Raw genomic sequence first — 72089 nt, 5'->3', positions numbered from 1 at the left:
GCTCGTCCTCTAAAAATCATCGGACTATTTGGTGTGCCACTGGATTGTCCGGTAAGCCCTCGGTGCAACGGTCGACTTTGCCAACGGTCAATCGCGGGATTGCGCCCGCAATCTGAAGCGTTAGAAGTCAGAAGACAGTCTGCGATGATAGGTGCCACCGGATTGTCTGGTGTGCCACCGGACTGTCCAGTGCACCAAAAGGACAGAAGTCTTCAACGATCAGCAGCGTCAAACCCCAACGATCGGCTGACGCGGCACGCACCGGACAGTGAACAGTATTGTGTCCGGTGCACTACCGGACTGTCCGGTGTGCCCATCGACAGATAATTCAGCCAACGACTAGAATAGTGGTTGGGGCTACAAATACCCCCCAACCACCACCATTCAAGCCATCCAAGCATCTCACTCTCTTCATTCAATACAAGAGCAAAGAATACACTCCAAAAACACATTCAAAGCCTTCAATCCTCTCAATGTTCCAAAATCAAGTCAAGTGGTCAAAAGTGTTTAGTGACTTGAGAGAGGGTGATTTGTGTTTCTTTCGTTGCTCTTGTAGTTTGGTTGCTTTCTTATTCACCTTCTAATCTTTCCAAGTGTTTTTTAAAGCAAGCAAGAGACACCTAATTGTGTGGTGATCCTTGCGGGGGTCTTAGTGACCCGTGTGATTAAGAAGAAGCACTCAACTGGTCTAGGTGATCGATTGAGAGAGGGAAAGGGTTTAAATAGACTCGGCCTTTGTGGCCTCCTCAACTGGGAGTAGGTTCTTTGGAACCAAACCTCGGAAAACAAATCACCGTGTCCACTTGTGTTGATCTTCACTATTCGATTTGTTTCTCCCCTCTCCTCTCTCTCTAAATTTCTCTTGCTCACATCGTTTTTGAGTTTGCTCCCAAAGTTATTCGCATTGATTGAGCAACTCATAGCAAGAAGAATATCTCCCGCACTCTGAATTCACTATTATTTATTTCTAACCCTAACCCCAGGTGAAGTGCGTGTTTAAAGTTTATAATTGTCAGGTTTCGCCTATTCACCCCCTCTAGGCGACTTTCAATTGGTATCCGAGCCCGATACTTCATTAGAGTCTAACAACTCGAAGTGATGTCGGGAGAACACGCCAAAAGGGAGATGGTCACCGGGGAAAAGCCCGGATCTTTGGGAAAGAAGAACGAAGAAAGGAATCCGTCAAAGGAGGCCAACGACAAGCACAAGGAGCATAAGGAGGAATCCGCCGGCTCCATCAAATCACATAATAAGGGTGACAAGAAGAATAAAAAGATGAAGAAGGTGGTCTACTACGAGACCGATTCTTCCTCACCCTCAACCTTCGGCGCCGAGTCCACATCTTCGAAGCGCCAAGAGCGTAAGAAGTATAGTAAGATGCCTCTTTGCTATCCTCGCATCTCTAAACGCGCACCTTTACTTTCCATTTCCCTAGGCAAACCACCATATTTTGATGGTGAAGATTATTGTATGTGGAGTGATAAAATGAGGCACCATCTAACCTCACTCCACGAAAGCATTTGGGATATTGTTGAGTTTGGAGCGCAGGCACCACAGGTAGGCAACGAGGCCTACGACTCTGATGAGGCCGCCCAAATAAGACAATTCAACTCCCAAGCCACATCCATACTCCTCGCTTCCTTATGTAGGGAGGAGTACAACAAGGTGCAAGGGTTGAAGAGTGCCAAAGAAATTTGGGACATCCTCAAGATGACGCATGAAGGGGATGAGGTGACCAAAATCACCAAGCACGAAACGATCGAGGGAGAACTCGGCCGATTCATCCTCAACAAAGAAGAAGAGCCATAAGCAATGTACAATTGGCTCAAGACGATGGTCAACCAAGTCCGCAACCTCTGGAGTACCAAGTGGGATGACCATGAAATGGTCAAGGTTATTCTAAGATCTCTTGTCTTTCATAACCCCACTCAAGTACAACTAATCCGTGGAGATCCTAGATATAAACATATGTCTCCCAGGGAAGTGATTGGCAAGTTTGTGAGCTTTAAACTTATGATCAAAGACTCCAAACAGATTGTCAACTTGGAGCAATGTGTCACCTCCACACCCGAGGTACAACCCATTGCATTCAAGGCAACAGAAGAAAAGAAGGAGGAGCCTACACCAAATAGGCTCCCAATTGATGCATCCAAGCTCGACAACGAGGATATGGCTCTTATCATCAAGAGCTTCCGACAAATCCTAACGCAAAGGAAGGGGAAGGACTACAAACCCCGCTCCAAGAGGGTTTGCTACCGGTGTGGTAAGTCCGGTCATTTTATTGATAAATGTCCATATACAAGTGATAGTGACAGGGACGACGATAAGAAAGGGAAGAAGAAGATGGAAAAGAAGAGATATTACAACAAGAAGAAGGGTGGCGAGGCACACATGAGATGGGAATGGGACTCCGACGAGAGATCCACCGATCCTCCTCCGACGAGGACGCCACCAACATCGCCGCCAACAAAGGCATTCTCTTCCCCAACGTCGACCACAAATGCCTCATGGCTAAGGATAGCAAGAAGAAGAAGGTACATTCCAGAGATACCCTCAAACACACTACTTCCGATGATGAGGGTAGCACTAGTGATAATGATGATGATTTGACTTCTCTTTTTGCAAACCTTACCAAAGAGAAAAAGAAGAAAATTAGTGAATTAATACAAACCATTAACGAGAAGGATGATATCTTGGAATGCCAAGAGGACTTGCTTGTTAAGGAAAATTGAAAGTTGCCTAGAGGGGGGTGAATAGGCAAGTTAAAACTTTTTCAACAAAAACTAGAAGCAAACTGGGTAAAACTGAATTGATCTCGAAATTCACCCAGTTAACTTTGGAAATGAGATGTTCTAGTTGATCCACAGGGTTCAAAGTAGTAGATCTGAGAAGGGCACTTCTCAAAATCCACACACCAAAAATATATAAACAAATCTTCCACGTAATGGTGAGAGAACGAAGAACACGCATAAGCACAATGAACAAGAACACAAAAGACACAAGATTTATCCCGAGGTTCGGTCACACCACCAAGGTGCCCTACTTCCTCGTTGAGGCGCCCACAAAGAGCCGGGTCTCTTTCAACCCTAATCCTCCCTTTGCCAACCACAAAGGTCAAGCTCACACACTAATCTTTGCTCAAACGAGCGGGTAATACAAACTTTCTTGTGGTCTTCCACAAGATTTGGAGACTCACAAGAGACACCTAGTCGTCTAGGAGCTAGAAGCTCCAAGAGTAATGAATCCACAAAGAACTCGATGTAGTACCAAAGCTCGAATAAAGAAAAGCAAGAGAGATGTGGAGATGAAGCACAAAAACCGCAGCTCTCAAACTCACTCAAAGATTTCTCTCCAAAGATTTGAAATGGGAGAGGCAAGAGATGTGTGAGAGAGAGTGGGAGGTGTTCTTCAAGTTAGAAATGGAGTTTGGGTCGTGCTCTTGTGTGTGGGGAGAGAGGTAGGAGTGAGTATATATAGGTGGAGCTCAAAACTAGCCGTTGGGCAGATTTTTCTGTCTGAGACCGGTTGAACCGCCTCCTAGGGCGGTTGAACCGCCCCTGGTAGGTCAGGCAGACTGTCTACCAGTCTGACTGTCAGACTGACCTGCAGACTGGTCAAGTTGACCAAGACCGGTTGAACCACCCCTAAGACCGGTTCAACCGCCTGGGGCAGGCTGACAGACAGTCTGCCAGTCAGACTGGCAGACTACAGGTCAGACTGCAAAAACAGGTCCTGACACCGGTTGAACCGCCTGGGGGTCACACTGGCAGTCAGTCTGCCAGTCAGGAGGTCAGACCGGTCAGGTGACCCTGACACCGGTTGAACCTCCCCTAGGACCGGTTCAACCGGTTTTGACCAGTGAGGTCTGAGGAAAATACCCCGGCTGAACTTTCCCTGGACACCGGTTGAACCTCTCTGGACCCCGGTTGAACTTGCCCTGGACCCCGGTTGAAGTTGAAGTTCAGCTGGAGTTGAGAAAGCTCAACTCAGCTGAAGTTCAGCTCAGCTGAAAAGCTCAGCTGCAGCTGAAGAAGCTCAGCTCAGCTGAAGTTCAGCTCAGCTGAAAAGCTCAGCTGCAGTTTAAGAAGTTCAGCTGCTTTTCAACAAGAACACTCTATGTTTCTCAAACCTAACCACGATCAACCATAGAATTTTAAAGAGATTTTTGGTTTTCAAAAAATAGCTTTTGAATATAGAGGCTTGAGCTTTGGCAAACACCTACCTTCTTTTTGGATCCCTCTTTATAGTACGACGATTCCTATACTCAAGTTAAATAAAATATAATTAAGTAAACTCCTTGAGTCATTGGTGTCTCATGTGTGATTTCTCCATGGCGTTGCTTCATAAGGATCACAAACATCTGTCTCACCTTTTGAAGCAAACATAAATCAAACCATGTGACTTGTACCATATCACCATATGTGAGTTCAAATCATGGCTTCAAGTCACTGTACTGATGCATCAACATGTTATAACTCTTCATAGCTGATTAGTTCATCGACTTAGTGTAAGTACTCTCTTCTTCACCTTAGCCATGGTACCTCGGTCCACAAGCCGTCGCTTGGCTTTCACCTTCGCTTAGTTCCTCGAAGCCCTTTCCTTGCTATCTTCACCCTATCAAGCCATTCTTGAGTCACATCATATTGACCATCCATTGAGAGAATCATTTCTTCAATATTGTGAACCTTGCTTGAATGTCTTCTAGATATAACCGTTAAGATCAATCAAGCTCTAGTTTGATTCTCATAGAAGCATATATGGACTGATAGTAATATGGTCAAGCCAATTCACGATTCCTCATATCTTATTCACTTTGGCTTGACCTATCCTCTTAATCACTTCATCCTCTATTTTGATCATATGTATGTAGTGATTTCTCGGGTCTTGTCCATATATTCAAACCAATATAGAGATCATATAATATCCATTTGCATTGTCTCATTGGTTATTTAACCTCGTGTTGAACCTTCGTTCACTGATCATTATACACTATTCAAGTATGTTCATCATACTGAATTTCCTGTTCAACACTTAGCAAACTCGTTAGACCTTTAAATGTGTTGTTATCCAAATCACCAAAACTCACAAAAGGGATGAATGCACTTTCAATCTCCCCCTTTTTGGTGATTGATGACAACACATTTAAAGCTTACATAAGATTTGATAAATAAGATTTTGAATCCTATGATATAGTTTCCTCCCCTAAATATGTGCATTTCAGAAAATAACACTTTTGTACTCATATGCCAAAAGCACATATTTGGGTCAAAGTATGGAGACAACTTATATTATACTATTCATGAGGTGCAGTGTGTCATAAAATAAACGTGATGCTCATGACATAGTATGCACTCATCAATTTTCTACATCTTATGTTTTTATTATGATTCCCCCTTTTTGTTAATTATATCTCCCCTTCTTAAAAGTCTTCTAACACTTAGTTACATAAGACTAAAGGTAAGCTTTAATGCAAAATTTCTCCCCCTTTGTCATAAATCTCCAAAAAGGATACAAAGAATATAAAGGGTAGAAATTATGATTAAGCAAGATGGGAACACACTATTATGAAAAGGGTCCTTAGATGGCACAAAGGTAATGGAGAAGTGACATGAAGTGATGTACCTTTGCATTTTTACCTTTTCAAGGGGAGTTCCAAACTTGTGTTGGATTTACAATTCATTTGCAAGCTCTTGTTGGTATAGTTGTGACATAGGTCCAAGATATTAAATGAAGATTGTCATACTAAATCGAAGGTGACGCTTTATACCTGGTGTGGCGGAACCACCAGAATTATTCCAGCTTAAGTGCCCAAGTCGCCCCTTAAAGGCAGCAACACACTTAAACCGGAATAACTCGTCAGTCCCTCGGATCTAGTCCGATAAAGCCACTTATCCAGGATCGAATACCACTAGCTCACATGAAGGTGAGGCACAGAGAAATACAATAAAGCATAATACCACAAATTTAATAAGTATCAATAGTGATTACATTATCGGAGTTTCAGAAATAATAACCATAAATTTTAATGCAGCGGAAATAACTAACGGAGAAGAACCGAGTAACATGGCGAAGCCTGGCCACACTACTCCTCCTAGTCCTCTCCTGCGGAAGCAGTAACCCACTCGACCGTCTATCCCGGTGGCAGGGATGAAGGCCAAGTCACACCATCAACCAAATCAAGGAGATACCTGCAAAAATTATGCCACAAGCAAGGCTGAGTATACTAATACTCAGCTAGACTTACCCGGTGTGAGGAGTCTACTCCTCTACCTCTAGACATGCAATTGTTTGGCTGAGGGGTTTGGTTTGCCAAAAGCACTAGCTGAGTCTAAAATCAAGTTTTAGCCTTTCAAGTTCTAAAATAATAATTTTAGACTAGATGAGAACCTGTCTATTCATACATGGTATCAAGCATTATATCAATCAACATCTTTTTCCAGTCATCTCATTTCCACTTATTACTCAATGTAGTACAATGGATCAAGCAGTCTCATTAGCTGCGAGAAGCAGACGATTCGAATCGAGTTTTAACCTTGCAAGGTAAACCTAAACACACGACATGTCACGGCACTCCGTCCCCACACATGTCAACCGTCCCCATCGATTCCCCGTTCGCGTCCAGGCCTCACCGCCTTGGCATACAATACTCCACTGACCCCGGCCGCCGCCGTGAAGTGGCCGCACTTGTACCCACCATATCTAGAATGGGAGACCCAGTCTCAGGTCGCATGAGGGATAAAGTCCGCGCCCGGCTTCACTCAGGTACTAGGTTTATCGGTTACCATTTTTCCCGACATGTGTTTAGTACATTCAAACGCTTGACACAGGTATCCGCACGTTAATCCTTATTCCAATTTTGTCTCATAGACAACGCATCCCCATGGATTCGTGTCCACAGACCATCATTATTCTGTTATCAAAGTGGATACAACCAATTCCTGACCTCGCGCGAGTGCTAGAAAAATCACTCGACTTCTATGTGGCGGAACTGCCCGAATTATTCCAACTTAAGTGTCCAAGTCCCGCCTTAGAGGCTAGACCACACTTAAATGGGAATAAACCGTCAATCCCTCGGATCTGGTCCGACACGGCCACTGACAGGATCAAGTACCACAATCTCACTCGAAGGTGAGTCACAGAGCAAATACAATAAAGCATAAAACCATACATGCCATAATGTTAAATTATTACATCACCATCATCATCATCGGAGTTTTTGCAAAAGTATCCATCATTGTTCGAAGTGCAGCGGAAATAAACTAACGGTAAATAAAGCAGAGAGATAGGGAAGCCTGTCCCATCACTCCTCATGCTCCTCCTCAGCCGAGGCAGGGTCCCACTCGACAGTCCAACCCGGTGGCAGGGTGGTCGGCCAAGTTATCCCCGCAACCATCTCCTCCAGAGAACCTGTAAAAATTATTCCACAAGCAAGGCTGAGTATACTAATACTCAGCTAGACTTACCCGGTGTGAGGAGTCTACTCCTCTACCTCTAGACATGCAGCTGCTTGGCTGTGGGGTTTGGTTGCCAAAAGCACTAGCTGAGTTTCTAAATCAAGATTTTAACTTAGTCAAAGTTAAGTGTGACTCTCTTAAGGCTAAAAGTGAACTATCTACTCATACATGGTAGCAAACATTATTATCAATCAACATCTTAGCTCAACTCATCATACTTCCCCTTATTACTCAATGCAGTACAATGGATCAAGCAGTCTCATTAGCTGCGAGAAGCAGACGATTCGAATCGAGTTTTTATCCTTGCAAGGTAAACCTAAACACACGACATGTAGGGGCACTCCGTCCCCACACACATCAACCGTCCCCATCGATCCCCTGGCAACAGATCAGGGCTCACCGCCTTGGCGTACAATGCCCCACTGACCCCGACTGGCCGTCGTGCAGTGGCCGCACTTGTACCCACCATAACCGGAATGGGAGACCTCGTCTCAGGTCGCGTGAGGGGCAAAGTCTGCGGGCAGGTTCACTCAGGTACTAGGCTTACCGATTTACCATATTTTTCGGTATGTGTTTAGTACATTCAAACGCTTGACACAGGTATCCGCACGTTAATCCTTATTCCATTTTCCATCTCGTAAACAACCAATCCCCATGGATTGTTGTCCACCAACTAGTATCATGATAGTGTGAAAGTGGGTACAATCAATTTCCTGATCTCGCGCGAGTGCTAGAAAAATCACTCGTCTTCTACCGAGATCCTATTTAATTAAAGCAACTACTCGACCTGTCATACTAGTATTCATTTCAAAAGGATTCCTGAGATCATGCAACTAGGGTTTCAAACAATTCCTACACCTAAGTGCACAATCAATCCTACAATCATTAGGTGAAGTAAAATAGCATAATTAACAGGTTATGCATAAAACCGGGGCTTGCCTTCCAAAGCAGTGGCAGGCAGGTCCTCTGGTGCAGGCTTGGGTGCTGGATCTGGGGCTACCTCCTGAGCAGCTCCTTGCTCCGGCACGAGGATGTACTCTCCGTCAGCAAGATTACAGTCTAGCGAATGCAATGAACATGTATGTCATGATTATGCATGATTTAATAACATTATGCAAAAAGAGACTAAGTCAAGAAGTAACTTAGGGTTTTCTTAGTTATGCGGGGCTTCTAGTGGTACATAGATAGACTTATTACTCTTTGGACTTAGGTTTTCCTTTAGGACAACAGATTGGTTTGGTATTGCTTTGATATATTTTTGTGGACAGCAAATAAAGTTTTTAGGGACAACCTTTATTCATATCTTTTATTTCTCTTCCCTTAATTTCCATTTAGGTTTTCTAGGGTAGGTTTGAACTACAACAGGGTTTTAATAATTTCCAAAAATTCTGTAAAAATTACAGTGGGTTGTCACTGGCTATTTTAGCTTGTTTTAAGAATTTGAGGCTTAAGGTATAAGAGTTAGGCCTTAAACAAAAATAACAAAAGTTTAGGCAAAAAGGGGCACTTTACACTACACCTCCTAGTTAGGGGTAGGTTCTGTCCTAAAGGTTATTTTTGTTGGCATCCTCTGGTGATAATAGGTCTTTGTGCTAAAAATCACAGGAAACTAAGGGGTGGTTATTTAGTTATGCTTTTCTTAAGTTTCATGTCAAAAAGGCTCTTTCTACTACATCACTATTTGAAAAATGTCAAACAGCAGATTTCATATTTTTCCTAAGTTCTTTTTAATAAAACAATAGTTATCCCAAGGGTGGGGGTGTTTTTACCTTGGGGTTATTTTTGTAGAATTTTTCTAAGTTTCACTTGTTTTATTAAAATAAAAAAGATCTTAATTATTTTACACTAAAACAGGGTATGATATATTTTTCTAGTGAACTACATTAGCTAAGTATCTTAACAAAAATAGGGGTGCCCTCTGGTTCAATATTTGTGTCACTTTTCCTATTTTTCTTAAACTTAAGCATATTTGGAATAAGGGGTTAAAACTAACTTAATGCAATGGACAGAGGGGTTTAACATTTTTAAACAGGTCAGTAGGTGAATATAAACTTCTCCAAATTTTCCTAACCTTAGTCAAATAGCCTAACTATTTTTCTTACTATTATTTAGCTTTTGGCCAAAGTTAATATTAAATCAGAACTTTTAAGTTTTCCACAGCACCAAGGGGTTTTATATTTTTCCTAAATAGGTTACATGATTTAGAGTCTGGCAAAATTGGTTTGACCAAAATTAGATAAACCAAACAGAAGTTATGGGTTTTTAAAGTTTCTGTTTGAATTTAAATTAGGTTTTAATTAAGTTTTCCTTGAAAAACAGTTTGCGCCGAGGCCCCTGGGTTTAAAACAATTCAAACCTCGCAGATATACCCTTAAGGCACTATTCACTTGAGTCTCTGACCTTTCACTTAACCCCCTGGGTTTCTCTCCCTCTCACCCGCAGTCCCTCCCTCAACTGAAACAGTAGCCGCGGGAAAGAAAAGGGTGGCGCGGCTTACCGGCGGCGAGGGAGGTCCGGCGAAGGGTAGGGTTGGCTCGGGGAGGGTCTGGCGATCACGTCGAGGTACGGCTCGTCGTCGGGGATGGCCGGAATCGCCCGGTCCACGTGAGCAAGCGGGCGAGCTCGTCGGCGGCGTGTGCTCCGGCCTATCCACGGCGGCATAGTTCAATCCAAGGGCATAGGGAGCTTCGTGGAGGTCTAAGGAGTCTAACCGTGCAAGGAATTGAAGAGAGGTGCACGGTGTACCTCGGTCCACGGTTGCCGGCGGTCGGTTGAAGTCCGGTGACCTTGGGCCGGCCTCTCCGGTGAAGCAGAGCCCGATTCCTCGCTCGGGGAGCTTCACGGAGACGTGCACAGTCTTCTCCGAGGGCTGGACGGGGTTGGGAATGGCTGGGCTGGCCGGTCTACGGTGGCAGGGGCTCGGGTGGCCGCGGGCACGTCGCGTATGGGCAAACGGCGGCGAACTGAGCTCCGGTGAGGCTTGAGTGCGTGCGGAGGGGTACGGCCAAGGCTCCTGGGCGTTTTATAGTCGCGGACGCGGACCAGGGCACTGGCTTGGCTTGGGCGCGGCGCGGGCGCGCGCGCGGGCGTGCTCTGGCGCGGCAGACGGCGTCGAACACGTGGCAGTTTGTTTCTTCCATTGTTCAAATGTCGCCAGCGGTCGCAAACGTGCGAATCTTTGCAAAAGTCCGGCGCAGACCTCTTCCTGGCACCTAGGGCTGTCACTCAACTGTGAGACGCCGGGGCAGATACGGCCTAGGGAGGAAGATCTTCGGGTGCCAAAACAGGTGTGTCATACTGAGCATAACACGACAAAAGCCATGCCATGGCATGTCAAACGTCCGAGTCTCGAGCTCAACTTTTTCCAGTGGGTGCCCTAAGTGGTATTGCACATTTTTGGTATAGAACCCAAGTGGTTTTGGCGCCATTTTTAAAGTGAACACGGTTGATCTTTGATTTAGGGCTAAAAAGGGACTTAGAGGGAATTAGAGAGCTCTAGCTCTCTCTCCACTTGGAGATTTGAAATGGGGTTTCCCTAGGGGCCTTTTTGCAATAATTCCCCTCCCTAATTGATGGTTATAATGTTGCTTAGGGTTTGGGTAAGGATTACCCATGTTTTGCACAATTGCACACTCTCTTTCCCCTCTTAACCATGGTTTTGGGAGGTAGGGTTTAAGAGAGGCCTAGGGTTCTTCCCCCCTCTCCCAAGGTGGTAGTTGCACACAATTAGGGTAATGCCTTTGGTCCTTCCCAACCCTTGGTAAAAACTTAGTTTCCAAAGCCCCTTATACTTTTGCTCCCTAAGTTCTTCCACATGTGATCATAGTCTTGAGTGCCAAGGTGTGCTCCAGCCATGGCAACACCTGGGGTGTTACAGCCCTCCCCCCTTAAAGGAATCTCGTCCCGAGATTTTAGGTAGAGTCCCTTGGAGGGTGCTGGAAGGTGTGTTGGGGCTACTCTTTCTTTATACTCAAGTTTCTCTTGTTAACTGCTCTTCGAATGTCATTCTCTTTGCAACTTCAGAAAAAAGCCCTTCTTAAGTTAAATCCACAACTTAGACTATCCTTGTTATCTAAGTTTTTCTTATAATTGGATTCAAAGGGCAGGTGGGGGTGGGGTTCTGTGGTTACATACCGACTCTTTTGGGTAGAAAGTCGGGGAAGCGAGAGCGTAGAAAATCCTCAGTCTCCCATGTAGCTTCTTCTGCTGAATGGTGACTCCACTGAACCTTATACATTCTGACCGACCTTGCCCGAGTTGATCTCTCCTTTTGATCTAACACCTTGACGGGGTACTCTTGATAGGACAAGTCTGGTTCTATCTCAATGTCTGGTTCCGGGAGTACTTCAGTGGGTAGACGAACGCATTTCCGCAGTTGAGATACATGGAACACATTATGAACTGCTGACATGTGAGGTGGCAATTCCACTTGATAGGCCACGGGTCCACAACTTGCCTTGATCTCATAGGGTCCAATGTAGCGAGGGGCTAACTTGCCCTTGATCCCGAATCTCTGAACACCCTTGGTGGGTGATACCTTAAGATAGACATGATCTCCCACCTCAAACTGTAGAGGCTTTCGCCTCTTATCATGATAGCTCCCTTTGCCTAGCCTGAGCAGCTTCCAAGTTCTTGGTAATGACTCTGACCTTTGCCTCTGCCTCGAGTACTAAGTCTGGCCCAAAAATTTCCCTTTCCCCTGCTTGAGACCAATTTAGTGGGGTCCTACACCTTCTCCCATATAATGCCTCAAAAGGTGCCATCTTCAGACTGGATTGATAGCTGTTGTTGTAAGAGAACTCTGCCAACGACAGACACTTGTCCCAATCCTTTCCATAATGTAGTGCACAGGCTCGCAACATATCTTCCAAAATTTGATTCACCCTTTCTGTCTGGCCATCGGTTTGTGGGTGGTATGCTGAGCTTCGGATGACATGGGTCCCAAGTGATTCTTGCAGTTTCTCCCAAAAGCGTGCCACAAACAGTGCTCCTCTGTCAGATATAATGGTCTTGGGAATACCATGCAATCTCACTATCTGATCAACATAAATTTCAGCATACTTCTCGGTCTTGTGGGTGGTGTGCACTAGCAAGAAATGAGCCGTCTTGGTCAATCTGTCCACGATAACCCAAATAGAATCATGGTGTCTGGAGGTATTGGGTAATCCCACTATAAAATCCATGCAAATGTCCTCCCATTTCCAAGATGGTATGGGAAGGGGTTGCAGAGGGCCTGCTGCCTTCAAGTGACTAGCCTTTATCCTCTGACAAGTATCACACTCGGATATGTACTTGGCAATTTCCCTTTTCATTCTAGTCCACCAATATAGAGATCTGAGATCATGATACATCTTGTTGCTACCAGGGTGCATGGAGAATTTGGAAAGGCGAGCTTCGTCCAGTATCTTCTTTCTAAGCTCAGGGTCCTTGGGAACAACCAATCGATCTCCAAACCACAGAATTCCCTTACTGTCCTGTCGGAAACATTTGTATTTTTCTGCCTTTTGCTTGATCATATCCTTGATAACCTGAACACCCTTATCCTCAACCTGTGCCCTGACTATCTGCTCTTGCAATGTGGGCTCCACCGAGATATAGCTTAGGTTACCCGAAGAAACAACTTCCAGGTTCAGTTTGCACAATTCATCACACAGGGTGGTCACTCCCACATCCATGCTCATGCAATAGCACTGGGCCTTTCTGCTTAAGGCATCTGCCACAACATTGGCCTTACCAGGGTGGTAATGCACCTCCAGATCATAGTCCTTAATCAACTCTAACCATCTCCTTTGCCTCATGTTCAGATCTGCCTGAGTGAAGATGTATTTGAGACTCTTGTGATCAGTGTAGATGTTACAGTGAGCTCCCATCAGGTAGTGTCTCCAAATCTTTAGAGCATGAACTACAGCTGCCAACTCTAGATCATGTGTAGGGTAGTTCTGCTCATGGGGCCTGAGTGCCCGGGAAGCATAAGCAATCACTCTGTTCTCTTGCATCAAGACACATCCCAAACCAGTACCAGAAGCATCACAATAAACTTCAAATGGCTTGGTGTTGTCAGGTTGAGCTAACACTGGGGCTGTTGTCAAATGCTGTCTCAAGGTATGAAAGGCATCTTCACACTTTTGGCTCCACTCAAATTTGACTCCCTTCTTCAACAGTTCAGTCATTGGTTTGGCAATTCTGGAGAAATCCGGAATAAATCGTCGATAATACCCTGCCAATCCCAGAAAACTCCGAATTTGCTTTACTGTGGTCGGGGGTTTCCAATCCATCACTTCTTGCACCTTCTCAGGATCAACTGATACCCCATCCTGAGAAATGGTATGACCCAAGAATTTGATCTCCTTCAGCCAGAACTCACACTTACTCAGCTTAGCATACAACTGATGATCACGCAGTCTCTGAAGCACAGTATGCAAGTGTTTGGTGTGCTCGGCTTCGTTCTTGGAATAGATCAGTATATCATCAATGAAAACGACCACAAACTTGTCTAACTCTGGCATGAATACTGAGTTCATCAAATACATAAAATAAGCCGGGGCATTGGTCAGCCCAAAAGACATTACCAGAAACTCATACAGTCCATATCTGGTAGAGAAAGCCGTCTTGGGAATATCGCTAGCGCGGATCTTGATCTGATGGTATCCTAAGCGAAGGTCTATCTTGGAGAATACCTTGGCTCCAACCAACTGATCAAACAGAACATCAATGCGAGGCAACGGGTATTTGTTCTTTATGGTCACCGCATTGAGAGGGCGGTAGTCAACACACATCCTCAAACTCTCATCCTTTTTCTTCACAAATAATGCTGGACATCCCCATGGTGAAGTGCTTGGACGTATAAAACCCTTGTCCAACAACTCTTGCAGTTGCTTCTTCAATTCTGCCAATTCCGCGGGAGGCATCCGATAGGGTCTCTTGGAGATCGGAGCAGTCCCGGGTTGCAATTCGATGGCGAACTCAATATCTCGGTCAGGTGGCATCCCTGGCAATTCATCCGGAAAAACATCTGGATAGTCACAGACCACTGGGATCTTTTCCACTGGGGATTCTGTCATAGCAAAAGCACAAGAACGGGTGCATCCCCGGTCGGGTAGATATAAGGTAATCTCACCATCAACAGGGGAGCGGAGTTCTATGGCTCTAGCTGCGACATCAATCACTGCGTGGTGTCGTGACAACCAATCAGTCCCTAAGATGATATCCACACTATCCAATCCCATTATCATTAGGGTAGTTTTGAAAATGAGACTACCCAGCTTAATTGGTACGTGCCTACAGATCTGATAGGAGGCAACCCTGCCCCCTGGTGTTGAGATGGTGATACCCCCATTGGTGTGGTGAAAAGGCAATTGGCACTTGGCACTAAATTTGGTACTGATAAAACTGTGTGATGCACCAGAATCAAAAAGAATAATAGCAGGATAATTCAAAACTGTAAAGATACCAGTCAAGATGGGTGCTCCCTCTGGGATATCAACCATGGTGGTGAAGTTCAGCCTGCCTTGCCTCACTTGCACCTTCTGCCTCTTGCCTTGGTTCTGGTTAGCATTCTGCCCCTGCCTCTGCTGGTTCCTGGGGCAATTCTTGGCATAATGCCCAGTGTTGCCACAAGTGAAACATCTGTTGTCATTGGCCTGGCGGTACTGCTGCTGCTGATTATTCCGCTGGGCTGGAAACTGGTTGCGGTTGGGTGCCTGCTGCTGCTGCTGCTGCTGCTGAGGTCGAATTACCCATCGCCCTTGCTGCTGTTGGGGTCCCCTGCCCTGGGTGTCGGACACAATCCGGAAACGCTGTGGCTGAGCTGAGGGTCCTGCCACAGGGGTCTTCCTCTTTTTCTCTGCCTGCCTAGCGGTAATGCAGTCCTCTTGGGAGATGGCCATGTTTACCAACTCATTGTAGCTGTTGGCCCTGACGGTGTTGAGACGATCCCGGAGCTTAGTGCTGAGCCCCCTTCTGAATCTGTCCCTCTTCTTCTCATCTGTATCCGCATGATATCTCGCATACTGGCACAAGTCATTAAAGGCCTGGGCATACTGCAACACTGTCCGGCTGCCCTGAGTGAGTGCCAAGAACTCATTGAGTTTCCTGTCCATGATCCCGGTTGGTATATGGTGTCCTCTAAAAGCTGCCTTAAACTCCCTCCACTCCACCTCTCGGTCCTCTGGCTGCATAGCAAGAAAGTGATCCCACCAAGTCCTTGCAGGTCCACGAAGCTGCTGGGTGGCGAATCTGACTTTGGTGACCTCTGAGCAAACTCCATGGAGCAGTGGGAATTTGGATTCCACCACTCGCAGCCATACATCTGCGTCAAGTGGGTCCTCCGCCCTTGTGAACAGTGGAGGCTGGGTGCTGAGGAATTCCTGATAGGTGGCCACCGCGGGGTGACGCTGGTGGTCTCCACCACCATAATGCTGGGGTGGTGGCTGACGTTGAGCCAGCTGCCTCAGGATCTCATTCTGCTGAGCCATGAGCTCCTGCAGAGTGGGAGGTGGTGGCGGCGGTGGAGGAACGCGCTCGTTCTGGCCACGACGCTGCCTCCCGGCCATCTGAAAAACCACATACTTACTTAACACCACAGTTCCAATTTCAAGATTTCAACACGGGGAAAAAGTTAAAAACAGCATGAAAGATCTAACTTCAACAAAAGGGATTCTTTAAGAGGCATAAATTCTTCCTTCCAATTTAAACTGACAATAGCATCCATCAAACAAGCTCCCAAGATAGTTTAACACGGTTACATCAAATTGTTCCAAAATGACTCAACTCTATCTAGCCTAGTACCCCAAGGGTGCAAAAGCTAAGCTAGTTGCGAGGAGTCCGACTGTCCGACTTCTAAGCCTACCCTGGACACCTAGTGAGCGAACGAAGCAACACTGGACTCGGGGGAAGGTGGTCTTCCCAAGCCAGCAGTGTCCACACTGGAGGCAGGCTCATCTCCTCCCTCAATGTCGACGTCCTCGTCGTCCTCCTGGTCCTGGATCTCCTGGTGGTGCATGTCCAGGTGCTCATTTGCCTCTGCCAGCTGCTGCTGAGTGTTGAGGAGCTGATCCTCTAGGACCTCAATGGTGTTCTCCCGGGTGCCCACTAGCTCCTCCAACTCATGAATCTCACCAGACAGCTGCTCCACTTGCAAATCTTTCTCTACCATTTCTTGAGACAAGTCGACCACAAGCTCCTCTCGGTTATCCAACGTGATCTTGGTGGCCTCCAGCAGTGCCATCAGATGGGACATGGCCTCACCGCGCATTACCTGCAGACGGTACAGAGCATTCATGCACCGTACTGTCAAGTGCGCAGTCTGACCTGGGTAGATGGCCCAGATGTCCTTGGCATGCTCCACCCGATCCTTCCACATTGGGTCGTCCTCCTTTTCAGCGGGGAACAAGCCAATGGGGTGGGTAGCCAGCTCCAAGGGATGAAATCCGCAGAAGGTAGTCAATCCATGCAGCGCGATCGCCTCGATCGTGTCCTCCGCTCGGTATCCGAAGGACTCGGAGTCCAAGGAGCGCCAGCCTGGCTGCAGGGGATGAGGCTCCAAGGTCATCCTCACCCTACAGCGGGGCACTCGGTGCTTCTCGAACTGCTGCACCGCGTACTGAGGGGGTGTCATGTATCCAGCCCCCTGAAGTACCTCCCACAAAATGCGGGGAAAACCCTCTCGTGCAAGTCCGTCCGTGTGGGTCAGTGCATTTCCATCATCGGAGGATCCATGGGAAGTCATCTGTGTACGGTTAAGCGTAAGTAAAAGAAAAGAATTATAAAAAGAACAAGAAAAAAATAAAACTCAGCCTTTTTCTAGTTAAGTAAAAAGGCACTAAGGACCTAGCTGGTTGTTATCTTGTTTTTAAGTCCTTACTTAGTTATCCATTGCTTAATTATGAATGCATGCATGCTCGTCCTGAACGACCTCACAACAAGATAGAAGGAATAGGGATGAACTCCCATCCTGTAAAAGTGGCCTGTAGGGCCTAGTTACTTAGCCACCTAGCTACCATTCTATTAACCTAAGGCTTCACGTCCTAGGTCTATCCTGTTCGTCCTACTATCTATCCAACCTTGTTTCTATCAAGTTTTATTTAGAAAATTGATGGTATTTATATTTTATTGATTCCTCTGTGGTGGTACAAGCTCCGATACCAGCTGTGGCGGAACTGCCCGAATTATTCCAACTTAAGTGTCCAAGTCCCGCCTTAGAGGCTAGACCACACTTAAATGGGAATAAACCGTCAATCCCTCGGATCTGGTCCGACACGGCCACTGACAGGATCAAGTACCACAATCTCACTCGAAGGTGAGTCACAGAGCAAATACAATAAAGCATAAAACCATACATGCCATAATGTTAAATTATTACATCACCATCATCATCATCGGAGTTTTTGCAAAAGTATCCATCATTGTTCGAAGTGCAGCGGAAATAAACTAACGGTAAATAAAGCAGAGAGATAGGGAAGCCTGTCCCATCACTCCTCATGCTCCTCCTCAGCCGAGGCAGGGTCCCACTCGACAGTCCAACCCGGTGGCAGGGTGGTCGGCCAAGTTATCCCCGCAACCATCTCCTCCAGAGAACCTGTAAAAATTATGCCACAAGCAAGGCTGAGTATACTAATACTCAGCTAGACTTACCCGGTGTGAGGAGTCTACTCCTCTACCTCTAGACATGCAGCTGCTTGGCTGTGGGGTTTGGTTGCCAAAAGCACTAGCTGAGTTTCTAAATCAAGATTTTAACTTAGTCAAAGTTAAGTGTGACTCTCTTAAGGCTAAAAGTGAACTATCTACTCATACATGGTAGCAAACATTATTATCAATCAACATCTTAGCTCAACTCATCATACTTCCCCTTATTACTCAATGCAGTACAATGGATCAAGCAGTCTCATTAGCTGCGAGAAGCAGACGATTCGAATCGAGTTTTTATCCTTGCAAGGTAAACCTAAACACACGACATGTAGGGGCACTCCATCCCCACACACATCAACCGTCCCCATCGATCCCCTGACAACAGATCAGGGCTCACCGCCTTGGCGTACAATGCCCCACTGACCCCGACTGGCCGTCGTGCAGTGGCCGCACTTGTACCCACCATAACCGGAATGGGAGACCTCGTCTCAGGTCGCGTGAGGGGCAAAGTCTGCGGGCAGGTTCACTCAGGTACTAGGCTTACCGATTTACCATATTTTTCGGTATGTGTTTAGTACATTCAAACGCTTGACACAGGTATCCGCACGTTAATCCTTATTCCATTTTCCATCTCGTAAACAACCAATCCCCATGGATTGTTGTCCACCAACTAGTATCATGATAGTGTGAAAGTGGGTACAATCAATTTCCTGATCTCGCGCGAGTGCTAGAAAAATCACTCGTCTTCTACCGAGATCCTATTTAATTAAAGCAACTACTCGACCTGTCATACTAGTATTCATTTCAAAAGGATTCCTGAGATCATGCAACTAGGGTTTCAAACAATTCCTACACCTAAGTGCACAATCAATCCTACAATCATTAGGTGAAGTAAAATAGCATAATTAACAGGTTATGCATAAAACCGGGGCTTGCCTTCCAAAGCAGTGGCAGGCAGGTCCTCTGGTGCAGGCTCGGGTGCTGGATCTGGGGCTACCTCCTGAGCAGCTCCTTGCTCCGGCACGAGGATGTACTCTCCGTCAGCAAGATTACAGTCTAGCGAATGCAATGAACATGTATGTCATGATTATGCATGATTTAATAACATTATGCAAAAAGAGACTAAGTCAAGAAGTAACTTAGGGTTTTCTTAGTTATGCGGGGCTTCTAGTGGTACATAGATAGACTTATTACTCTTTGGACTTAGGTTTTCCTTTAGGACAACAGATTGGTTTGGTATTGCTTTGATATATTTTTGTGGACAGCAAATAAAGTTTTTAGGGACAACCTTTATTCATATCTTTTATTTCTCTTCCCTTAATTTCCATTTAGGTTTTCTAGGGTAGGTTTGAACTACAACAGGGTTTTAATAATTTCCAAAAATTCTGTAAAAATTACAGTGGGTTGTCACTGGCTATTTTAGCTTGTTTTAAGAATTTGAGGCTTAAGGTATAAGAGTTAGGCCTTAAACAAAAATAACAAAAGTTTAGGCAAAAAGGGGCACTTTACACTACACCTCCTAGTTAGGGGTAGGTTCTGTCCTAAAGGTTATTTTTGTTGGCATCCTCTGGTGATAATAGGTCTTTGTGCTAAAAATCACAGGAAACTAAGGGGTGGTTATTTAGTTATGCTTTTCTTAAGTTTCATGTCAAAAAGGCTCTTTCTACTACATCACTATTTGAAAAATGTTAAACAGCAGATTTCATATTTTTCCTAAGTTCTTTCTAATAAAACAATAGTTATCCCAAGGGTGGGGGTGTTTTTACCTTGGGGTTATTTTTGTAGAATTTTTCTAAGTTTCACTTGTTTTATTAAAATAAAAGAGATCTTAATTATTTTACACTAAAACAGGGTATGATATATTTTTCTAGTGAACTACATTAGCTAAGTATCTTAACAAAAATAGGGGTGCCCTCTGGTTCAATATTTGTGTCACTTTTCCTATTTTTCTTAAACTTAAGCATATTTGGAATAAGGGGTTAAAACTAACTTAATGCAATGGACAGAGGGGTTTAACATTTTTAAACAGGTCAGTAGGTGAATATAAACTTCTCCAAATTTTCCTAACCTTAGTCAAATAGCCTAACTATTTTTCTTACTATTATTTAGCTTTTGGCCAAAGTTAATATTAAATCAGAACTTTTAAGTTTTCCACAGCACCAAGGGATTTTATATTTTTCCTAAATAGGTTACATGATTTAGAGTCTGGCAAAATTGGTTTGACCAAAATTGGATAAACCAAACAGAAGTTATGGGTTTTTAAAGTTTCTGTTTGAATTTAAATTAGGTTTTAATTAAGTTTTCCTGGAAAAACAGTTTGCGCCGAGGCCCCTGGGTTTAAAACAATTCAAACCTCGCAGATCTACCCTTAAGGTACTATTCACTTGAGTCTCTGACCTTTCACTTAACCCCCTGGGTTTCTCTCCCTCTCACCCGCAGTCCCTCCCTCAACTGAAACAGTAGCCGCGGGAAAGAAAAGGGTGGCGCGGCTTACCGGCGGCGAGGGAGGTCCGGCGAAGGGTAGGGTTGGCTCGGGGAGGGTCTGGCGATCACGTCGAGGTACGGCTCGTCGTCGGGGATGGCCGGAATCGCCCGGTCCACGTGAGCAGGCGGGCGAGCTCGTCGGCGGCGTGTGCTCCGGCCTATCCACGGCGGCATAGTTCAATCCAAGGGCATAGGGAGCTTCGTGGAGGTCTAAGGAGTCTAACCGTGCAAGGAATCGAAGAGAGGTGCACGGTGTACCTCGGTCCACGGTTGCCGGCGGTCGGTTGAAGTCCGGTGACCTTGGGCCGGCCTCTCCGGTGAAGCAGAGCCCGATTCCTCGCTCGGGGAGCTTCACGGAGACGTGCACAGTCTTCTCCGAGGGCTGGACGGGGTTGGGAATGGCTGGGCTGGCCGGTCTACGGTGGCAGCGGCTCGGGTGGCCGCGGGCACGTCGCGTATGGGCAAACGGCGGCGAACTGAGCTCCGGTGAGGCTTGAGTGCGTGCGGAGGGGTACGGCCAAGGCTCCTGGGCGTTTTATAGTCGCGGACGCGGACCAGGGCACTGGCTTGGCTTGGGCGCGGCGCGGGCGCGCGCGCGGGCGTGCTCTGGCGCGGCAGACGGCGTCGAACACGTGGCGGTTTGTTTCTTCCATTGTTCAAATGTCGCCAGCGGTCGCAAACGTGCGAATCTTTGCAAAAGTCCGGCGCAGACCTCTTCCTGGCACCTAGGGCTGTCACTCAACTGTGAGACGCCGGGGCAGATACGGCCTAGGGAGGAAGATCTTCGGGTGCCAAAACAGGTGTGTCATACTGAGCATAACACGACAAAAGCCATGCCATGGCATGTCAAACGTCCGAGTCTCGAGCTCAACTTTTTCCAGTGGGTGCCCTAAGTGGTATTGCACATTTTTGGTATAGAACCCAAGTGGTTTTGGCGCCATTTTTAAAGTGAACACGGTTGATCTTTGATTTAGGGCTAAAAAGGGACTTAGAGGGAATTAGAGAGCTCTAGCTCTCTCTCCACTTGGAGATTTGAAATGGGGTTTCCCTAGGGGCCTTTTTGCAATAATTCCCCTCCCTAATTGATGGTTATAATGTTGCTTAGGGTTTGGGTAAGGATTACCCATGTTTTGCACAATTGCACACTCTCTTTCCCCTCTTAACCATGGTTTTGGGAGGTAGGGTTTAAGAGAGGCCTAGGGTTCTTCCCCCCTCTCCCAAGGTGGTAGTTGCACACAATTAGGGTAATGCCTTTGGTCCTTCCCAACCCTTGGTAAAAACTTAGTTTCCAAAGCCCCTTATACTTTTGCTCCCTAAGTTCTTCCACATGTGATCATAGTCTTGAGTGCCAAGGTGTGCTCCAGCCATGGCAACACCTGGGGTGTTACATTCTACCGAGATCCTGATTTAGCATAGCAGCTACTCGACCTAGCATACTAGTATCCATAGCAAAAGGAATCCTGAGTTCATGCAACTAGGGTTTCAGGCAACTCCTACACTTAAGTGCACGGTACAAGCCTACAAACATTAAGTGTAGTAAAATAGCATATATAACGGTTATGCATACAACCGGGGCTTGCCTTTAATTTAACACTTAGGTAGTGTTTGTTGGGGGAGGTGCTCGCTTGGCGAGCATCCACTGGTTAGATCCATCATTCTTCAGGTCGTCCACCAACTGCATCTTGTGGTTGACACCACATCACTTGCACGATCATCATCTTTTGGTCCTAAATGAGATGCAGGATGCATATGTATGAATATAATGAAAGTAGCACAAGATATTCAAATACACGGTAGCGAACTAAATATTAAATTGTAAGACACCATAAACAACCATAAGCTAACGCTAGCTATCTATACGTCATCGGGCACAAGTCAACATTACTGGAAAGACGACGAACACTTCCTATAATTGACCAACACAAACACGACATCCCGAGTACAGACATTTACCATGTTCACTTTAATCGTTCATTGGTTACTTATTATTAAACTAATTAAGTACACCTAAATTTGCTAGGACTTATATATAGACAAACATAGTTAAAAAGGAATAGTTACTTAATCGGGTTTTACAATTGTTTACTAGGCAAACTCTTATTAGACCTTAACCAATTTAGTTCACTAATTTAGCGAGACGTGTACTAGTTACTTATATAATTAGGCCCAATTGTATTAGTTATATTATCATGTGTTCAACCAAGGTCAAAACGAGGAAATAGCCGACTCAAGAAATACACCACAGAGTAGAGCAGTCCACCAAACATAATAAAATTAGGACAGCGGCACAGCAGTTGCTTGTTTCAGTCATAACTCTTCAAATATTTATCCAAAAATAGTGAACAAATACTTTTTGGAAAGCTTGGGAAACGCTCTACAACTTTGGTATTATCGTCTCAAGATGACTAGACTCTTAGCAAAGTCGAACTGTGCAAAAATAACAGGTCTGTCCAGGTTGGACAGATTCAGACTTGCGACTTCAAAAATTCACAACTACAGGTTCATACATCCAAACAAATTGATCCTAGACTTTCTGGAAAGGTAATAAAATTGTCTACATATCATTTATAAACATCTCAAGGTGATTCAATATTTAACTAAGGACAAAAGACACTAGAAGGCTTTGCTGTCCAGAATTGGACAGATTCAGTCTTCAGACTTTAAACATCCATAACTTAATCTTCAGATCACCAAAAAGAGTGATCTAAGACTTTTTGGAAAGCTTGACAAAAGCACTACATACTTTTACAATCACCAAGAATTGATTCTATGCTGAACTGAATCAAACAATTCAATTTTCGAAATATGTTCTGTCAGTGGACAGAATACAGCAAACAGTTTGTAAAATTCATAACTCCTAATCTGTCAGTCCTATGGTTATGAAATTTTAACACAAGCAAGATAAGAAAAGCATCTACAACTTTCTTATAACGACCATGAACAGATTGTAACATTAAATTAGGCAAACAATACAGTTTCTGAAATCTGTACAGAATTTGGGCAGATTCAGTTACTGAATTTGTGAAAAGCATAACTCCTAAACGATCAGACTTACGGCTGTCAAATTTTAACACCAGCAAGATAATAAAGTTATCTACCACTTTTCTATAGCACATATCTACAGAAAATATAATTTAGTTCATCAAACATACAGCACAGGGAAATCACTGCGTGCAGTCCAGAACAGCAATTAATAAATTTCAGCTCCTATACAATTCAAGAATTGCCGCTTTCTAGATACTTGAATTATTCTAACACTTTGACAATTGTTAGAGTTAAAATTACCAAGTGAGAACTAACAAGTAGACTTACTAATTTTTATACAAGTTATTTCGCGCTCTAGAATTACCATACATAATCAGCAAACACATTCACCACAATAATCAAACCTGGTATAAATTTGTATATCGATTGCGCCCTTCACACACTAATTTGTATTTTTACTTAGACATCACATGAACACCACTAATTTTACCCGCGACCATAACCATGCGCGTCTAGACCGAAACAAGCAAATCACCGTGATTATGAGCTTAACCAAAGCCATCTAACGGTTGGCTAACTAGAGCAACGACATAGACCGCTAAATAACATACACGTCGACTTGCCTATTATTATCGCAATCCGAGACTCAACATACACTGCCATATTTTTATAAACACACATACTCACAAGTATTTTCGCACATCGACCAATCTATACGAATCGTAAACCACTGATCCCCAAATCGCAATCACCATGCATTTATTTCCCAAATCACGAACGCATACATGTTTATCACACGAGCCGAGTATTTCAATAATTATCCTAAAATAACTAACTCCATTACACACTTGTATCACAAACCTACTTGACTTACTTGGAGTGTCCGCTCAAAATTGTGAGCACAATCATACACTATATGCGACGCATAATTGAACGAACGCATAATACACATCGTTACGATTCGACCCATAAATATAGAGAAGCGATGACTACTTTGGCATGTCACCACCTCTCTATATAAGCCAAAACAATTTCTACTATCGACTAAGAGTTCTAGGTATTAAGCACATTATTACTTTCCACGCGCAAATAAACCTCAACTTAACACAAGTGACACCGATAGATTTTTACTAACTCGTCAGGCACATATCCCGGTCTCGCATACAACCATATTGTGGCGTGCACTCGAGACACTTCGATCAATGTGGCGCGACCACTAATATGAACTCCGACACTCACGTCTTAATAACACATCCTCCACGCAAACTAGAATTTTCTAAACTACTCGTCACATTACTAAATATATTCCCGATATAATCACGAATCCCATCACATTGTATAAAACAATTACACTTTTCACATAAACACATATCGATGCATTTCCCAAAACATAATCCGTATTTTGTAACTTAGTTTTCGCATCAAACAACGCATCGCACATTTTCCTATCAAAATAAAAATATCCGAGTTCTTTTCTACTTCATTTTCTTCTCTACACGCGTCCATTCATACAAATATATTTTCACACACATATAAACACATGCACATCATCGACCAAATATGTAAATAAAACAAATCGTGAACCACTCAATGCGAACAACCTGGATGAAACCCAAGTAGAGTTGCGCATGCGTCCATGGTTTAGGCGTCTCGTTGGACGCGGGGTGCGTGAGGCGCGACACCGAGAGGCTGTAATCATTAACACACACATTGTACTAATTTAGTCATCTTGCCTAACACCTAGAGTGTGGAATAATGAGAACAGCGAGGGGCTCACCGAGGGTTTCGATGACGACGCGCAGCGCCGCGCAGACCCAGCGAAGCACGCGATGCAGAGGGGATCCAGGACTTGCTGTTGCGTGCAAGGTCTCAGCTCGGGAAGCAACACAAGTACAAGGCCGCCGCGGGGTCGACGCTGTCGCGGACGGGCTGCGCACACCCGGTTCGAGCCTGACGACGAGTGGGACGAGGCAAAACTTGCAGCAGGTAGACCATGGGGGCAGCAGCGCCATGGGATGTTGTTTATGATACGATGCTCCTCTCAGACGTTTCGTCGAACAGTCAATGGGCGTTGTAGAGAACAGCGAGGAAGATGGAAGTGAGGGTGAGGCAGCACAACAAGGAGGTCGAGCGTCTCTAGGAGGGGCACATTGGACGTGCTGACCACGACGAGCTGGGGCTTGCGTCCATGCAACAGGAGCAGGTGGAGGTGCATCCATGGTATGGGGAAAAGAGCGCACACGCTCAGCCATGGGAGAAGGCGTGGTGTCGGCATGGGCACTAGGCACCGAGGAGGATTTCGTGTGCTAGCTGCTAGAATAGAGATAGGGGAGGGTGACTGAGTACCCACCAGGGAAGGGACGACCAAGGAACCAGCAGGGAGAGGGCGCTGGCTCAAGCCATGGAGAAGGGGTTCGGCTGCCCTCCATGGCTGCCTGGATCTCAGGCGCGGCAGGGGTTCGCTCCAGGCGCTGAACATGGGAGGAGTGGAAGGGGGCGTCGGTCTGGGGAGGATGGCGGCCAGGTGGGGCTGCTCGATGGAATCCACGGCAAGGCGGGGGTGGCCGGACTTGAGAAGGGCAGGAAGCCAGATGGGAGAGGGAGCGTACGTGCAGAAAGCAAACAAGGAGCCCAAGCCAAGGGGACGAGCTCACCTGCTCGAGCTCGGACCCTGAGAAATGCCCTGTGCGCTGGATTAGAGATGGAGATCTTGGGTTTGGTTCCATGGCGTCGGTCGACATTGGAGGAAGGAAGGAGGAACAGAGGTGCTTCTCTGCTCTGCGCACCGTGGCGGCCATGGGCCAGAGAAGGGCGCCCCGGCGTCCATCGCTGGAGCAGAGGCACATAGGAGTCTCATCCATGGCTGAAGCGAAGAGCATCCTAAGCAGGGGTAGAGGAAGGGGAAGATGCCAGGAGGGAGAGCGATGGTGTGGGAGTGTCGGCATGGAAATGGCGTGGTGTGGAAGACGACAGGGGACCTCGAGAGCTATAGAGGGCGCAGCCTGCCAGGCGATTGGCTCACCTGGGCGGGGCGGCGCATTGGCCTAGAGGCGCAGTCGCTCGACACTGGTTGATTTAACAGGAGCTGCTGGTAGCCCATTGGCCACCGTGGGCGGCAGCCATCTGCTGGCCGGCTGCAACCATTGGCGCAGAATTTGGTGGCCAGCCACTGGCTAGGGGCTGGCAGTGGCAGACTAGTGCGGTCGGCTGGAGAAGAAGACAGGGAGATGGTGGCCGCTGGTTGATTATTTAAAGAGAAAACGAGATGATTGTTTAGGAGCTAATTAATTTTTTTATTTGATTTCTCTGAGACAAGAGCTCCCGTATGAGTTGTATATTAAGACGGGGGCAATTTATTGGTTGGAGAGGAGTGGTCATTCGTTAGCCGATTCGTGCAGCGCTCACTCGTTGGCTGAGACCGACGCAGGGAACAGAGCGAACTGACGTACGGATGAATGAGAGGCCACTGAATAAAATGAACCGAGACATCTTATTTGGGTGTCGCTTGGAAATTAAATTCTCGTGCATAAGTAGAATAAAATGAATCGAGGTCGATCGGCCTCGGATTCGGCATCGAAATAAAATGAGTCGGATTAATAAAAATCATTGCCAATGTTGATTTTCGAATTTAAATTGGACACAAAGATTTTAAGCCGAGTTGGATAAAAAATTTATTAGAGGACGACACATTGGAGATTCCACTTGAGAATACGGACTCAGATTAATTTTTGGACATAGATCGAACATCGAGAAATTGGATTCGGACATAGATCATCTAGCAACTGTCGAGCGTTTGATTAAATGAGCTTTAGACGAGATTTATAAATCGAGATTGATTATCGAGTTTGCATTCGCGTCGAGAAGAAAAGTTTTAACAGGCTCCAAATTCGGCCTTTCTAGAGATTGAATAAAATCAGAAATCGGTGAAACCTTCACAAGTAACTTGATAATTGGAGATAAACGCGATCGAGAAATATAATTTTTCACTGAGCATCAGAGATTAGGATAAATCTTCCGTCATAACACGAAATAGACACCTGGGGTGTCACAGCCTTCCCCCCTTAAAAGAATCTCGTCCCGAGATTCGAATGAGGATCTTTAAGGGTGGAGAAGCATGTAACTCCCAAGCTGAAGATAGATGCAAATTCATGAGATGGTATCTGACACGATACGAAAGATAGATTTGGACAGAACACCGTGACATATTGAGACAAAATGCCACGACCACTTTGAGAGAATGTCCACAAAAAGTAGCACATCATATAGTTTCACAATGGATCACAACTATTAACCGCGATACCAGCGCGTGCCGAGCAGCTCAACCATGTGTGCACCATAGTAGACTCTCGGTTTCGTCGCGGCACCATCAATCGTTAGTCATGACACCATTACCAAACGCAACCAATGAGAAATCCACATAGCACAGATAGATGGAGCCCATGAGAGTATGGCTCAGAAAATAAGAATGTGACCGGAGTTGAAGCAAAGATTGTTGGCAAAAGAGCATCACATGAGAGTTTTCCTCAACTCAGAGAACTATTTTTTTATCATCACGGGGATTATCAGCCAAAGATTGATACGATATTCGATAGGAGGAGGAACCAACCATGAGATCGAGATTGATAAGCTTTTAGAGACATGAGAGATCCAAAGATAACAGCAACATCCATCAATCCACATGGATACACTGCTTAGAGATAAAATCGATAAAGCAGCGTCATGATCCTCAGAGAAGAGTATGAGAACGATCATAATGAGATATTAGACTGATCCACATTTGATACATGAGAACAGGTTATAGCAGATAACCAGAGAACAGGTCAGAGTCATTAAGGGATCCAGAGATTCGGATGATAAAGTCGCAACATGATTCACAAGGAAAAGATTACCAGATCCAGGTGAAAGGAGAGGTCATCAACCCAGATGGCTTCTAGGATGAGCAGAAGAGAATTTAATGAGGAATTTGGACAAGGCTTCCAAGAAGAATTTGGGGCTGGATATTGTTTTGCGCAATTATACACCAACCAAAAGTTTTTTTGACAGAAACAAGTGCACAAGGAGGCTTTAGTCGATCTAGTGGTCAAGCTAAAGAGATCTACAAGCTGTGTAGGTGTAACTTCAAGCGTAAAACACGCAAGGCTTCGAAAAACACTAACACAAGCATGTGATAAATTTTTGAAGATTTTACTTGCTAAACTTGAGGTTGTTTGGAGGGGGGGTCTTTTTATGAACAAACAGACAACATTTTTTTTGTAAAAAGGGTTGAACAATTACAATACCACCTAGATAGCAAGACAAGAGAAACACATAACACAACCTAGTTAAGACTATCATGACACACATTATAAAACATTTTTTTTGTAGTTCATAGCAATACAGCACATTATTCACAATTTCTTATTATTGGAATACAGGTGAGAGAAGCATGTTGGTGCACAAGAGACAATGATAATGCGACAATCATGATGCATGCTCATTCTAGTCGTCTTCTCAGACCTAACTAATTTTTTTTGGGTGCTTCTACAACATCCTTATTAATAATAGTAGTAGCCTTTATGGCCTAAATAAATAGCCACCTAGCTACCCATCTATTCTTAGGGCTTCATGTCTTAGTTCTATCCTTATCGTCCTGATATCTATCCAACTTTGGTTTCTAAGCAAGTTTTACTTTAGAAAAGGTTGGAAATCATGACTTATTGCCTTCTCTGTACTGATATTCGCTCCGATACCAGCTGTGGCGGAACCGCCAGAATTATTCCAGCTTAAGTGCCCAAGTCGCCCCCTTAAAGGCAGCAACACACTTAAACCGGAATAACTCGTCAGTCCCTCGGATCTAGTCCGATAAAGCCACTTATCCAGGATCGAATACCACTAGCTCACACGAAGGTGAGGCACAGAGAAATACAATAAAGCATAATACCACAAATTTAATAAGTATCAATAGTGATTACATTATCGGAGTTTCAGAAATAATAACCATAAATTTTAATGCAGCGGAAATAACTAACGGAGAAGAACCGAGTAACATGGCGAAGCCTGGCCACACTACTCCTCCTAGTCCTCTCCTGCGGAAGCAGTAACCCACTCGACCGTCTATCCCGGTGGCAGGGATGAAGGCCAAGTCACACCATCAACCAAATCAAGGAGATACCTGCAAAAATTATGCCACAAGCAAGGCTGAGTATACTAATACTCAGCTAGACTTACCCGGTGTGAGGAGTCTACTCCTCTACCTCTAGACATGCAGCTGTTTGGCTGAGGGGTTTGGTTTGCCAAAAGCACTAGCTGAGTCTAAAATCAAGTTTTAGCCTTTCAAGTTCTAAAATAATAATTTTAGACTAGATGAGAACATGTCTATTCATACATGGTATCAAGCATTATATCAATCAACATTTTTTTCCAGTCATCTCATTTCCACTTATTACTCAATGTAGTACAATGGATCAAGCAGTCTCATTAGCTGCGAGAAGCAGACGATTCGAATCGAGTTTAAACCTTGCAAGGTAAACCTAAACACACGACATGTCAGGGCACTCCGTCCCCACACATGTCAACCGTCCCCATCGATTCCCCGTTCGCGTCCAGGCCTCACCGCCTTGGCATACAATACTCCACTGACCCCGGCCGCCGCCGTGCAGTGGCCGCACTTGTATCCACCATATCTAGAATGGGAGACCCAGTCTCAGGTCGCATGAGGGATAAAGTCCGCGCCCGGCTTCACTCAGGTACTAGGTTTATCGGTTACCATTTTTCCCGACATGTGTTTAGTACATTCAAACGCTTGACACAGGTATCCGCACGTTAATCCTTATTCCAATTTTGTCTCATAGACAATGCATCCCCATGGATTCGTGTCCACAGACCATCATTATTCTGTTATCAAAGTGGATACAACCAATTCCTGACCTCGCGCGAGTGCTAGAAAAATCACTCGACTTCTACCGAAATCCTGATTTAGCATAGCAGCTACTCGACCTAGCATACTAGTATCCATAGCAAAAGGAATCCTGAGTTCATGCAACTAGGGTTTCAGGCAACTCCTACACTTAAGTGCACGGTACAAGCCTACAAACATTAAGTGTAGTAAAATAACATATATAACGGTTATGCATACAACCAGGGCTTGCCTTTAATTTAACACTTAGGTAGTGTTTGTTGGGGGAGGTGCTCGCTTGGCGAGCATCCACTGGTTAGATCCGTCATTCTTCAGGTCGTCCACCAACTGCATCTTGTGGTTGGCACCATATCACTTGCACGATCATCATCTTTCGGTCCTAAATGAGATGCAGGATGCATATGTATGAATATAATGAAAGTAGCACAAGATATTCAAATACACGGTAGCGAACTAAATATTAAATTGTAAGACACCATAAACAACCATACGCTAACGCTAGCTATCTATACGTCATCGGGCACAAGTCAACATTACTGGAAAGACGACGAACACTTCCTATAATTGACCAACACAAACACGACATCCCGAGTACAGGCATTTACCATGTTCACTTTAATCGTTCATTGGTTACTTATTATTAAACTAATTAAGTACACCTAAATTTGCTAGGACTTATATATAGACAAACATAGTTAAAAAGGAATAGTTACTTAATCGGGTTTTACAATTGTTTACTAGGCAAACTCTTATTAGACCTTAACCAATTTAGTTCACTAATTTAGCGAGACGTGTACTAGTTACTTATATAATTAGGCCCAATTGTATTAGTTATATTATCATGTGTTCAACCAAGGTCAAAACGAGGAAATAGCCGACTCAAGAAATACACCACAGAGTAGAGCAATCCACCAAACATAATAAAATTAGGACAGCAGCACAGCAGTTGCTTGTTTCAGTCATAACTCTTCAAATATTTATCCAAAAATAGTGAACAAATACTTTTTGGAAAGCTTGGGAAACGCTCTACAACTTTGGTATTATCGTCTCAAGATGACTAGACTCTTAGCAAAGTCGAACTGTGCAAAAATAACAGGTCTGTCCAGGTTGGACAGATTCAGACTTGCGACTTCAAAAATTCACAACTACAGGTTCATACATCCAAACAAATTAATCCTAGACTTTCTGGAAAGGTAATAAAATTGTCTACATATCATTTATAAACATCTCAAGGTGATTCAATATTTAACTAAGGACAAAAGACACTAGAAGGCTTTGCTGTCCAGAATTGGACAGATTCAGTCTTCAGACTTTAAACATCCATAACTTAATCTTCAGATCACCAAAAAGAGTGATCTAAGACTTTTTGGAAAGCTTGGCAAAAGCACTACATACTTTTACAATCACCAAGAATTTATTCTATGCTGAACTGAATCAAACAATTCAATTTTTGAAATATGTTTTGTCAGTGGACAGAATACAACAAACAGTTTGTAAAATTCATAACTCCTAATCTGTCAGTCCTATGGTTATGAAATTTTAACACAAGCAAGATAAGAAAAGCATCTACAACTTTCTTATAACGACCATGAACAGATTGTAACATTAAATTAGGCAAACAATACAGTTTCTGAAATCTGTACAGAATTTGGGCAGATTCAGTTACTGAATTTGTGAAAAGCATAACTCCTAAACGATCAGACTTACGGCTGTCAAATTTTAACACCAGCAAGATAATAAAGTTATCTACCACTTTTCTATAGCACATATCTACAGAAAATACAATTTAGTTCATCAAACATACAGCACAGGGAAATCACTGCGTGCAGTCCAGAACAGCAATTAATAAATTTCAGCTCCTATACAATTCAAGAATTGCCGCTTTCTAGATACTTGAATTATTCTAACACTTTGACAATTGTTAGAGTTAAAATTACCAAGTGAGAACTAACAAGTAGACTTACTAATTTTTATACAAGTTATTTCGCGCTCTAGAATTACCATACATAATCAGCAAACACATTCACCACAATAATCAAACCTGGTATAAATTTGTATATCGATTGCGCCCTTCACACACTAATTTGTATTTTTACTTAGACATCACATGAACACCACTAATTTTACCCGCGACCATAACCATGCGCGTCTAGACTGAAACAAGCAAATCACCGTGATTACGAGCTTAACCAAAGCCATCTAACAGTCGGCTAACTAGAGCAACGACATAGACCGCTAAATAACATACACGTCGGCTTGCCTATTATTATCGCAATCCGAGACTCAACATACACTGCCATATTTTTATAAACACACATACTCACAAGTATTTTCGCACATCGACCAATCTATACGAATCGTAAACCACTGATCCCCAAATCGCAATCACCATGCATTTATTTCCCAAATCACGAACGCATACATGTTTATCACACGAGCCGAGTATTTCAATAATTATCCTAAAATAACTAACTCAATTACACACTTGTATCACAAACCTACTTGACTTACTTGGAGTGTCCGCTCAAAATTGTGAGCACAATCATACACTATATGCGACGCATAATTGAACGAACGCATAATACGCATCGTTACGATTCGACCCATAAATATAGAGAAGCGACGACTACTTTGGCATGTCACCACCTCTCTATATAAGCCAAAACAATTTCTACTATCGACTAAGAGTTCTAGGTATTAAGCACATTATTACTTTCCACGCGCAAATAAACCTCAACTTAACACAAGTGACACCGATAGATTTTTACTAACTCGTCAGGCACATATCCCGGTCTCGCATACAACCATATTGTGGCGTGCACTCAAGACACTTCGATCAATGTGGCGCGACCACTAATATGAACTCCGACACTCACGTCTTAATAACACATCCTCCACGCAAACTAGAATTTTCTAAACTACTCGTCACATTACTAAATATATTCCCGATATAATCACGAATCCCATCACATTGTATAAAACAATTACACTTTTCACATAAACACATATCGATGCATTTCCCAAAACATAATCCGTATTTTGTAACTTAGTTTTCGCATCAAACAACGCATCGCACATTTTCCTATCAAAATAAAAATATCCGAGTTCTTTTCTACTTCATTTTCTTCTCTACACGCGTCCATTCATACAAATATATTTTCACACACATATAAACACATGCACATCATCGACCAAATATGTAAATAAAACAAATCGTGAACCACTCAATGCGAACAACCTGGATGAAACCCAAGTGGAGTTGCACATGCGTCCATGGTTTAGGCGTCTCGTTGGACGCGGGGTGCGTGAGGCGCGACACCGAGAGGCTGTAATCATTAACACACACATTGTACTAATTTAGTCATCTTGCCTAACACCTAGAGTGTGGAATAATGAGAACAGCGAGGGGCTCACCGAGGGTTTCGACGACGACGCGCAGCGCTGCGCAGACCCAGCGAAGCACGCGATGCAGAGGGGATCCAGGACTTGCTGTTGCGTGCAAGGTCTCAGCTCGGGAAGCAACACAAGTACAAGGCCGCCGCGGGGTCGACGCTGTCGCGGACGGGCTGCGCACACCCGGTTCGAGCCTGACGACGAGTGGGACGAGGCAAAACTTGCAGCAGGTAGACCATGGGGGCAGCAGCGCCATGGGATGTTGTTTATGATACGATGCTCCTCTCAGACGTTTCGTCGAACAGTCAATGGGCGTTGTAGAGAACAGCGAGGAAGATGGAAGTGAGGGTGAGGCAACACAACAAGGAGGTCGAGCGTCTCTAGGAGGGGCACATTGGACGTGCTGACCACGACGAGCTGGGGCTTGCGTCCATGCAACAGGAGCAGGTGGAGGTGCATCCATGGCATGGGGAAAAGAGCGCCCACGCTCAGCCATGGGAGAAGGCGTGGTGTCGGCATGGGCACTAGGCACCGAGGAGGATTTCGTGTGCTAGCTGCTAGAATAGAGATAGGGGAGGGTGACTGAGTACCCACCAGGGAAGGGACGACCAAGGAACCAGCATGGAGAGGGCGCTGGCTCAAGCCATGGAGAAGGGGTTCGGCTGCCCTCCATGGCTGCCTGGATCTCAGGCGCGGCAGGGGTTCGCTCCAGGCGCTGAACATGGGAGGAGTGGAAGGGGGCGTCGGTCTGGGGAGGATGGCGGCCAGGTGGGGCTGGTCGATGGAATCCACGGCAAGGCGGGGGTGGCCGGACTTGAGAAGGGCAGGAAGCCAGATGGGAGAGGGAGCGTACGTGCAGAAAGCAAACAAGGAGCCCAAGCCAAGGGGACGAGCTCACCTGCTCGAGCTCGGACCCTGAGAAATGCCCTGCGCGCTGGATTAGAGATGGAGATCTTGGGTTTGGTTCCATGGCGTCGGTCGACATTGGAGGAAGGAAGGAGGAACAGAGGTGCTTCTCTGCTCTGCGCACCGTGGCGGCCATGGGCCAGAGAAGAGCGCCCCGGCGTCCATCGCTGGAGCAGAGGCACATAGGAGTCTCATCCATGGCTGAAGCGAAGAGCATCCTAAGCAGGGGTAGAGGAAGGGGAAGATGCCAGGAGGGAGAGCGATGGTGTGGGAGTGTCGGCATGGAAATGGCGTGGTGTGGAAGACGACAGGGGACCTCGAGAGCTATAGAGGGCGCAGCCTGCCAGGCGATTGGCTCACCTGGGCGGCGCGGCGCATTGGCCTAGAGGAGCAGTCGCTCGACACTGGTTGATTTAACAGGAGCTGCTGGTAGCCCATTGGCCACCGTGGGCGGCAGCCATCTGCTGGCCGGCTGCAACCATTGGCGCAGAATTTAGTGGCCAGCCACTGGCTAGGGGCTGACAGTGGCAGACTAGTGCGGTCGGCTGGAGAAGAAGACAGGGAGATGGTGGCCGCTTCTTTGTTATCTCTTTTCCTTTTAAAACTAGTCGATAAAACACTTTGAAAAGAGGCATTAGTAGTACAAGGAAGTATTTAATGAATGATGATATCTATATATGAATGGCAAACAAATCATCATTTATGAGGCATAAAGGCATAAATTAAATTCCTTTTAAATTAATGCACATGGATGAGTGAATTAATAATATGCACCAATTTACAAATTTAAGCCAAAAGGAATTTAACCTTCATATTGGCATTTCTTTCCATAAAATAGATTATTACCAATTGAAAGAATGCCACTTGAAAGGAACTATTATTGGTCACATACCAAATGAAACAACTAGTTCCATACCTTTGCCTTGAGCATTCCTAATCTTTCTTTATTTGAAGATTAACCTTTAATGCTTGTGATTTTACCAAATGAAAGAGCACAGTCTCTACTTATGAATTTCCATGAAATGGCTTAAAAGAGATTGCATTAGAAACACAAACAATATTTTCCTATTTAGAAACCTCTAGTATATGAATGATAAGAAGGTTACTAAAATAAGGAAACCTCATGATATGAACTAAATTGCCCTTACAAGCATCATGCATAACACCGAAATTAAACAAGGAAAAAAAGCATGATTATTTAATTAAGTTTACATGGCAAGTTTAATTCATAGCATGGTGAGTGATTAATGTAGAAGACCCAAAACCAATTTAAATAAGAATGAATACATCACATAGTATTGGTTCGATCTTCTTTGAATGTTGAATGTCACACTCCATTTGAGAAACACATTCTCATGTTCTAAGACTACATAAACACTTAGATAGAAATATTAGTCTCACAACTCTAGTCATATAGAGAATTCCCCTTTTGGTAAGTGCTTTAAGAATTTGAATTTCTTACTTAGCACTCTATTCATTTAAGAACATGGGATAATACTCTTTATGTCTAGGTCATGGCAATAATATGATGATTAACTTGAAATATGCCACAAGATACATACAATCAATTTAAAGCATGTAGATTGTCACAATATAAAAATATGAACTTGCAATCTACCATATAATTAGATCCTTTCCAAAGCAAGGTAAAATCTTTTAAGTTCATTCTCAAGTGCTTCATTTTTCTTATGTGGCTACAAAAGACACAAAGGAATATACCAATTAAAAGCAATGTGCACTTAAGAATTAATTGTTACCATCCTTTGGATATCACTTGGTTGTAGGCCTTTTGCTTGATTCCCACAAAGGTTAATCCTTATTCCCTACAACATAAGTTCTTGCTAGAGATGAATATGAAGTTAGTGATATAACAACTCAATTCATCTTTGGGTCAATCTTAAAGGATAGACAATGTAAGATTGATAGCTTGAGATAAGAATTGAGTTGAACCGCTCAAGCACCCCAAAGCTTCATATCATCTCTGGGTACCTGCAAAACTTATTAAGTACATTTTGGTACCCATCTCATGATAGGTCCATCAAGGTTAGCCAATAAGGACTTAGGCACCCAAATAGCCTTGGTCCTAGAATGTGGTGAACTCATCACCTTTCTAGCACAAGAGTCAAATTTGGGTCTCCTAAGTATATTTGAATGTATTGACAGGTTAGGCTTAGGTGTTTTACCCTTTGGACAAACCTTGAATAGATGACCTCTTTCACGACAATTGTAGCAAATGTGGTGCTTGTCCTTGCAATGCATTTGCCTTTTGCTTTCATCCTTCTTGATGGTCATCTTTCTTGATCGTGCAAGGTCTTGGTTCTTCATGCGGGGGCATGAACCAATTTCATGACCCTTCTCCTTGCATCCATAGCACCTCCTATCGCTTCTCTTTGATCTTTCTTTGTTGAAGCACATAGGTACATTGTTAGAGCAAATAATATGAGCATTAATTTTCTCACCTTGATTCTTGCTCATGTCCTTCTTGGAAACCTTGGTATTCTTTTGAAGGGGTTTTGTGCATGCTACGGTTGTCCCCTTCTCAAGCTTTTCACCATATTATCACGGTTATCTTGAGAAGGTTGAGCATGACACTTTCCCTTCAAACGAGTTAAGCTCCTTCTTAGCATTCCGACTTCTTCCTTGAGCTCTTTATTTTCTTGTGTGATAGAAATATCACTAATTCCTGAAATTTCTAGCTCAATGGAAGATTGGCTTTCTTGAGAGCAACATTTGTTAGCACATGATAATATAGTTTCTACTTGAGTACATGTGCATATGTGAGGTTGGTATGATCTCAAATTAGTTAACACAACCTCATGAGCCATTTCTAACATGATATGTGAATCCATCAATTTATTATGAGAGCACACAAGCATATCATGTTTTTCTTGTAAAGCTAGATTTTCAATATTTAGCTTTTCTATTGTGTTCTTGAGCATATCATTTTTACTTTCTAATTGAGCAATATATGATGAATGATTAACAACTTTAATTTGCTCAATTGAAATGTCTTCATACCTTTGGACCAAATCATCATGAGAGCACTTTAGCTTCTCATGCTCTTTGGTCAACTTCTCTAAGTCTTCGATTTTTCTGATGAGGAAGTCTTCTTGCTTATGAAGCATTTCTTTTTGTTCTTCCGCTCTTTTCATAAGTTTGAGCAAGCTCATCCGATGTTTCTTGCTTAGCTGAGCGAAGAATTGTTGAAGATCATCCTCATCTTCACTATCACTTTCTTGCTCCTCCTCATCCTCACTTTCGCTTTCACTGTCACTCCCATTAGCAATAAAGCACATATGAGAAGTGGATTTGAAAGACGAACCTTGTGAAGAGGTGGATTCGTCGTTTGGTCTCCATCGATCATTTCTTCTTCAATTTTGTTCTTCGCCTCATCTTCCTTCATTTTGAGGAACATCCTTTCGGCGATTCTCATGGCAAGATCTATTGCCCTAGGATCAACATCTGCAACAAAAGATGAAGTCGAGGCAACCTCAACTTTTTCAAGCTTAGAAGCACTTTCGTTTCTTAGTCCCCCCGACATGATCTTTTCCTCACGTGGTTAAGCGTTAGAACGAGGATTAGGCTCTGATACCAATTGAAAGTTGCCTAGAGGGGGGTGAATAGGCAAGTTAAAACTTTTTCAACAAAAACTAGAAGCAAACTGGGTAAAACTGAATTGATCTCGAAATTCACCCAGTTAACTTTGGAAATGAGATGTTCTAGTTGATCCATAGGGTTCAAAGTAGTAGATCTGAGAAGGGCACTTCTCAAAATCCACACACCAAAAATATATAAACAAATCTTCCACGCAATGGTGAGAGAACGAAGAACACGAATAATCACAATGAACAAGAACACAAAAGACACAAGATTTATCCCGAGGTTCGGTCACACCACCAAGGTGCCCTACTTCCTCGTTGAGGCGCCCACAAAGAGCCGGGTCTCTTTCAACCCTAATCCTCCCTTTGCCGACCACAAAGGTCAAGCTCACACACTAATCTTTGCTCAAACGAGCGGGTAATACAAACTTTCTTGTGGTCTTCCACAAGATTTGGAGACTCACAAGAGACACCTAGTCGTCTAGGAGCTAGAAGCTCCAAGAGTAATGAATCCACAAAGAACTCGATGTAGTACCAAAGCTTGAATGAAGAAAAGCAAGAGAGATGTGGAGATGAAGCACAAAAACCGCAGCTCTCAAACTCACTCAAAGATTTCTCTCCAAAGATTTGAAATGGGAGAGGCAAGAGATGTGTGAGAGAGAGTGGGAGGTGTTCTTCAAGTTAGAAATGGAGTTTGGGTCGTGCTCTTGTGTGTGGGGAGAGAGGTAGGAGTGAGTATATATAGGTGGAGCTCAAAACTAGCCGTTGGGCAGATTTTTCTGTCTGAGATCGGTTGAACCGCCTCCTAGGGCGATTGAACCGCCCCTGGCAAGTCAGGCAGACTGTCTGCCAGTCTGACTGTCAGACTGACTGGCAGACTGACCTGCAGACTGGTCAAGTTGACCAAGACCGGTTGAACCGCCCCTAAGACCGGTTCAACCGCCTGGGGCAGGCTGATAGATAGTCTGCCAGTCAGACTGGCAGACTGCAGGTCAGACTGCAAAAACAGGTCCTGACACCGGTTGAACCGCCCCTAGGGCCGGTACAATCGCCTAGGGGTCACACTGGCAGTCAGTCTGCCAGTCAGGAGGTCAGACCGGTCAGGTGACCCTGACACCGGTTGAACCTCCCCTAGGACCGGTTCAACCGGTTTTGACCAGTGAGGTCCGAGGAAAATACCCCGGATGAACTTTCCCTGGACACCGGTTGAACCTCTCTGGACCTCGGTTGAACTTGCCCTGGACCCCGGTTGAACCTCTCTCGACCCCGGTTGAACTTGCCCTGGACCCCGGTTGAAGTTGAAGTTCAGCTGGAGTTGAGAAAGCTCAACTCAGCTGAAGTTCAGCTCAGCTGAAAAGCTCAGCTGCAGCTGAAGAAGCTTAGCTCAGCTGAAGTTCAGCTGAGCTGAAAAGCTCAGCTACAGTTTAAGAAGTTCAGCTGCTTTTCAACAAGAACACTCTATGTTTCTCAAACCTAACCACGGTCAACCATAGAATTTTAAAGAGATTTTTGGTTTTCAAAAAATAGCTTTTGAATATAGAGGCTTGAGCTTTGGCAAACACCTACCTTCTTTTTGGATCCCTCTTTATAGTACGACGATTCCTATACTCAAGTTAAATAAAATATAATTAAGTAAACTCCTTGAGTCATTGGTGTCTCATGTGTGATTTCTCCATGGCGTTGCTTCATAAGGATCACAAACATCTTTGTCTCACCTTTTGAAGCAAACATAAATCAAACCATGTGACTTGTACCATATCACCATATGTGAGTTCAAATCATGGCTTCAAGTCACTGTACTGATGCATCAACATGTTATAACTCTTCATAGCTGATTAGTTCATCGACTTAGTGTAAGTACTCTCTTCTTCACCTTAGCCATGGTACCTCGGTCCACAAGCCGTCTCTTGGCCTTCACCTTCGCTTAGTTCCTCGAAGCCCTTTCCTTGCTATCTTCACCCTATCAAGCCATTCTTGAGTCACATCATATTGATCATCCATTGAGAGAATCATTTCTTCAATATTGTGAACCTTGCTTGAATGTCTTCTAGATATAACCGTTAAGATCAATCAAGCTCTAGTTTGATTCTCATAGAAGCATATATGGACTGATAGTAATATGGTCAAGCCAATTCACGATTCCTCATATCTTATTCACTTTGGCTTGACCTATCCTCTTAATCACTTCATCCTCTATTTTGATCATATGTATGTAGTGATTTCTCGGGTCTTGTCCATATATTCAAACCAATATAGAGATCATATAATATCCATTCGCATTGTCTCATTGGTTATTTAACCTCGTGTTGAACCTTCGTTCACTGATCATTATACACTATTCAAGTATGTTCATCATACTGAATTTCCTGTTCAACACTTAGCAAACTCGTTAGACCTTTAAATGTGTTGTTATCCAAATCACCAAAACTCACAAAAGGGATGAATGCACTTTCAAAAATAAAAAAATTTGTTAAGCTAAAAGATGCTTATGCTCTCGAAGTAGAAAAATGCCAAAACTTGACTAAAGAGCAAGATACATGCAATGATTCAATTTCTTCTCTTAGAACTGAAAATGCTAGTTTAATTGCTAAGATTGAAGAATTGAATACTTGCAAAGTTCATACATCTACTATTGAGCATGTTACTATCTGCACTAGATGTAGAGATATTAATGTTGATGCTATGAATGATCACATTGCTATGATTAAAGAACAAAATGATCACATAGCTAAATTAAATGCTAAAATTACCAAGCATGAGCTAGATAATGAGATGTTAGACATAACAAGCATTTCATTCTTGTGGAGTAGATTTTTGGATTTTGATTGAGTTATTTTTATAAGGGAAAAAGCAAAAGAAAAGGTAGATTCCAAATCCTTTTTCCTTCGGACTTTCCCATTCTCAAATGAGAATGGAAGAAATTCGACTTTCATATAATATCTTAATAGAATTCCATGTAATGATCAATGCATTTTTTGGATTCTATATTATCTTCATGTCAAAATTTAAATTTGGTCGTAATATGCTCTATAATGGGAGACACTCTGGCATTAAGGATGACATTGGCTTCCAACATGGGAACCAAAGCAACATCAAACTTAATGCCCCTAGAAACAAGATTTCTAACTTTGTCAAGGGCAAGGCTTCCATGGTTCAGGATAGGGAAGGTTACATTTTATTACCTGAAAACTATCCTAAGCATAAGATTAGGAAAATTCATGCTAAGAAATCTCATTTTGTTTCTCATCATGCTTTTATGTATAGTAATGAGGCTTCTAGCTCTAGGCATACAACTCATATCAAAATGCCTAAGAAAAAGATTGCTAATGCATCAAATGAACATAGCATTTCATTTAAGACTTTTGATGCATCATTTGTGCTTACTAACAAATCAGGCAAGGTAGTTGCCAAATATGTTGGGGGGCAAACATAAGAGTCCGAAGACTTGTGTTTGGGTAACTAAGATGCTTGTTTCTAATGTAAAAGGACCCAAGACCATTTGGGTACCTAAAAACAAGGCCTAAATTTGTTTTATAGGTTTATGCATCCGACGGGATAAGTTGGATAATCGATAGCGGGTGCACAAACCACATGACAGGAGAGAAAAGGATGTTCTCCTCATATGAGAAAAATGATGATCCCCAAAGAGCAATCACATTCGGGGATGGAAATCAAGGTTTGGTCAAAGGATTTGGTAAAATTGATATATACCCTGACCATTCCATTTCTAATGTTTTCCTTGTAGATTCTTTATATTACAACTTGCTTTTTGTTTCTCAATTATGTAAAATGGGCTACAACTGTCTATTTATTGATATAGGTGTCACCGTCTTTAGAAGAAGTGATGATTCAATAGCTTTTAAGGGAGTGTTAGATGGTTAGCTATATTTAGTTGATTTCAATGATAACAATGCTGAACTAGTCACTTGCTTAATTGCTAATTCTAACATGGGTTCGCTCTAGCATCACCGACTTGCTCATGTTGGGATGAAGAATCTTCACAAACTTCTAAAGAGGGAACACATTTTAGGACTAACCAATGTTCATTTTGAGAAAGACAGGATTTGTAGCGCATGTCAAGCAGGGAAGCATGTTGGAGTTCATCATCCACACAAGAATATCATGACGACCGAGAGACTGCTTGAACTACTCCACATGGATTTATTCGGCCTGATTGCTTACATAAGCATCGGCGGGAGTAAGTATTGTCTTGTAATTGTTGATGATTACTCTCGCTTCACTTGGGTGTTCTTTTTGCAGGAAAACTCTTAAACCCAAGAGACCTTAAAGTGATTCTTGAGATGAGATCAAAATGAGTTCGGATTGAGAATCAAGAAGATTAGAAGCGACAATGGAATGGAGTTCAAGAACTCTCAAATTGACATATTTCTTGAGGAGGAGGGCATCAAGCATGAGTTCTCTTATCTCTACACACATCAACAAAATGGTGTTGTAGAGAGAAATAATAGAACTCTCTTAGATATGGCAAGGACCATGCTTGATGACTACAAGACAATGGATCGGTTTTGGGCGGAGGTGATTAGAACCGCTTGCTACTCCATCAACCGACTCTATCTTCACCGAATCCTCAAGATGGCATCACATGAACTCCTCACCGGTAAAAAGCCCAATGTTTCTTATTTTAGAGTTTTTGGGAGCAAATGCTTTATTCTTATTAAGAGAGGTAGAAATTCAAAATTTGCTCCTAAAGCAGTAGAATACTTTTTACTTGGCTATGACTCAAACACAAGGGCATATAAAGTCTTCAACAAGTCCACTGGATTAGTTGAAGTTTCTTGTGACATTGTGTTTGATGAGACTAATGGCTCCCAAATGGAGCAAGTTGATCTTGATGAATTAGATGATGAAGAGGCTCCGTGCGTCGTGCTAAGGAACATGTCCATTGGAGATGTGTGTCCAAAAGAATCCAAAGAGCCTTCACAAGCACAAGATCAACCATCATCTTCCATACAAGCATCTCCACCAACTCAAGATGAGGAAATGGCTCAAGAGGAAAAGGATCATGATCAAGACGATGAGCCACCGCAAGAGGAGGACATTGATCAAGGGGGAGATGAAGATGATCAAGACAAGGAAGATGATCAAGAGATTCAGGATCAAAGACCACCGCACCCAAGAGTCCACCAAGCAATTCAAAGAGATGACCCCTTCAACTCCATACTTGGTGACATCCACAAGGGGGTAACCACTCAATCTCGAGTTGCTCATTTTTGTGAACATTAATATTTTGTGTCTTCTATTGAGCCATACATGCTAGAAGATGCACTAAGAGATCTCGACTGAGTGGTGCCAATGCAAGAGGAACTCAACAACTTCATGAGGAATGAGGTATAGCATTTAGATCCACTTTCTAACCAAAATGTTGCAGATACCAAGTGGGTGAAAGTCGCCTAGAGGGGGGTGGATAGGCAAAATCTGAAATTTACAACTTTAAACACACGCTACGAGACAGGGTTAGCGTTAGAATGAATATCAAGTCCGAGAGAGAGGGGAAAACAAATCAACCAAGAAATAAAGCGGATGAACACGGTGATTTGTTTTACCGAGGTTTGGTTCTAAAGAACCTAGTCCCCGTCGAGGTGGTCACAAAGACTAGGTCTCTTTCAACCCTTTCCCTCTCTCAAACGGTCACTTAGACTGAGTGAGCTTTCTTCTCACTTCTCACGGGTCACTTAGACCCCGCAAGGACCACCACACAATTGGTGTCTCTTGCCTTGCTTACAAAGCACTTGAGAGTAACAAATGAGAAGAAAAGAAAGCCAACCAAGCAAACACGAGCAACAAGAAACACAAGTGATCCTCTCAGAAGCCCTAATGCGCTAGAGTTGAATTTGGGACTTTAAGTGGATCGATTGCTTGATTTGTGTCTTGGAGTGAAGTCTATTGCTCTTGTATTGAATGCAATGTGTGGAATGCTTGGAGTGGTGGTGGTTGGGGGTATTTATAGCCCTCAACCACCACATAGCCATTGGGGATGGCTACTGTCGATGGGCGCACCGAACATTGTCCGGTGCGCCAGCCACGTCACCCAACCGTTAGGGTTTGGGTGCTGTCGACCGTTGGAGGCTTTGTCTTCTAGTGGCACCGGACAGTCCGGTGCCGCACCAGACAGGTACTGTTCACTGTCCGGTGCGCCTCTGGCGACTACTCTGACTTTTGCGCGCACTGTAGCTCTGCTCTGCGCTTTTGCAGTGGACTGTTGCGCCAAAGAGTCATTGCTCCGCTGGTGCACCGGACAGTCCAATGAATTATAGCGGAGCACGTCCAGAGAAACCCGAGGGTGGCGAGTTTGGAGTTGTACGGCCCTGGTGCACCGGACACTGTCCGGTGCGCCAGACCAGGGCACACTCTGTTTCTTTCTCCTTTTGAATTTGAACCCTTTCTTCAATCTTTTATTGGTTTGTGTTGAACCTTTATGCACCTGTAGAATATATAATCTAGAGCAAACTTGTTAGTCCATTATTTGTGTTGGGCATTCAACCACCAAAATTATTTATAGGAAAATGTTAAACCCTATTTCCCTTTCAATATCCCCCTTTTTGGTGATTGATGCCAACACAAACCAAAGCAAATATATAAGTGCATAATTGAACTAGTTTGCATAAGGTAAGTGCATAGGTTGCTTGGAATTAAACCAATTTAAAAGCTTTACTAGATATGAATGGATTGCTTTCTTTTATTTGACATTTTGGACCACATTTGCACTACTTGTTTTGTTTTTGCAAATTCTTTTGGAAAATCTTTTCAAAGTCTTTTGCAAATAGTCAAAGGTATATGAATAAGATTGAATGAAGCATTTTTCAAGATTTGAAATTTCTCCCCTGTTTCAAATGCTTTTCCTTTGACTAAACAAAACTCCCCCTGAATGAAATTCTCCTCTTAGCTTTCAAGAGGGTTTTAATAGATACCAATTGGAAACATATTTAGATTGCTAGTTTTGAAAAACTATACCAATTTGAAAATATCATACCAATTGAAGAAATTCTTATCAAAAGATATCAATTGAAAAACAACCTTTTGCGAAACTAAATTTTTTGAAGTTGGTGGTGCGGTCCTTTGCTTTGGGATTAATATTTCTCCCCCTTTGGCATTAATTGCCAAAAACAGAGACAATGAGAGCCCTCATACTTTCTCCCCTATTGGTAAATGATATATGAGTGAAGATTATACCAATTTGGAGAGTGATGTGGAGTGACGGCGAAGGGTAAGTGATATCGGTAGAGTGGAGTGGAAGCCTTGTCTTCGCCGAAGACTCTATTTCCCTTTCAATCTACGACTTAGTATAGAAATATACTTGAAAACACATTAGCCATAGTCATGAAAGAGATATGATCAAAGATATATAAATGAGCTATGTGTGCAATGTTTCAATCAAAATTTCGAGAATCAAGTATATTTAGCTCATTCCTAAGTTTGCTAAATGTTTTCCCATCTAATGGCTTGGTAAAGATATCGGCTAATTGTTCTTTGGTGCTAACATAAGCAATCTCGATATCCCCCCTTTGTTGGTGATCCCTCAGAAAGTGATACCGAATGTCTATGTGCTTAGTGCGGCTGTGTTCAACGGGATTATCCGCCATGCGGATTGCACTCTCATTATCACATAGGAGAGAGACTTTGCTCAATTTGTAGCCATAGTCCCTAAGGGTTTGCCTCATCTAAAGTAATTGCGCACAGCAATGGCCTGCGGCAATGTACTCGGCTTTGGCGGTAGAAAGAGCTACTGAGTTTTGTTTCTTTGAAGCCCAAGACACCAAGGATCTTCCCAGAAACTGACAAGTCCCTGATGTGCTCTTCCTATCAATTTTACACCCTACTCAATCGACATCGGAATATCCTATTAAATCAAAAGTGGATCCCTTGGGGTACCAAAGTCCAAACTTAGGTGTATAAACTAAATATCTCATGATTCTTTTCATGGCCCTAAGGTGAACTTCCTTAGGATTGGCTTGGAACCTTGCACACATGCATACAGAAAGCATAATATCCGGTCGAGATGCACATAAATAGAGTAAAGATCCTATCATCGACCGGTATACCTTTTGATCTACAGATTTACCTCCTGTGTCGAGGTCGAGATGTCCATTTGTTCCCATGGGTGTCTTGATGGGCTTGGCATCCTTCATTCCAAACTTGTTAAGAATGTCTTGTATGTACTTTGTTTGGCTGATGAAGGTGCCATCTTGAAGTTGCTTGACTTGAAATCCTAGGAAATACTTCAACTCCCCCATCATAGACATCTTGAATTTTTGAATCATGATCCTACTAAACTCTTCACAAGTAGATTTGTTAGTAGACCCAAATATGATATCATCAACATAAATTTGGCATACAAACAAATCTTTTGCAATAGTTTTAGTAAAGAGTGTAGGATCGGCTTTACCGACTTTGAAGCCATTAGTGGTAAGGAAATCTCGCAGGCATTCATGACATGCTCTTGGGGCTTGCTTGAGCCCATAAAGCGCCTTTGAGAGTTTATAAACATGGTTACGGTACTCACTATCTTCAAAGCAGGGAGGTTTCTCAACATAGACCTCTTCTTTGATTGGTCCATTGAGGAAGTCACTTTTCACGTCCATTTGGTAAAGCTTAAAGCCATGGTGAGTAGCATAGGCAAGTAATATACGAATTGATTCAAGCCTAGCTATGGGTGCATAAGTTTCACCAAAGTCCAAACCTTCGACTTGTGAATATCCTTTGGCCACAAGTCGGGCCTTGTTCCTTGTCACCACACCATGCTCATCTTGCTTGTTGCGGAATACCCACTTGGTTCCTACAACATTTTGGTTAGGACGTGGAACTAAATGCCATACCTCATACCTCGTGAAGTTGTTGAGCTCCTCTTGCATTGCCAATACCCAATCTGAATCTCTTAGTGCATCCTCTACCCTGTATGGCTCAATAGAGGAGACAAAAGAGTAATGTTCACAAAAATGAGCAACTCGAGATCTAGTAGTTACCCCCTTATGTATGTCACCGAGGATTGAGTTGACGGGGTGATCTTTTTGAATTGCTTGGTGGGCTCTTGGGTGTGGCGGTCTTTGACCCTGTATCTCTTGATCATCTTCCTTGTCTTGATCAACTTCATCTCCCCTTGATTATTGTCCTCCTCTTGAGGTGGCTCATCCTCTTGATCTTCATCTTCATTGTCTTGAGCCTGATCCTCATCTTGAGTTGGTGGAGATGCTTGATTGGAAGATGTCGGTTGATCTTGTGCATGAGTGGGCTCTTCAGATTCCTTAGGACACACATCCCCAATGGACATGTTCCTTAGCGTGACGCACGGAGCCTCTTCATCATCTAGCTCATCAAGATCAACTTGCTCCACTTGGGAGCCATTAGTCTCATCAAACACAATGTCACAAGAAACCTCAACTAATCCAGTGGACTTGTTGAAGACTCTATATGCCCTTGTGTTTGAGTCATAACCAAGTAAAAAGCCTTCTACAGCCTTAGGAGCAAATTTAGACTTTCTACCTCTTTTAACAAGAATAAAACATTTGTTACCAAAGACTCTAAAATATGAAACATTGAGCTTTTTACCGGTAAGGAGTTCGTATGATGTCTTCTTGAGGATTCAGTGAAGGTAGAGCCGGTTGATGGAGTAGCATGCAGTGTTAATCGCCTCAGCCCAAAACTGGTTCGGAGTCTTGTACTCATCAAGCATGGTCCTTGCCATGTCCAGTAGAGTTCTATTCTTCCTCTCCACTACACCATTTTGTTGAGGTGTGTAGGGAGAGGAGAACTCATGCTTGATGCCCTCCTCCTCAAGAAAGCCTTCGATTTGAGAGTTCTTGAACTTCGTCCCATTATCGCTTCTTATTTTCTTGATCCTTAATCCGAACTCATTTTGAGCCCATCTCAAGAATCCCTTTAAGGTCTCTTGGGTTTGTGATTTTCCTGCAAAAAGAACACCCAAGTGAAGCGAGAATAGTCATCCACAATTACCAGACAGTACTTACTCCCGCCGATGCTTATGTAAGCTATCGGACCGAATAGATCCATGTGGAGTAACTCTAGTGGCCTGTCCGGTGTCATTATGTTCTTCTTTGGATGATGAATGCCAACTTGCTTTCCTGCTTGACATACGCTACAAACCCGGTCTTTCTCAAAATGAACATTCGTTAGTCCCAAAATGTGTTCTCCCTTTAGATGCTTGTGAAGATTCTTCATTCCAACATGGGCTAGTTGGCAATGCCAGAGCGACCCCATATTAGTCTTAGCAATTAGGCAAGTATCGAGTTCAACTCTGTTAAAATCAACTAAGTATAGCTGACCCTCTAATACTCCCTTAAATGCTACTGAATCGTCACTTCTTCTAAAGACAGTAACACCTATATTTGTAAATAGACAATTGTAGCCCATTTTGCATAATTGAGATACAGAAAGCAAGTTATAATCTAAAGAATCTACAAGAAAACCATTGGAAATAGAATGGTCAGGTGATATAGCAATTTTACCAAGTCCCTTGACAAAACCTTGATTTCCATCCTCAAATGTGATAGCTCTTTGGGGATCTTCGTTTTTCTCGTAGGAGGAGAACATTCTCTTCTCCCCTGTCATGTGGTTTGTGCATCCGCTATCAATTATCCAACTTGAGCCCCCGGATGCATAAACCTTCAAAACAATTTAGGCCTTGTTCTTAGGTACCCAAACAGTCTTGGGTCCTTTGATGTTAGAAACAAGCACCTTGGGTACCCAAACACAAGTCTTTGATCCCTTGTGTTTGCCCCCAACATATTTGGCAACTACTTTGCTTGATTTGTTAGTTAAAACATAAGATGCATCAAAAGTCTTAAATGAAATGTTAGGCTCATTTGATGCAGTAGGAGTTTTCCTTTTAGGCATTTTAACATGAGTAGAATGCCTAGAGCTAGATGACTCATTCTTATACATAAAAGCATGGTGAGAAACAATGAGATTTCTTAGCATGAATTCTCCTAATTTTGTGCTCATGATAATTAGCAGGATATAAAATATAGCCCTCATTATCCTGAACCATGGGAGCTTTGCCCTTAACAAAGTTAGACAATCTTTTGGGGGCATTAAGCTTGACATTGCTTCCTGTTGGGTCTATGCTTCGTCGCCGAAGGTCTTATAAAGAGAAGTGATCCTCGGATGAAGCTGTTCGTACAAGATAGCCGAAGGTGCCTCTTCGCAGAGCTTCGGCATTACAAACCGACTTAAAGATAGAATGACCTTTTAGTCCATAAAGGTCTGAGTCAACGTTGTAAGTTCTTATAAGGGGCATACTTGTAATTCCTCACAGGCTGCGTCCTGTGCCTATAAATAGTGAACAGTATTCCGTTACTGTTCACGCATTCTGATTTTTGCAATCGCATTTCTCGGAATACAACCTTTGTCAAGGCATAGGTATCATTGTATTTTATGATTCAATACATTAAGTGAATATTATATTATGCATCTGTGAATCATTTATCCATTCTTACCTTTTTTACTTTGCATTATTCTATAACGTTTATTGAAAGTTTATTATGAAGGTTCAACTTCGTAATAAGACGCTTATCAACCTTCGTCTAAGATCCATTATCCCAAAAGGTATAATGCTTCACGGACGAAGGACAAAATCATTTAACATTTTATGTTGCCTTGTTCTTAATTCATAGCATTTGAGAACAAGTCCCCAACATTGGCGCCCACCTCCGGTGAACTCACTTCCACTTTTTGAGCTGATGGCTTCGTTCAACAACCAAGCTGGAGTTACTTCGGACCCGAAGCTGGTGCTCCCGATCACAAGTGGCTCGTCCTCAGAGCCAGCTAACAAGAAGCAGAAGAAGGAAGCACAGAGAAGAGTACAGCATGTCGGGGTGCAAGGACCCTTCATCAAATCAAGATGGTCTCACATTCCTATTACCTTCTCTCAAGAGGACCTTCAGCTCAAAGATTACCCACACAACGATGCCATGGTTATCTCTTGTGTTATCAAAGGATTTCTGGTTCACAATGTCTTGGTCGATACAGGCAGTGCAGCTGACATCATATTTGCTAAAGCCTTCAGACAAATGCAAGAGCCAGAAGATAAGATTCATGATGCTACACATCCTCTTTGTGGCTTCGGAGGAAGACAGATTGTAGCACTGGGCAAGATCACCATGTCAGTCACCTTCGGATTCATCAACAACACTAGAACTGAGCAAGTTGTGTTTGACATTGTTGACATGGAATATCCTTACAATGCAATTATTGGTCGTGGTACTCTTAATGCCTTCGAAGCAATCCTTCATCCTGCCTATCTTTGCATGAAGATACCTTCGGATCAGGGACCCATTGCTATCCATGGAAGTCAAGAAGCTGCAAGAAGGGCCGAAGGCAATTGGACTGACTCAAAAGCAATCCATAACATAGATGGAGCTGAAGCTTGTGAACAGTACAAGTTCAGGAGGGAGAAAGCAGCTTCAGCAGACCAGCCGAAGCCTATGCTCTTATGTGAGGACATAGCAGAGCAGAAGGTGCTGTTAGGATCTCAGTTATCCGAAGAGCAAGAGAAAACCTTGATAAGGTTTTTGTTCAATAACAAGGATGTTTTTGCATGGTCAGCCAATGATCTTTGTGGAGTTAATAGAGATGTTATCGAGCACTCGCTCAATGTTGATCCATCCTTCAGACCCAGAAAGCAAAGGCTTCGGAAAATGTCAGATGATAAGGCCGAAGGTGCTCGTAACGAAGTCAAAAGACTCCTCAGTGCAGGAGTTATTAGAGAGGTGAAGTACCCAGAATGGCTGGCTAACACTGTTATGGTAAAAAAGGCCAATGGCAAGTGGCGAATGTGCATCGATTTTACAGATCTTAACAAGGCTTGTCCGAAGGATGAATTCCCTCTACCAAGGATAGACTCTTTAGTTGATGCAGCAGCTTCGTCAGAGCTCATGAGTCTGTTAGACTGCTATTCAGGCTATCACCAAATTTGGATGAAGAAGGAAGATGAGCCGAAGACTAGCTTCATCACTCCAAGTGGCACATATTGCTATCTTCGGATGCCTGAGGGGCTCAAAAACGCTGGAGGAAGTTTCAGCCGAATGACTGCGAAGGTTCTTCAATCTCAAATAGGCAAAAATGTGCTAACCTATGTTGATGACATCATTGTCAAAAGCACGAAGCAGGAAAATCATATTGCCGATTTGCAGGAGACCTTTGCCAGTTTCAGGCAAGCTGGTTTAAAGTTAAATCCAGAAAAATGTGTCTTCGGAGTGAAGAAGGGAAAATTTCTTGGATGCTTAGTTTCAACAAAGGGAATTGAAGCCAATCCAAGTAAAATTGAAGCTATACTTCGGATGGAGCCACCAACTACAAAGAAGGGGGCTCAAAGATTGACAGGAAGATTGGCATCTCTCAATAGATTCATATCTAGATCAGCAGAGAGAAATTTACCATTCTTCGAAGTGCTGAAGTCGGCCGAAGTCTTTCAATGGGGCTCAATCCAGCAGAAGGCTTTCGAAGAACTGAAACAGTATTTGATAGATCTAACAACACTGACTCCACCAATGCCAGGGGCTCCTTTATTATTATATGTGGCAGCTTCGCACTCAGCGGTAAGTGCAGCGCTTGTCCAAGAGAAGCTTGATGGTCAAGTCAGAAGGCAGGCCCCAATATATTTTGTTTCCGAAGTCCTTAGTTTATCAAAGAAAAATTATACAGAGTTGGAGAAGATACTGTATGCTGTCTTGATGGCCTCCAGGAAGCTTCGGCACTATTTCCAAGCTTACAACATAATTGTTCCTTCTTCGCAACCTCTGAAGGATATTATGAGGAACCGAGAAGCTACTGGAAGGATTGGAAAATGGGCTGCAGAGCTCAATGAATTTTGTATTGAATATGTTCATAGATCTTCGATTCAGTCACAGGCACTGGCAGACTTTATTGCTGATTGGACGCCAGGGGCTCAGGAGGAGGAAACAAATAAAGACAACGAAGCCTGGACAGTGTTTTGTGATGGATCTTGGGGAACCTTCGGAGCAGGAGCGGCTGCTGTGTTGGTTTCACCTTCCAAAGTCAAAACTTGTTATGCAGCAAAGCTTGATTTTAATTGCACAAACAACATTGCTGAGTACGAAGCATTGATTCTAGGTCTTCGAAAGTTAAAAGCAATGGGAATCAGAAGAGCCATACTTAAAACTGATTCCCAGGTTGTTTCGGGTCATGTTGACAAAAGTTGCAAGGCTAAGGATCCGAAGCTTGAAAAATATCTGGATATGGTTCGAAGAGTTGAAGCTTCCTTCGAAGGGTCTTCTGTCAAAAATATCCCTAGAGGACAAAATGAGCATGCTGATTTGCTAGCTAAGTCAGCAGCACAGGGGCTGCCTTTACCTTCGGATGTATTTTTCGAAACAATAAAAGCACCTTCGGTGGAACTTCTTGAAAGAGCAGTTCTTAATATATCTCCTGTTTTTAGCGAAGATTGGAGAACCGAGATCATCTCTTACCTTCAGGGTAAGTTTCTTTCAGATGACGAAGCTTATAACAAGAGGATAGAAGCAAGAGCTCGCCCATATGTCATGATAGAAGGGGAGTTGTATAAACATGGAGTTTGTGCTCCGCTGCTTAAATGCTTATCTAGAACCGAAGGTATAGAGTTAATGAAAGAAATACATGCAGGCCTGTGTGGATCTCACATTGGATCTAGGCCGTTACTCGGAAAAATTTTCCGTCAAGGGTTTTATTGGCCGAAGGCAGCTTCAGATGCAGCAGAATTGGTTCAAAAGTGCGAAGGTTGTCAGAAATGTGCAAGAGATCAAAAACAACCTTCGTCCTTGACACAGCTCATACAACCCACTTGGCCATTGCAAAGGTGGGGCCTTGACTTGTTAGGTCCGTTACCACCAGCCCAAGGGAACCTGAGATATGTTGTGGTAGCTGTGGAATATTTTTCTAAATGGATTGAGGCGAAGCCTTTAGCCACAATAACTTCGGCTACCATCCAAAAATTTTTCTGGCAGAATATTGTTTGTCGTTTTGGGGTGCCAAAGGTTATCACTGTGGACAATGGAACACAGTTTGACTCCGAAGCTTTCAGGGATTTCTGTGACCAAATTGGTACGAAGATCCATTTCGCATCAGTCAGGCACCCGGAATCAAATGGACTCGTTGAAAGAGCCAACGGCATTATAATGACAGGAATAATGAAGCTAATCTTCAATCAACCTAGAGGAAAATGGCCAGATCAGCTAACCAAAGTGGTGTGGAGCCACAACACGACAACATCAAGATCTACAGGCTTCACTCCATTCAAGTTGTTATTCGGTGACGAAGCAATAACTCCAGAAGAAGCTAAAGCCGGATCAATAAGGATAGTAGCTTCGGCAGAATCAGATTCCGAAGCTGCTTATTCTATAGAAAAAGATGCTTTAGAAGGGATCAGACTGCAAGCCGTGGAGAATATTAATAAATATCAAGCTGAAACAGTCAAATGGCGGGATAGAAAGGTTCGGCTAAAAAATATTGAGCCAGGGCACTTGGTGCTTCGGAGGGTGGCCAACCCGGAAACAGTGGGCAAATTGCAGTTGAAATGGGACGGGCCTTTCTTAGTAGCATCTTCGTCAAGGCCCGGTTCATACAGATTGAAAGATATGGACGGCAATGACATTCCTAGATCTTGGAATGCGGATGAGCTTCGGCGATATTATGTATAATTCGATGTAATTTTTCATATTTTTTATTTTTTCTTTCATGGCACCCTTTTCCTTTCCAAAGGGGGAGAAAGGTTTTTAATGGGGCCAGCATATGTAATTTCCTTTTCTAGTCTTATAAGAGTAAAATCCCCCAAAGAATGTAAATGTAAAAGCTGAGAGCGCACCATCGAGTGCCAAAAAAGTAAAAACGAAGAAGCTCCAAAGACGTTCCTAAGGGAATGCAGAGCTTATACCGCCTAAGTAAAAGGCGAAGAAGCTCCAAAGACGTTCCTAAGGGAATGCAGAGTTTACAGCGAAAAGTCAACGCTGATTCCGCCAAAAGTAAAGGCGAAGAAGCTCCAAAGACGTTCCTAAGGGAATGCAGAGCTTATACCGCCTAAGTAAAAGGCGAAGAAGCTCCAAAGTCGTTCCTAAGGGAATGCAGAGCTGAGGTGTGAATGTTTTTAAGAAAATAATGGCTATGAGTATGGCTTCGGATACGTGTTTGGCCATTCATTTGCACATCACATTACATCATAGCATTTGCATTCATAAACATTCATCTAGGCATATGTAGGATAATCATCTTCATCGCATAAAATGGTTGCTTCGGCAAGAAGAGAAAAAAGAAAGGGAAAAATTTCTACGAAGGAGAGCTTCGGAAAAAAGGAAAATGTTGTTTTCTATGCTTCGTTGCGTACGAAAAGAAGGGAAGGTGTTTTTTCGCCTTCGGCTCAAAAAAGAAAATTTCGTCCACATCGAAGCATTTATCATACATCAGTGAAAGGTTAAGGATATATTACAAGGTATGAACAGCATACATTAAAAACAAGTTTTTGTTTACATTTATAAAAGTTATCTCAAAAAGTTTTTCAAGTATTGTCTGCAGTCTACTATCTAAATCTCCAAGGAGCTTCGGCTTCGGCGTTATTTTTGATCATCAGCTTCGGCTTCGTCATTCTACATGAATAAGGTCGTTGGAAGTCAGAATCAAGTTTACAAGAAAAGGTAAGCACAAGGTATGATTTCTTACTGGATCAAGGTGGCTACGAGCTTCGTCTCCAGCTTTCTCTCGACCACCTTTTGTCCATATCATTTTTATGAATCGATTTGAGATGCTTCGGGCGAGATCAGGGATGTCATCCAGGATTGATGGTGACAAAGTGAAATTTGGCCTGTTGACAATTCTCCCATGATCACAGCCAGCCTTCAGGAATGCTGCAGCTGTCCCTCGAGAAGCTACCCAGGCACAGAAGTCACCATGCCCAGCTATGACTTCGACGAGCTCGTCAATCTCCCCCTCAATGTGTTCGAAGGTTTTTGGTAGATCTTCAGCTGATGGGGTAAATTTTTCGCTGCTGGCTCCAACTGAGTGAAAAATCTTTCTTAGTCGTTGAATACAATTATTGCTAAATTCAAGGCATTTTTCTTGAAGATTTGTCAGTAGTTTTCTCAAATCCGAATTTTGCTGAGCTTCGGCTTCAAGTTTTGCCTTGAGATCTTGTTTTTCTTGTTCGAACTGCTCAGACTGGCGGAGAAGCTTCGTGTTCAGTTCTGATATTTTTGCTTCAGCTTCCGCCAGTAAACCTTCGGCTGCCTGGAGCTCAAAGTTCTTTTTCTCAAAAGCATTTGATTGCTCTTTTATTTTGTTTTCCAAATTTCCAATTATAACTTCATGCTTTTTATCTTCAAGATCTTGCTGCATTTGCAAGGCTTTGCTCAATAGCATACTCTACATAAACATAACCTTCGTCAGACATGTTTTTATTAGAAGTAATAAAAGTTAAGGGACAAGTCATTCACCTTGAAGTTGGAGTAAAATAAACTACCAACGACGTGTTGTCGTCGGTAACGGCTGATGTCCGTCTCTAGCTTCGGGAATCCAATATTCCTGGACAGAGTGCTGATGATTTTGGCCCCTGTTTGGTCTCGAATACACTCTAATTTCTCATCATCAACACCTCCGAAGAGGAGTGCCCCAGGTTTGTATCCACAGGATTGGGCATACTCTTTAAGCTCTTCTATTTCAGCTTTTGTTAAATGTTCTCCAATTAAGTTTTGGAATGTAAAGGCTTTGTTTTCCGAAGTTTCATCAGCAATTTCTTTTCCCTTCTTTGACGCTGCGGTCATGGCTTCTTCGGCAGCAGTGGTAGCTTCTTCTGCAGCCATGTTTAGTAACATTTGGTCAATATGTTCAATTGTGCTTTCCAAATTCAAATCTTCAGCTGAGGTAACTTCGGCGGCTGCGGCCTCCGAAGGTGCAATTTCAATATCTGCCCCCTCTGCTGCTGCTCGTGTTTTTTGGGCCGAAGCTCTTGGTGGTGTTTTATCAATTACCTCTGTTACGGTAATAATTCTTTGTTTCTTCCCCTTGATTGTTTTCCTCGATTTCTCAGGCTCCTTGTCCTTCTGAAAAAACTTAGTCAGTTGAGGACCCAGTGGGCTTAGCTTCGCAGGTAAGGATTCAGTCATTACCTTCAGAATTTCTTCAACAACAGCAGCAGAAGGTGATGCAGGGGTTTCTTTTGCTTCGGATATTTGTTGCTTCGGAGAAGAAGTTTTCTTTTTCTTTGGAATTTTCTTCTTTACTGGCTCTTTTTCACCTTCATCTAAGGCTTCAGTTGCCCTTTTTCTCTTTTGGCCTCCGGCACCTTTGTTCAGATCTTCGTAGTCTGGGTATTCGAAACCCAAGGCGTCCAACACTCGATTTAGCCTTCGTTTCGGACGGGTGCCGAAGGCTGCGGTCATCAATTGATCTTCCTTTTTTGAATAATTGCCAAGTATCTCGTTGCACATCACTTCAATCGTATCCAGCCACTCTTGGCAAGGAGCTTTAAAGTATTTTTTAAATTTGAAGTAGTAAGGCAAACGTACAAGTTCACCTTTTTTCTTTTCCCCCTTCAGCTTCGGCATTTCCCACTCTTTTACACTAGGAAAAACTTGGAAAGCCAAGAACTCCTGAACCAGGTCTCTTGTACTAATATGCTCTGCAACAATTCTGAATTCATCCATTGCTTTTTGTGTGGTACCGTCTACTGACATGTTGCAGAGAGGCCGGGTTTCTCCGAAGATTAGTTCGAGTGGACTTTGCACGAGTTTTTCCTTGTCATCATCAACCTTAACATAGAACCATTCTGATTTCCACCCAGCTGCCCATTTGCTTCGGTAGCTGATCACAGGATACTTCGTAGTTTTCTGATAAGCAAAATTATAACAACCAAAGTTCTCATGTAAACCATCCTTTCTAGCCTTTGTCTGATAGTGCAGTTCGTGAACTCGGCAGAAGCTGTCAGCAAATGGTTCCATCGCCTGGCTTCGGAGTGCCCAGATATAAACATTAAGCCTAACGATAGCGTTAGGAGTTAGTTGGTGAAAATAGATTCCAAAATTTTTCAATATCTCTGCAATAATCCCATGGAGGGGGAATCTTAATCCAGCTTTTAGGAAGCTCTTGAAAATAACAATCTCATCTTTCTCCGGCTTCGGGGTAGTCTCTTCTCCCCCGAAGCGTAATAGCTTCTTTTGATTTTCAGTAAAATAGCCTGATTTTACCATCTTGGACAGAGCAGCCTTCGAAACAGTAGATTTCCCGAAGTCCAAATGACTGGGTTTGCTTGGCGTGGCAAGGTGATAATCATCTTCGGGGTCAGTTTCCCCAGCATCTTCTCCTTCTGCTTCAGCAATAGCTTGTTCCGCATCATCATCAGGAATCTTCTCCGAAGTCACTAACCCGGATCGTTGCATGGCTTCGGAGATAGGGACAGTCTCCGAAGCTTCAGTTTCGTCCCCCTCACGCTCAACCCTAGCTGTAGAGCGAACTCTGGCCATTTAATTATGAACTTGTGAAACTTTAATACTTTTTTCTCCGAAGCAGGCTTCAAGATGGAGCTTCGTGCAAATCTGACAAACAAGCTTCGGCGATGGTTAAAAATTTTGGCAGCAAAACAGTGCAAATAGCAGTAAATGCTGTGGTAACTTCACACCTACTCGTCTGTTTATATAGTGCCGCAGGTAAGAAGGTGAAGCGTCAGGAGTTTTACACCAGGCGGACACTCGCTCGCACTCGCTGTACGGTGGACCGCAGTGACCGAACAGTAGCTCTGCAAGGTGGGGCCGCTGCGCGCAGGGAAATCGAATCGTTTCTCGACAACGAGCTCAGGGAAGGTGTTTTTTGAGACCTTCGGCGCTCTGAAGCTTAAGAAATTTTTTTTTTCACGGATCAAGCTCGTTACGAAAAACGATCTAGCACCGCGAAAGGGGCTACTGTTGGGTCTATGCTTCGTCGCCGAAGGTCTTATAAAGAGAAGTGATCCTCGGATGAAGCTGTTCGTACAAGATAGCCGAAGGTGCCTCTTCGCAGAGCTTCGGCATTACAAACCGACTTAAAGATAGAATGACCTTTTAGTCCATAAAGGTCTGAGTCAACGTTGTAAGTTCTTATAAGGGGCATACTTGTAATTCCTCACAGGCTGCGTCCTGTGCCTATAAATAGTGAACAGTATTCCGTTACTGTTCACGCATTCTGATTTTTGCAATCGCATTTCTCGGAATACAACCTTTGTCAAGGCATAGGTATCATTGTATTTTATGATTCAATACATTAAGTGAATATTATATTATGCATCTGTGAATCATTTATCCATTCTTACCTTTTTTACTTTGCATTATTCTATAACGTTTATTGAAAGTTTATTATGAAGGTTCAACTTCGTAATAAGACGCTTATCAACCTTCGTCTAAGATCCATTATCCCAAAAGGTATAATGCTTCACGGACGAAGGACAAAATCATTTAACATTTTATGTTGCCTTGTTCTTAATTCATAGCATTTGAGAACAAGTCCCCAACACTTCCCTGTTGGAAACCAATGCCATCCTTAATGCCAGGGCGTCTCCCACTACAGGGCATGCTTCTAGCAAATTTAAATTTTTCATTTTCCATCTCATGCTCATTAATTTTTGCAGTTAATTGAGCTATATGATCATTTTGTTGTTTAATTAAAGCAAGGTGATCATGAATAGCATCAACATTAACATCTCTACATCTACTACAAATGACAACATGATCAACAGTAGATGTAGAGGGTTTGCAAGCATTTAATTCATCTATCTTAGATTTTAGCATGGTATTTTCATTTTTAAGACAGGAAATAGAATCATTGCAAACATTCAAATCTTTAGCCATGGAAACTAAACTAATATTTTCAGTTCTAAGGCTAGAAATTGTTTCATTCAATTTATCAATCTTAGCATTTAAACTAGCATTTTCAGTTCTAAGATTGGTAATTGAATCATGGCACATGCTAAGCTCCTTAGTCAAATTTTCACATTTTTCAACTTCCTGAGCATAAGCATTTTTTTATTTTAACATGTTTTTTGTTTTCCTTAATATGGAATTCCTCTTGGCTGTCCAAGAGTTCATCCTTCTCATGAATAGCCCCTATAAATTCATTTAATTTTTCTTTTTGTTGCATGTTAAGGTTGGCAAAAAGAGTAAGCAAATCATCTTCATCTTCACTAGAACTACCCTCATCACTAGATGTAGTATACTTGGGGGTGGTTCTAGTTTGTACCTTCTTCTTTTTGTCGTCCTTTGCCATGAAGCACTTGTGGCCGACGTTGGGGAAGAGAAGGCATTTATTGATGGCGATGTTGGCGGCATCCTCGTCGGAGGAGGAGTCGGTGGAGCTCTCATCGGAGTCCCATTCCCGACATACATGGGCATCGCCGCCCTTCTTCTTATAGTACCTCTTCTTCTCCTTCTTCTTTCCCCTCTTGTCGTTGTCCTTGTCACTATCACTAGACATTAGGCATTTAGCGATAAAATGACCGGGCTTACCACATTTGTAGCACACCCTCTTGGAGCGGGGTTTGTAGTCCTTCCCCCTCCTTTGCTTGAGGATTTGATGGAAGCTCTTGATGATTAGCGCCATCTCCTCATTGTCGAGCTTGGAGGCGTCGATGGGGAGCCTACTTGATGTAGACTCTTCTTTCTTCTCTTCCGTCGCTTTCAATGCGACGGGTTGCACCTCGGGTGTGGAGGTGCCGCCTTGCTCCAAGTCGAAGATGTGTTTGGAGCCTTTGATCATTAGTTCAAAGCTCACAAACTTTCCTATCACTTCCTCAGGAGACATTAGCTTGTATCTTGGATCACCATGTATTAATTGAACTTGAGTGGGATTACGAAATACGAGGGATCTTAGAATAACCCTAAATATTTCATGGTCATCCCATTTTGTGCACCCGAGGTTGCGCACTTGGTTGACCAAGGTCTTGAGCCGGTTGTACATTGCTTGTGGCTCCTCTCCTTGGTTGAGGACGAATCGACCGTGCTCCCCATCGATTGTCTCCCGCTTGGTGATCTTGGTCACCTCATCTCCTTTGTACGCGGTCTTTAGGACATCCCAAATTTCTTTGGGACTTTTTAGCCCTTGCACCTTATTATACTCCTCTCGACATAGAGAGGCGAGGAGTATAGTAGTTGCTTGGGAGTTAAAGTGCCGGATTTGGGCAACCTCGTCTGAATCATAATCTTCATCCCCCACATTGGGTACCTGCGCTCCAAACTCAACAATGTCCCATATGCTTGCGTGGAGTGAGGTTAGGTGATGCCTCATTTTATCACTCCACATACAATAATCTTCGCCATCAAAACATGGTGGCTTGCCTAATGGAACGGAAAGTAATGGAGTGCGCTTAGAGATACGGGGATAACGAAGTGGCATCTTACTATACTCCTTGCGCTCATGGCGCTTAGAAGTGACGGACGCCGCGTCAGAGCCGGATGTGGAGGGCGACGAAGAATCAGTCTCGTAGTAGACCATCTTCTTCATTTTCTTCTTCTTGTCGCCACTCCGATGCGACTTGACGCGGGGAGGGGATTCCTCCTTGCCTTTGGCGCCGGACTCCCTTGATGGAGCCTTCCCCTGGCTTGTGGCCTTCTCGCTGGTTTCCATCTCCCTCTTGGCAGATGCTACCGACATCACTTCGAGTTGTTAGACTCTAATGAAGTACCAGGCTCTGATACCAATTGAAAGTTGCCTAGAGGGGGGAGGTGGATAGGCGGAATCTGAAATTTACAACTTTAAACATGAGCTACAAGCCGGGGTTAGCGTTAGAACGAATATCAAGTCCAGGAGAGAGGGGAAAACAAATCAACCAAGAAATAAAGCGGATGAACACGATGATTTGTTTTACCGAGGTTCGGTTCTAAAGAACCTAGTTCCCGTTGAGGTGGTCACAAAGACCGGGTCTCTTTCAACCCTTTCCCTCTCTCAAACGGTCACTTAGATCGAGTGAGCTTTCTTCTCACTTCTCACGGGTCACTTAGACCCCGCAAGGACCACCACACAATTGGTGTCTCTTGCCTTGCTTACAAAGCACTTGAGAGTAACAAATGAAAAGAAAAGAAAGCCAACCAAGCAAACAAGAGCAACAAGAAACACAAGTGATCCTCTCACAAGCCCTAATGCGCTAGAGTTGAATTTGGGACTTTAAGTGGATCAATTGCTTGATTTGTGTCTTGGAGTGAAGTCTATTGCTCTTGTATTGAATGCAATGTATGGAATGCTTGGATGCTTGGAGTGGTGGTGGTTGGGGGGTATTTATAGCCCTCAACCACCACATAGCCGTTGGGGATGGCTGCTATCGATGGGCGCACCGGACACTGTCCGGTGCGCCAGCCACGTCACCCAACCATTAGGGTTCGGGCGCTGTCGACCGTTGGAGGCTTTGTCTTCTAGTGGCACCAGACAGTCCGGTGCCACACCGGACAGGTACTGTTCACTGTCCGGTGCGCCTCTAGCGACTGCTCTGACTTCTGCGTGCACTGTTCGCGCACTGTAGCTCTGCTCCGCGCTTTTGCAGTCGACTGTTGCGCCAAAGAGTCGTTGCTCCGCTGGTGTACCGGACAGTCCGATGCCACACCGGATAGTCCGGTGAATTATAGCGGAGCACGCCCAGAGAAACCCGAGGGTGGCGAGTTTGGAGTTGTACGGCCCTGGTGCACCGGACACTGTCCGGTGACACACCGGACAGTCTGGTGTGCCAGACCAGGGCACACTCGGTTTCTTTCTCCTTTTGAATTTGAACCCTTTCTTCAATCTTTTATTGGTTTGTGTTGAACCTTTATGAACCTGTAGAATATATAATCTAGAGAAAACTAGTTAGTCCGTTATTTGTGTTGGGCATTCAACCACCAAAATTATTTATAGGAAAAGGTTAAACCCTATTTCCCTTTCAGTGGGTATTCTGCAACAAACAAGATGAGCATGGTGTGGTGACAAGGAACAAAGCCCGACTTGTTATCGAAGGTTATTCATAAGTCAAAGGTTTGCATTTCGATGAAACCTATGCACCAGTAGCTAGGTTTGAGTCAATTCATATATTACTTGCATATGCTACTTACCATGGCTTTAAGTTATATCAAATGGGCGTGAAAGTGCTTTCCTCAATGCCCCGATCAAGGAAGAGGTATATGTTGAGCAACCTCCCGGCTTTAAAGATAGTGAGTATCCTACACATGTTTATAAACTCTCAAAGACACTTTAAGGGCTCAAACAAGCCCCAAGAACATGGTATGAATGCCTAACAGATTTTCTTCTCACTAATGGCCTTAAAGTCAGAAAAGCTGACCCTACTCTCTTCACCAAAACAATTGATAAAGACTTGTTTATATGCCAAATTTATGTTGATGATATTATATTTGAGTCTACTAACAAGTCATCTTGTGATGAGTTTAGTAGGCTTATGATAGAAAATTTTGAGATGTCCATGATGGGGGAGTTGAAGTATTTCCTTGGATTCCAAATCAAGCAACTCCAAGAAGGCACCTTCATCTGTCAAACTAAGTACATTCAAGATATACTCAAGAAGTTTGGAATGATGAATGCCAAACCTATCAAGACACCCATGGGAACAAATGGGCATCTCGACCTCGACACATGAGGTAAATCTGTATATCAAAAGGTATACCGGTCGATGATATGATCTTTACTCTATGTATGTGCTTCACGACCGGATATTATGCTTTCAATATGCTTGTGTGCAAGGTTCCAGGCTAATCCTAAGGAAGTTCACCTTAGCGTCGTGAAAAGAATCATGAGATATTTAGTTTACACTCCTAAGTTTGGGCTATGGTACCCCAAAGGATCTACCTTTGATCTAATCGGGTATTCTGATGCCAATTATGTCGGATGTAAAATTAAAGAGTACATTAGGGACTTGTCAGTTTTTGGGAAGATCCCTAGTGTCTTAGGCTTCAAAGAAACAAAATTCAGTGGCTCTATCAACCACCGAAGCCGAGTATATTGCTGCAGGACGTTGTTGTGCACAATTACTCTGGATGAGGCAAACCCTTAGGGACTATGACTACAAGTTGAGCAAAGTCCCTCTCCTATGTGACAATGAGAGTGGAATCCGCATGGCGGATAATCCCGTTGAACACAACCGCACTAAGCACATAGACATCCGATATCACTTTTTAAGAGATCACCAACAAAAGGGGGATATCAAAATTGCTTATGTTAGCACCCACAACCAACTAGCCGATATATTCACCAAGCCCCTAGATGAAAAGACTTTTACCAAGCTTAGGAATGAACTGAACATATTAGATTCTCGGAACTTTGATTGAAATGTTGCACACATTGCTCATTTTATACCTTTAATCATGACATATCTTTTTCATTTGGTACAAATGCATATTTCTTATTCTTCTTGTGCCAAAGCTAAGACTAATATGTTTCCAAGAGTATTTCTATGCTTAGTCTTAAATTGAAAGGGGAATGGAGTACCAGGCAAAGGCAACTCTTCCACTATGACTCTGTCGGTATCATATATCCTTTGCCTTACTCATGTATTTACCTTCTTATCTTTATTGACAAAGGCCTTTAGTTTTCTTCGTTTTTGGAGCTTAATGCCAAAAGGGGAGAAATTAATAGGCTAAAGCAAGAGGACCGCACCACCACTCTGTTTTCTAAAAACTTTTTCAAAAAGGGGGAGAAATTAATAGGCATTTGCAAAAAACCCTCTTGACAGCTAAGGGGAGAACTTCTTCAAGGGGAGAATTTTCAAAAACATGAAAATGCTTTTAGAAATCATATTCCTATACATTGGCTAATTGCAAAAGAATTTGAAAAGTCTTTTCCAAAAGATTTGCAAAAACAAGGTAAGTGGTGCAAATGTGGTCTGAAATATTAAATATATCAAAACAACCACGTATGCTTAGAAATTCTTTCATTTCAGAGTAACTTATGCACATCTGACAAAATGCAAACTAGTTACATTTCTATAGTTTGTATTTGCTTTGGTTTGTGTTGGCATCAATCACCAAAACAAGAGAGATTGAAAGGGAAATGGCCTCAACATTTCCTATAATCGATTTTGGTGTTTGACGTCCGTCACAAACCATGTGGATTAACTAGTTTGCCTAGCTAATATTTTTCTCAGGTCCATAAAGTTCATATACACATACAAAGAAAATGACCGTGGGACAATTCTATAAGTTTGGAGCAAAATAGACTTGCTGCAGCTAGTGGCGCACCGGACAGTGTCTCGTGCTCTGGCTGGAGCACTCCGCGAACTGGCCGCTCTCAGATATTCTCGGCGCTCGTCCACTAAAAATCACCAGACTGTCCAGTGTGCCTCTGGACTGTACGGTGAGTCTCGGTGCAACGGTCGACTGCGGGACTGCGCCCGCAATCTGAAGCGTCAGAACTCAGAAGACAGTCTCCGACGACAGGTCCCACTGAACTGTCCGGTGCACCAAAAGGACAAAAGTCTTCAACGATCAGCACTCCAAACCCCAACGGTCGACTGAGGTGGCAGGCACCAGACAGTAAACAATACCGTGTCTGGTGCACCACCGGACTGTCCGGTGTGCCCATCGATACAGAATTCAACCAATGGCTAGAATAGTGGTTAGAATAGTGGTTGGGGCTATAAATACCCCCCAACCACCACCATTCAAGCAATCCAAGCATCCCACTCTCTTCATTCAATACAAGAGCAAAGAATACACTCCAAAGACACATTTAAAGCCTTCAATCCTCTCCAAGTTCCAAAATCAAGTGATCAAAAGCGTTTAGTGACTTGAGAGAGGGCAATTTGTGTTTCTTTTGTTGCTCTTATTGCTTGGTTGCTTTCTTCTTCACCTTCTAATCTTTCCAAGTGTTTTGTAAAGCAAGCAAGAGACACCTAATTGTTTGGTGATCCTTGCGGGGTCTTAGTGACCCGTGTGATTAAAAAGAAGCACTCAACCGGTCTACGTGACCGATTGAGAGAGGGAAAGGGTTGAAATAGACCGACTTTTGTGGCCTCCTCAACGGGGAGTAGGTTCTTTGGAACTGAACCTCAGAAACAAATCGTCGTGTCCACTTGTGTTGATCTTCACTATTCGATTTGTTTCTCCCCTCTCCTCTCTCTCTAAAGTTCTCTTGCTCACATCGTATTTGAGTTTGCTCCCAAAGTTATTCGCATTGATTGAGCAACTCATAGCAAGAAAAACTAGCTTCCACACTCCGAATTCACTATTATTTATTTCTAACCCTAACCCGGTGAAGTGCGTGTTTAAAGTTTATAATTTTCATGTTTTGCCTATTCACCCCTCAAGGCGTCTTTCAGTAACTGCTAATAAAATTTTGACCAACTTTAAAAGCAATGCTCACTTTTAACCATCTCCTTTGGTAATCCTTACACTTCACATGAGCTCCAACCTTTGGTGAGTTCATGCACATTATTCCCCATAACTTGTTGAGCGATGAACGTATGTGAGCTCACCCTTGCTGTACTCACATCCCCCCAGGTCAAGAATAGGTACCACAGGATGAGGCGCTTGAAGGATGTTGTGATGAGTTCGTGAGTGGTCTAGGTCGTCGTCTCCCAGTCAACTTTAGGTTGCTAGATCGTTGTCTTCGTATGATGTAATTATTTAATTATTTTGTACAGAACTCTGTTATATTTTAATGATGTGACATTCATTTCTATACCATGAGTCATCATATGTGTGAGACTTGATCCTAGCACACATGTTAATCGCGCTCGGGTTTGACCCCTAAATCTGGGTGTGACAATGCTCGTGCTAGCCCAAAAACCCCGGCCCATACGGAAGTCACCTAGAGGGGTGAATAGATGAAACCTAAAAATTATAAACTTTAACCAAGATCTTCGCTCGAGATTAGCGTTAGAACGAGTAATAATGAAATTGGAGTGCAGGAGATAGTTCTTCTTGCCATGAGTTGCTCAATCAATGTCGATAATTTTAGGAGCTAACTCAAAACGATTGCGAGCAAGAGAACTTATAGAGAGCGGAGAGGAAGAATCAAATCGCAATACAAGATTAACACAAGACATGTGCGATTTGTTACCTAGGGTTTGGTTTCGAAGAACTTACTCCCCGTTGAGGAGGCCACGTAGGCCGGTTCTCTATCAACCCTTTCTCTCTTTCGAACGGTCGCTTAGGTCGGTTGAGTGTTTTTCCTTAATCTCGAGGATCACTTAGACTCCGCAAGGATCACCACACACTTAGGTGTCTCTTGCTAGCTTTACAAGTCAATGAGAGTTTTAAAGGAAATGAAGAAAGCACGGTCAAGAAACCAAGCAACAAAGAGCGACAAATGAAACACTAGCTCACACTCTCTAGAATCTCTCACAAGGCACTTCATCACTAGTGAACATAATCAAAATTGTTGCACTTGGAGGACCTTTGGTGCTTGTGTGAGGCTTTTGGAGTGAAGTTTAGCTCTTTGTAAAGAACGTGGGAGTTGGAATGCTTGGATAAATTGAATGGAGGTGGTTGGGATTATATTTATAGCCACCAACCCATTCCTAGTCGTTGCCATTTTTCCTGCCAATCACAGACGATCCGCGCTCCTGGTCCGGATGGTCCGCCCCTGCACATCAATGGCTAAAATCACAACGGTCAATAGTAATAGCTATAAGTGCATTAAATGTGTCGTAAGACGTCAGATAAAGAATTCGCAAATAGTACGTACGTGCCCCCCGAATGGCCCGCGAGGACAAAAAAATGAATTTTACCGAACTCGACACCGTTGGGTTTTGTCACACTCGGGTTTCAAGGGTCCAAAACCTGGGCACGAAATAATCACTAAGTGTGCTGGGATCAAGTCTCACACATATGATGACTCATGGTATAGAAGCGAATGTCACAACTTTAATATATAACGAAGTCCTGTACAAAATAGTTAAATAATTACATCATATGAAGCAACGATTCAACAACCCAAAGTTGACTGGGAGACGACGACCTAGACCACTCATGAACTCATCACGACATCCTCCACACGCCTGATCCTATGGTACCTGTTCTTGTCCTAGGGGATGTGAGTACAACAAGAGTGAGCTCACATACGTTCATCGCTCAACAAGTTGTGGGGAATAATGTGCATGAACTCACCAAAGGTGGGAGCTCATGCGAAGTGTAAGGCTTACCAAAGGAGATGGTTAAAGCAGAGCATTGCTTTTAGAGTTGGTCAAAATTTTATTAGCAGTTACTAAGTATAAGTAGATACTAATCCAATTAATTAAGAGACCACAAATAAAAATAACACCCGCGATGCAATGCATATGACAGATTAAATTTAGTTCCATAAATTAATCATGCGAGAATCCTGAGCTCCTCATGACCGCGAGCACGGTTGATATACCAGTTTTACACTCTGCAGAGGTTGCGCCCTTTACCCACAAGTTATGTATCCCGTCTAGCCAGGGTTAGCTAGACCCTTAGACACTTCCGAGGTGAATGTCTAGGGATCCACTACGAGGCCTTTACAAAGTTCCACTAGCTTCAGAAAACCCGCTACGGTTTCTGAGAAGGGCAATATAGGAATCCCTCGTCCGAAAATCTATCGCAACATGATCGACCCGAGAACCTCCCTATACGCAGCTCCTCTATCGCCCTTGCCTCTTTCGGGTAAGGTAGTCCTCCACTAGATTTCCTAATTAGTCAACCAAGGGCGTCCCATTCCACCCTTGTAGTAGCACGAATATCTCAAGTTAAGCTCCATGTTCCAATTAACACAATGATCTTGTCATGAACAATAATTAAAACAATAGTATAACTGGAACATGATCATAATGTAATATTAATCCCAAAACCAGGTAGAGCTATAGCAAAACCACCCAAAAAGTTCAGTGGTAAACAAGGTGTGGGATAAACAAGCCTAGGGAAACCTATTAGGTCCCATCAGATTAACCTAAGCATGTCACAGTGATTATCAGGAACATTATTGGGTAAAGAAAAATGATCAAGGGCACAACTTGCCTTAGACTCGAGATTCCCAGGTTCCAGGATGATCTTCAGATTCTGGTGACCTCATTGCTAATCGTAGCCATACAAACACACATGGTATAGGCAAAATTAACATCACACCAAACATAAGAACAAGCTGCATAATAATATTCTACGCATCGTAACTAGATCGTAAGTTCGAGAATCACTAAATTCGGAGTTATGGTTAGAAAGATGTGATTTTCCAAAGTCTTAGGTAATCAATGAATAAAATTATATTATATGTTGATTAATATAAATCATGTGAGAAAATATTACAGAGAATAATTAATTGAGCTTTTTAATTTGAGTTATAACTTGATTATATGTTATAACCTTGATTAGTAAGATAAATCTACTAAACACAGGATAAATAAGTATCTATTTATAAAAATAGGTGATTTGATAAAACAATGTTTATAGTGTGTAGACAATCTTATTATGAAGCTAACACAAATTGAATGGGTCAAAATTGGAGTTTAAACAAAGGAGATATGACTTTTCTAGGTTTCTAGAATTATTTGTATACCAAAAATCAATTTCCTTATCTGATTTTTATGAATACCACGACACCAAGGACTGTGTTACAGTTCTTTAGAAATCTAGGGTCGGTTTTATAAGGTTTTGGACCCGGTTGCGAAGTTCTTCGAACATGAGTGGAGCGCGGGTTCATATTCTAAAAACACAGGGACCCTTATGAAAAACGACCACAATCTAAGGGGTATCGGCGATCGTGAGCCGTCAGATCTATATCAGACCGCCCAGATTAAATCATCCATTATGTGAACCGGTATGCACCCTTGGCCGCTGGATCCACGATGCACGTACAAGATTTTAACAAAGTCGATTGACTCCCACCCATTAGATTTGAATCGACCGGCTCATAGTGTTTCCATCCGAAACGGTACGATGTCTCTGATCTGGGCCGCCCAATCCGATCCAATGGTTGACAACGTGCCCCTCTAGTTCTAATCCGAGCCGCCCATAGCTGATTGGACGGTAGGGGTATTCTTCCCCGCTCGACAGCCGAGCAAGGCGGGGCACGCACCCGGGCGGTGGCGCCCACACCGGAGAACGATGACACGGCGCACCAAGACTCCCCCACCAAATCAGATGGGTGATACACTAACTAGTCAATCGGTGCGCAAGCGATGTAGGCCATGGCGAGGTGCGGTCAGCGGCGGTGCGTGAGCGATGGGGAGGAAATCCAGCCACCCCGTTGGTCCCCCATGAGTCCCACCGCCCCGAGACGTTGCCCCATGGACCAGTGATGTTCTGGGGCTCCCATTCATGGACAGAGGTGCAGCCCCAATTAATCCCCATGACGGTGGCGACCCATGCCCCTCTCGATTGGGCAAAGGCGCGGCGAGAGACCACGAGTTGCCCCCGCGTATTGGCTTGGAGGTCGAGAGGGATGCAACGCCATAATTTCTCTACTAACTATTAAGGGCCAAATGTAGACTGCCCCCGCCCCTGTCTCCCTACACGCTCGGCCGCGCACCCCAGCCACGTCGCGATTCCGCCGGCGTCGCGCTGCATCCGCGGATTCCGCGCGCGCTCGGCCGCTCCAACCACGCCGCGATTCCCACCCAGCGACGTGCCTCCCGCGGATCCCGCCGCGCGCGCTCGGCCACTCCAACCACGCCGCGCGCTCGGCCGCTCCAACCACGCCGCGCGCTCGGCCGCTCACCCACACCCCGGCGCGCGCTCGGCCGCCCACCACCACGGCCGCCCACCACCACCTGCCGCGGATCCCGCGCTCGCGGATCCCGCGGAATCCCCCGCGCGCACGCCCTGCCTCCGGGTATCCCGCCGCCATGACGCGCACTACGCGCACGCTCGCCATCCCCTGTCTCAAGACCTCTCCGCGAACTGCCACCGCAAACGCCCGAGCTATCCGCCAACAACTGCCCGCATCAATCCGCCGTCATCAATTAGTTCATCCCTGCTCAAATCCCTGCCCCCTTCATTCCCCCACCCTGCCCCCTTCATTCCCTCGCCACACCCCCTTCATTCGCACGCCATTGTGCCGCTGGAGAGGAAGAACGACGGAAAGGATCTTGCCCCCGCCATCCGCGCAGGCCTCGACTAAGGTATGCAATTATACTATGCATTGTTTTGCTTGATTCTGATAACTTAGTTCTCATGTGAATTGCTCAAGCACACTTAGTATAGTATTGAGCTGAAGCTAATAAATTTCGAGTATAGGTCATAGGTGGATTTGATCCTAAAGCTGAAACTAGGTTTCGTATAGGTGAAAGCCTTAATCGGTCAGAAGGTAGCAGCCCCAAATGTAGGCCTTGTTCGGTTATTAGTATGTCCCATGGATTGGATAAAGGATTGGAAAATAGTTAGTACATATGTTCACTTGCTCTGAATTTAAAACAGACCTACATTTCGGTTATTAGTATGTCCACATGGATGGGTGTAAAACAGACCTGTAGTGGGTACCCAAGGGATCACTTCTTGCTGGACGGATTTGTTCTTTTTTGCAATACAATCTGTGGCAAACGATTATGATGCAGCAGCAACCACTGCTGAAGCTTGGCAGTAGGGATGAGACTAGGAATCCATTTAAATAAAGGTGTTTTGTGCTAGAAATATTTAAAGGAACCTAAAATTTAATCGTTTTAATAACCATTCAATATTTCTATATCCATGCTGAGCACAAGATATATTACTGCCATATGGTTGGACCAACTTAAAACCTTCTATGGTAGTGTGGCTAAAATTTTCTTGCCTCAAAACACCTCGATTGTCATCTTCCTTTTGAATGACACATATTTGGTCGGTCCAAAATAGCATATGACCCAAAGTGAAAAAAACTTACCTGCAAACTTAACTTCTCTGACCAAATCTGCAATAGAACAGGGTTTTTGTGCATCTCAGGCTCATCTACTAGAGCCTTCTCTAATTCATCTATTTGCTCATTATTCATAAGGGTACGCTTCCTTCTCTTAGGTTGCCTTTCGTCATACATACTACTCTCTCCTATCCCATCCTCCTGGAGACCATTTTCGCTTTAGAAAGTTCTGGTCTTTTGAACTTATCCATGCCGGTGGATGCTGGGTCAAATTCATTCTATTGTGCTGCTGTCCAGTGCTAACACCGCAAGCGACAGCTGAAGGGCCACCACTTGCTGAGACCATGATGACAAAAGTTGTACTTTTAGCACTAAAAACAGACAATAGTGTTACTTCAGAATTCAGAACACATATAAGTCCTCATGGGTGCTCTTAATAACATGAAAACCAGAAACAACTCATTACTATATAATACCTGGGAGTTTTGAAAAATGTTTATTATATAGCAATTAAAGTCAGTACCATGTATTACTCCAGAACACAAAAAAGCTGAGACCATGATTTACAGGTATAAAGAAGCATATATCAAACTTCCATTTATTAGACTCTGGCGTTTGCGTTAATCGCCATAATAACAGGGATTCTGCAGCTACCTGTCCACTAGCCGAAACTCCTTTGTCAGTTCTTCCACACCTCGAGTAGCATGATTCTTTCCTATTGCCAACCATCAGTTTTGCTCTTTCCAGTGCTTTAAATATCTCAGACTAACAAAACAAGACGATAGAGCTTCTTGAGAAAAATTACTTTGGCAATAGTGAAGCAAACAGCTCAACAGGGTAATCACCTCAACTGTTGGTTTAATGTTACCTTCAGAAGAAAAACCATAGAATTTGCACAAGGACAAGCAGAATCATGTGAAGGGGGATAAAAGACAGATCACAAGTACAAGTTGCATAAGAACCAGCATGAACAGATCACATTAGCAGATTCTATAGAAGGTCAAACATTTT

The sequence above is a fragment of the Zea mays genome, chromosome 4, assembly GCF_902167145.1.
Source record: "Zea mays cultivar B73 chromosome 4, Zm-B73-REFERENCE-NAM-5.0, whole genome shotgun sequence".
NCBI classification, from domain to species: domain Eukaryota; kingdom Viridiplantae; phylum Streptophyta; class Magnoliopsida; order Poales; family Poaceae; genus Zea; species Zea mays.
This window is presented reverse-complemented; position numbering follows the sequence as displayed.